Here is a 72,089-nt window from a genome sequence, read left to right as displayed (position 1 = left end):
TCAATTTATTTCAACAACTTTTCGTTGGAAATTAGTTCAAAGAAACTGGTTTAATTATGCGAAATAGACAATGTCTACATTTCTAATTGAAAGAGTCTTTATCTAGACCAAGGAAACATTTCTTTCTATTTGAAGGACTACTTATTTACTCTGATTGAAAGTAAAATGAAGTTCAACGAAGAATGTGACTGGAGATTCTAGATTAGGTGATTGACTGACCGTAAGTACTTATTAAATGACACTGATTAATACAAATTATTGAGCGTAAAATGAATGAATAAAATAAATTACGTATTGATAATATTAAATGATATTAAATCAGTGGAGAAGTGGTCAAACGATTTACGTCAATTCCATTCTAGCGCCAGTTCTCGATGAATATCTCTAATTCTAAAGGAGTTAGAAAAATTTTCCTAAAAATCTTTTTTGTAAAGAAACGTGAAGACTCGAAAAAGATCTTACAAAAATTTCGCTAGCTTTCTTAAATTCTAAGTTATTCAACAAAAAATCAACTGGGAGCTACGTCGACTTAAACCGATTGACCACTTCACTACTGAAATAGAATGAATCGAATAAAAATATGAGCAAACCAATAGAACAGTTGATCAAAAATCAACAGAATTTTAAAGACAAAATTTTTAGCAATACTGTATATAGTAAGAGTATTTGTCTATTATAAATTTCTGATTTCAGCAATCAGTGAACATAATGAATCCATCTATCTCACTATATAATAAGATGCATTGTATAAACCTATTTAAAATGAATAAAATCAAAATTAAATTTCAATTTTTCAGGATGAATGATTATAGAATTGATTTCACGTGCGAAAAAATTTGACAAAAAAACATCGCGAATTCTGTAGAGTATTCTATTGAACTTCTATTGAAAATTAAAAATATTAGTTTTTGACCAATTCGATTGAAGAATTCTTGTATAATTGAATGCACATTTTTTAATAAAAAATTTCCAATAGAAACTGTTACAGAAAAAATCTCTAAATTTTCATCTTTCTATACAACTTTTTCTATTGAGAAATTTTCTGCAGGAATTCTTCGACATGAATTCTCCAAGTTTTTTCCACACCATTTTTCTTCTCGCTTCATTAATACAAAAAACAAAAAACATGGAAAATGTGAGCAAAGGAATTTCTTCGGAAAATATCTCAATAAAATAAATTTTGTAGAAAAATCGAATTCTGTTGATTTTGTAATAATATATTTTCAATTAACAATTCCTATTGAGAACGAAAACACGCAGATAAGCTGCAAAAACTGATGAAAAAATCAACATAAATCCAAAAGAATTTTCTAGTAAATTCGTTAGACTATCCTACGAAATTTTTGCGTACATGTTTCTATGAAGTTATTCCACAAAAAAAAATCTCAGGAATTGTTCATCACAAATTTTTCTCATTCCGCGGATAATCTCACGATTAAAGCGAAGACTCCACTCTCACAATTGAAAAAAAAATCATTTTAAATTCAAACATCGCTCCAAATCACTGAAACGAGAACATAATTTGTGATTCGAGGCCACACCACACGCTTCCAATCAGTCCACTCCGCAGCTTTCCCACAAATATCATCACCCATGCAAGTGGAACCCCAGTAATTCCACATTGAGTCTACCCAAACCCAACGAGAACGCTGATTTCCAACTACTTGTTAATTATTACGTAGTCCGGAGTGCTGCCTGAATTACACCAAAGCTTGAGTGCGTCACCCTCGACTGCGTCTAATCTCCTGCCAATTGTGCCCGTGGCAAAGTAAATATGTAACAATGGTAAACAAGGATGATTGAGGCAAAAGTACTCAGTGAACTCAATTAGCCGATTTTTGTCACACTCTGTTTACCCTCGTGATTATCATTACCAATTTCTTTCTCTCGTGATGCAACCGAACAATGTCTTGTCACGTATGAGGTTCCGTGTGACTTTCCACTTTCATGATTATTTTAATTAACGTCTTAGGTCATTAAAACGAGGGGTATTGCGCAGATGCTGGGTTATGGATGGTTTTTCTTCGTTTCGAGACACTTTACGATTCACTTTCGACGAAGAGATTATGTCAGGAGTTTTTTTCATCTTGCGAATTTCAGTACCAAATTTTTCATTTGGGATTCTACGCAGAGAACGCATGAAAAAATAAAATTTTGGAAAGTAATTTTCGACGGCACAAATTACGTTTTTAAAATTACGAACCTTTCCTGTAAATAATTTACAAACAATGAATGCTTAAAAAACAATAATTTGGTAAATAATGTAATTTAAATGATGCTGAATATTCCTCATTTGTTTCAAATTTTTCTCACGTCATTGAATTAGCAGATTTTATAATTGAAAATTGTTGAATTATAGTGTTGTTTGTACCAAACTGTAAAAGACACTTGGATATCCGTAATATGGATACGTCATGTGCAGGTGCGTCAACATGTCCGTGTGTTGGAACTGAATGAATTTTTTTAGAAAATTTGCGAATGTTCTAGAAAATCCGAGAATTTTTATAAAACTGACGAATTTTCAGGTATTTTCTAACAAACCGGAAAATTCTCTCGAATTTTCTAGAAAACTGGAGAATTTTCTCAAATTTTCTAAAAAAAATCTACAAATTTCTAGAATTTCGACAGATGAAGCCCTTAGAGGTAACTCTGCAGAAGACCCCCAACAATAAAATTGAAGACGTATCCATGTAAAAAAAGAAATGCTGATTTTTTCCAAATTTCTGAGGAAATGAAAATCACTTTGTCAGAATTAAATGGAGAATAAGAAATTGTCCAAATTTTTGGAACAAACAAATTTTCATTCACAAATTTCCAGTGCCACATATTCATTAATTCCTTGATCCCATGAATAACTTTGAATAAAGAAATTTCCCGAATATCCTCCAAAATCGAAGTTTCTTTTATTTTTCCAATGTTCCCACAAGTGTTTTATTGAATTTATAATGAAAAATATTTTACATCAAATTGTCCTGAGTGATATTTAAGAAATTTCCTCTGACTCATCTTTTGAATAACGCAAGAAAACATAAATTCCCTTCGGATGTTCGGTAGTCAATTACTTTATTTTCACTAACATTTAATTTTTTTCCTTTCAGCAAGATGAAAGACGGAAAAAAGGGGCTGCGACAGATCTTTGTTCTTCTCCCTATAAAGTAGAACAAAAAATCGCAAAAGTGGCTGCAGTTTCTTTCCCTGTTATCTCGTTCTGAGACGCTTTGAGGATTATCAAAGACAAGAATCAAATGGAGAAGAAAAAAGGAAAAGTAGTAAACGAGAAGACGTACTAAAAGGAGAACGCTTTCTTCCTGCAACGAGGAGTCTATTTCACCTACTCATTCCCGCATTGCGAGCCTCGCGAGACAGTCTTTCTTCTCTATTGTCCACCTGGGTGGAATTGCCAAGGGGGACCGGTCTTTTCCTCGTAATTCGTACCACACCTCGACTGGAGACGCCCACACCGACATTCCGCTGTGGACAGTCCTCTATTTGAAAAATGAGAAAGAGGGAAACGCGTTTAGAGGGTAACTGATGTCTGTACCGGGTTATACTCAGGATTGGTTGAGAATATGTTTTTTATTATGCAAATATTTGATACCAACAAGTAATTTCAACAGAATTTCAACAGTAATTTCTCCCGTGGAAACATCGTTGAAAAAATCCTAATCATTTTCGACCGAATCCTAAAAATATTTCGACCCCAGAATTTGAGGTTTTTCAAATTTTCAGTTGGTCCATAATTGAATGGAGTGCGAAATATATATTCGTCATACATTTCCACATCCATTGCGACCTTTTCGATAGCAGAAAAATATCTTCATCAGTTATTATTGGCTATTTTATCAGCCTCCGCGTTTGTGGGTAATTCCGCCCAGAGTTCGTGGGTAATGTTCCCCAGGGTTTCTATAGGGCTGCTAGACTCTACAGCTAGAGGGCGGTCGAGTGACAGCTCGATTGTTTGGGGCAGTCGGTGGCCACTGGAACATCGGGTAAATTCAGGATAATTTATTATTATTCACGTGAAATCTTTCTCAAAATGGAGCCAAAGAATGGAAACGAAGGATGAAAATAGGAAAAATTATAACAGTGGGCGGTATTGGACGCATGTCGGGTGGTATTACCCTCAAAGTTCGATTCCATCGCTCACTGGCCGATGGCAATTGAATTACATAATTAAATATGTTTAACCCTAGACTGGTCACCATGCGAGAGAATTGCCGCAACACGTCGTTTTATTCACCTTGCCATCGACTGGTTGACCGGAAAAATTTGAGAAAAATTGAATTCATCAATTGAAGTATCTGGACAATTCTAGTATTTTTTTTTTCAATATTGTATTCTCAATTCTGGGAGAAAAAAAATTATTTCCAACAGGTGAACAATTTTTCCCGTGTTAAATGAAATTGCCTGTTAAGCGACGTTGCCGGAAACTCGCTAAACGCGCCTGGGAAGTGTAGAGTGGATTCGGCAACGCTGGAGCTTAAATAACACGGCGGCACTCTCCCGCGAAGGTGACTAAAGTCGCATTTTCCCGTCAGGTGACCAAACTAGGGTTAATGTAACCCTAGACTGGTCACCATGCGAGAGAATTGCCGCAACACGTCGTTTTATTCACCTTGCCATCGACTGGTTGACCGGAAAAATTTGAGAAAAATTGAATTCGTCAATTGAAGTATCTGGAAAATTCTAGTATTTTTTTTTTCAATATTCTATTCTCAATTCTGGGAGAAAAAAAGTTATTTCCAACAGGTGAACAATTTTTTCCCGTGTGAAATGAAATTGCCTGTTAAGCGACGTTGCTGGAAACTCGCTAAACGCGCCTGGGAAGTGTAGAGTGGATTCGGCAACACTGGAGCTTAAATAACACGGCGGCACTCTCCCGCGAAGGTGACTAAAGTCGCATTTTCCCGTCAGGTGACCAAACTAGGGTTAATGTTAATAAAAAATCTGTCCTCTTCACATCTTCGAGTAAACACATCGAAGAACCCATTGTAACCGTTTATGACTCCTTGTAGAGTGCGAGGCTGGAAAAAAAGAGTCATTTCCCTTAGGTGGGCGGTACATGCACCAGCTACCCTGAGCTTGGGTTGCGAATTAAGTTTGAAGTTGGAAAAAAATCGATAGTGGATTAATTATTCTCTTTCGGGTGAAGGAGTATGGATTTGTGTCTTCTCCTTGGAGGTGAAGGACGATGTATTATTTTATGGTAGAGAACATAGGCTGTATGTTGCGGGTGGAGAGAAATACAAAACGAAAATGATGATAATATGTATGAAATTAACTAGCGAATTGGTAAACATTAATTTAACTGACAAAATTGTGGAATTGCATTACGTAGTTTGCATTCAATGGGCATGGTTAAAGTGAATAAAAAATCTGTTATGGAACACAAACCCTCGTCACGTCTGAACACGCACGGTTATCGGAGTATTCTCTTTGTTTGCGTGCACGTTATTTTTATTTTTTCATTCGGGTTTGTTTCCAAGTGACCAATGACTCACACGCCATTAATTGAGTTTCAGGTAGCACGAGCGTATGATGTGGATACAGGGGAATATGACTCGTCAAGCAATTTGTGAACCGATAGTTTCCGGGAGTGATTTGATTGAAAATAGAATTGATTGATTGAATTTATTTCGGACGTATTCGACACAGTTGCTGATTCTAATTTAGAAACTGCATGTGGAGAAAATAGTTGGGCTGATTGGAAATTATATCACATATTAATTGATATCATTATTTATTTGAGTGACACATTTGTGATGGAGATTAAGAGGGAGCACCTCTCTTGTTTCAAGTATCAGAAGTATTTGATGGAAAATTCCGACAATTTTTGTGCAGTTTCTTCTTTATTAAAAGAAAGTATAGGCATGAAATATGATGAAATATTCATTTTTCAATAACATTATTTTGTTATTTAACAGAAGGAATCGAGTGATTGCAAATTCCATACGATTAATTTTGCGGAAGGTCATATGGAATACACAGAAAAAATTTCATTGAAAAATATTGAAAATTGTAGAACTTAGAATTTTTAGGAGTCAAAAAAAAATTACGATTCTCGTTTGGAAAAGCAAAAAATACACTTCGAATGCAACCGACCGTAATGGTTGGGTGGGTTAGGTGTTGCTCCGGCGGACATACGAGTGCGGCTGCGTTTAGCGCGGTTAGTACTTGGATGGGTGACCGCTTAGGAACACCCTCGCCCAAAAAATTTCGGAAGGTCGGCATGGTGCAATGGCCTAATGTGCCCCGTTAGTCAGTGTGGCACAATCGGCCGGCTGTACGACTGGGGTTTTCCATGGTTTCCCTTGCAGTCCTAGTCCGAATGAGGTACAGTTAAGAGTAAGACGGCCCATGGTATAATCCTCGCCACCAAAGAATGATGCTGGCTGGCTACCCCCACTCTTTCAAATTTAGCTTCGACTCAATTTCCCCCACCACTCAAGGCCATCATCATTCTTTCTTGGCGAGAACTATAACGCAAAAAAAATCAGAAGAGAGAAGTGGGATAGGCAAGGCGGACGAATGGGGAGCCTATAAAACCGTAATGGCAGTAGGAAAGAAATATGAATAAAAAAAAATACACTTCGAATGCACATTTTCATCACAAAAGTCAATTGTAGTTTTCAATAATCTTTGTTTTTACCGTAAGGGTAGAGCTACTTTAACTACCTAAGTTCCCCATAATTTAAAGTCACGAATATTTAGTTTCACCGTGTGTACAGGGTCAAGCTAAATGCGTGTGACTTATCAAATACTTGTGGTACTTGAATGAAGCAGTGTGACCCCTCCCCCTCCCCTCAGTGCAAGATAAACCAAGTAGTAAAATTTGTAATACGCACTTATTGGCAGTAAACACAGCCTCATTTTTATCACCGTGAGTTAAACACTTCCCCACAATGGACAATCTTACATCAATGGCATTGAAATGCTGCTTAAACACAAAGGGCACATAGTCGTGTGGGACAAATATTGAACTTGTCAATGGGATGCAGGACATCAAATATTTAACCTCCATCGATTACACCGCAGTTCAGCAAAGAAAATAAAGAAATCAATTCGGATATGAAACCCAAGCGATGGGATAAAAGTTTGTAATGATGGAAAATAAAGCGAAAAACTTGTTATAGAACGCAAATCTCCTTTTTCTGCAAACACGTATGGCCGAGGACTGATTTTTCTTGTTTGCGCTGCTGTTGATTCGAGGCTTTTCAGTCGAGTTTTTGTTTTCAACCACTGGCTCTCGCTCCATTTATTTCATTTGGGATGAGAGGCACGATGAGTGCCGGTCACACATACAAGCGAAGCTTAATTCTGAATAATTAGCGGACGGAGAGGCTCGTAGTGGAATTAATTTTGTGAAAAATGGAACAGGCATTCGCACGATTTATTTACACTGAGAGAAAAATATAATTCTTCTGACTACACTGAGAAAAAAATTTATTCCTCCCAAGAAAATGTTATTGGTGATATCTTTTTCATACTCTTTTTTTTTTTTTTTTTTTTAGAGTGCTGAAACCCATACATTAGGTTATTTACACTTTCATATATTAATTCAATTACGTCTTCTTATTACACATTACTTAGATTAAACCTGGATTTTACAGTCTTTTAGGTATTTGCATATTTCTTCTATGTATTTAAAATCTGTCGCATTTACAAAAATCGGCCAAAATTACACTGAGAAAAAAATTTATTCCTTCTAAGAAAATGTTATTAGTGATATCTTTTTCATACTCTTAGTAGAAGAAAATATCTCTTTTGGAATGCATTTCTCCAGGCCAGTCATTTCCAGGTGCTCCGAAATCAGTTCCAAGCGTGAGAATTATGGTGATCTATAAGAATATTCTTCTGCATATGACCTCGAAGAAACTCCAATAATAATTATTAACATTTGGAATTATTCCAATTTTCTTTACCTGAGAAAATCGCCAATTTGTAAAATCCGGAAGATATCGGAGAACATTTTATCAAGATCATATGTAGCATAATAATCAGATTGTTCAATATCACTGTAATTTTTGAGGATAGACTTGGACTCTCTGAAAATGACTGTCCTGGAAAAATTCGTTTTGAAAAAATATTATCTTCTGACGAGAATATCAATCCTTGGCAGGAATAATTTTTTCTCTCAGTGTATATTCCATCACCATCGAATTATAGTCAAAAAATCCTCAACAATTTTTCATGGGTTACGGTAACTATGGCCGGAGAAGTAATTCCTACAATGGAATGTAGGCATTGTAACTATTTTATAGTTCTCCTCAGGATAGATTCGTCGTGGTTACTTTTGAACTTTGGTTAGTTTAACTGCATTTTGATTTACGAAAATTACGCTTGTGAAGTTACTGTAATGTTATGTGCCGCATACAAAAAAAATCGTATCGTTCACCAAAATGCCTCAACTATTTTCTTATTGTAAATCGAACTTCAGATTTTTCTCTCATTGTATGAAATCACGTTTATTTGAAAATTAACAACCAAATGATAGTTGATGCAAATGAAATTCTCTTGATAAAATTAGTTTTTTCTGTCAGTGCTTGTTGCTCTCGGAATTTATGAAAAAATTCCTTCAATTCTACGAGAACGTAAATATTCTACTTACCTTATTGAACTCCCTAAAAAGCGGCCAGTGTGCACAATACCATCATCCTAGGAAATGGTGCAACGAAATTGGCATTAATTGCGCTGACGTGTCACCAGTCTACGAGCGACACGTAATAGCACGGGGTACACACAGTTCACTCGTACACGGGGTACATACATTTTACACATGATGCAAGATATTTTCTCACACACCTTGGGGACCTGGACCCGGCACCAGCCATCGATTGTGTTCTCGAACCACCGCGATTTAATCGAATATCGCAATTTTCAATGAATGGAGCTTGATAGATAATAATAAATAACATCTTGATCGATTATTACCACATCTGCAGGCAAAGGTCACTGTTTTGGCTGATCCGCAGAATGAGAGGGCATGCAACCATAGATGCATTATGGGTAAGAGCGTTGAGGTCTGAAACAAACTGTAAAAAAAAATCCGTATGCTAATTTTTATTACTCACACGTAAAAATTGAATTATTTAAATACCAAAAAATGAAATGAATGAAAATGAATTATTTTCAATAAAAAGAATTCTATGGAATGAAAATGAATTTTTTTAATTCATAATTTTTAGGTTTAATCAACTTTTTTTGTAAAAGTTGATTTCTTGTTTTTTAGATGCGATTGAAAATGGAAAAAAAAATTTTATGCTCTCTTTATCGTGCTCATTATATTATATATTATATATTATGCATAATTATCACTCGAGTTGGCATAATGATAACAAAAAAACTCATTAACAATTTATTTAAATTGAATAAAATTTAGCATTATGCAAAAAATATATATTTGGGAGTAAGAAAATGAATGAACGGTTATTTTCATTTAACAATTGATCGTTTCAAACATCTATATAGTTGTGGGAAGAAGTCGCATTGAAAATGCCTCGATTTATCGATGTATCGAGGAAGTTACAATTTTTTTCCGTTTAGAATTGAGAGAAATGTTTTGTTGTATGCAATAATCCTTTTTCTCCTGTCCCTTTCATTCTTCTTTTATGTACCAATCCATCACTCACCGCCTATCATTCTATACTCTGAGCCGTCTATGCCTCCGACGTGGCATCCATCGTTGTCCTCTCAATACCGAATTTCAACGCATTTGAATGAGTATTCGTAAATGTACATGTGTACCACCCAGTTCTGGCTCGACCAGTCGTTCTACTCTCCGGCCTCGGCACACGGTGTTACGTGACATATAACGTTTGACAGTGAAAGTTATCCGGTGATTCGTGCCCCGAGGCAACACAAAACCCGTACCACACTGGTCCCTCACTGATACGACAAAGAGGATTTTATCCGTTCGCGAGATGATGAGGGGCTATCGGATAATTCTCACCTTCAATTATCGTGTGGAGAGCTCATATTCCCTCGATTATTGCGGTGTTAGGAATTTATTGGCATTCCGTGAGCAGGAGTGCGAGGGATGCAATTAAATTTTTTCGCATTTGAGGCCCATATTGCCTATTTAAGGCCCATTTGACCCTAGGTTATCGAACATTTTGCAATGATTCTATTCCAGTGCTGAATATTAAATTGATTGAAGATGATAAAATTTGAATTTTTCAACAATGACTAGTGCATATGGACGTATGTTGTTATTGACAACCCGTATAAAAAACTCAATTTAAAAACTTAATACTTTGTTTCTTATCATTGACAAGACTTGAAAAATCGTCTCACTGAATAAGATTTCAGTTAAAATGACATCTAGATCTTATCAAATAACCACAGGAATTTTTGAATTAGCGAATGACTTACTGAAATACGAAAATTGAATAGGTGATAAATGGAGACACAAAAAATCCCTCTTAATGTGCTCGATCACTCAGGGGCAAGGTCGATCGAAGGGTTTCCGAAGGAATAAACCCGAGAATGAAGGAGAAACCAGGTGGAATTTTTTCGCATTTGAGGCCCATATTGCTTATTTAAGGCCGATTTGACCCTAGGTTATCGAACATTTTGCAATGATTCTATTCCAGTGCTGAATATTAAATTGATTGAAGATGATAAAATTTGAATTTTTCAACAATGACTAGTGCATATGGACGTATGTTGTTATTGACAACACTTATAAAAAACTCAATTTAAAAACTTAATACTTTGTTTCTTATCATTGACAAGACTTGAAAAATCGTCTCACTGAATAAGATTTCAGTTAAAATGACATCTAGATCTTATCAAATAACCACAGGAATTTTTGAATTAGCGAATGACTTACTGAAATACGAAAATTGAATAGGTGATAAATGGAGACACAAAAAATCCCTCTTAATGTGCTCGATCACTCAGGGGCAAGGTCGATCGAAGGGTTTCCGAAGGAATAAACCCGAGAATGAAGGAGAAACCAGGTGGAATTTTTTCGCATTTGAGGCCCATATTGCTTATTTAAGGCCCATTTGACCCTAGGTTATCGAACATTTTGCAATGATTCTATTCCAGTGCTGAATATTAAATTGATTGAAGATGAAAAAATTTGAATTTTTCAACAATGACTAGTGCATATGGACGTATGTTGTTATTGACAACACTTATAAAAAACTCAATTTAAAAACTTAATACTTTGTTTCTTATCATTGACAAGACTTGAAGAATCGTCTCACTGAATAAGATGTCAGTTAAAATGACATCTAGATCTTATCAAATAACCACAGGAATTTTCGAATTAGCGAATGACTTACTGAAATACGAAAATTGAATAGGTGATAAATGGAGACACAAAAAATCCCTCTTAATGTGCTCGATCACTCAGGGGCAAGGTCGATCGAAGGGTTTCTGAAGGAATAAACCCGAGAATGAAGGAGAAACCAGGTGGATTATGGCTGAAAGGATATATCGATCGTCTGGAGGGCGAGCCTCGGCCACGATATTGCGACCCTGCAGTGTCGGCCAACGGTGAAAGTGACAAGAGGCAAGGTCGCCGTGCCAGCAGACCACTGAGAGGATAAAAATCATCATTTTTAGCACCACAAAATCCGCAAGGAATGTATGCACTTTTTTCTTCCTTCGTTTAATATTTGTTATTCATTCATTTATTTCTTCTTTTATTTCAGTTCGTTATAGGGGATAAAATGCGGGGAGTTAACTCTTGACACGGTGACTCCTAGACGGAGGGAATAAATAATTCCTGTACCATTCAAGTGACACATGGAAAAGTCAAGCTTATAAATGATGAAGACAAGTTGTGGTAATCCCGAGGTTTTACTGGCGAAAGGCAAAGGTGCATTGGTACATTCTAGCTAATTCATTTGAAAATTTTCAAACACGTTTTGCGTTACGACATTATGATTTTTTGATTTTATAGGAATTTTGAGGTATTAATTTTTTCACGCATTAGAGGATCTACTCTAGGGTTCGGTTGGGTGAAAAATGCACCGCGGAATGTCCTGGGAAGTGCTAGTATCTTCTGGAATATTCGAAGGAGAATGCAACGATGTTAAAACGCTAGGAGAGTTTTAGGGGCGGATCGTAAATTTTCCAGAAGCTTCTGGAACAATCATTCAGATAAAGGATTAGCCGAATAATTGAGTGGAAATGGAGTTGAGATATTGCAGAAATTATTGGAAACAGATGCACCTATGATCTAAAACTTAATTGGGGATATTGTTCCTCTAGACATCGGGGGAAACTACTTTATTCTGCAAGATTTTTGCACCATTCGTTAACAGTTCAAAAGCCTCGATAACAGCAATTTAGTCGTCTATCAGTGTAAACTATAGAAAGAAAATTGAAATTTCCTCACATTGAATTCGATTTAGAGGAGAAAACTCATGAAATTTCAAGTGTTTGAATAACCAGGAGATGAAAATTCTCAAGCATACTTAAATTTTCAATTGAAAAATGAATATTCAGTACCAAATTGAAAAATTCAAGGATATATTTACCTGAATTTTCTTTATTTTTCTTTATTTTTATGGACTAATTAAACTAAAATTGACAGTTTTCATGGATTTTTTCATAAAATTGTGTATTTTTAATAAAGAGAAATCTTTGAAACTTCAGGGTCACTGTATTTTGATAAAAAATTGAATGATAATTTCCGTTTTCTTCTGAGTGGATTGAGTGATTTATTAAAGGACACTGAGAGTTCCAAAGAAAAACTTTTGAATTCTCATCAAATCCCGAGATATGTTTCAAAGAAAGACCAAAACGTTATTCTTTTGCACATAATGACACGTCAAAAAATGACTGCAAAATGTCCAGTAAGGGCTTAAATAAAAATTCCAACGTTCCAATACAAGTGTTAGAGGATTTCAAGAAAGAAAAGTGGCATATCCTAAAATGTTGTTGAACGATAAGTTCCGAAATAAAATTTCTTTGCGCAGAGCTTCAAATTCTAAGACAGCAGACATATGCAAATAATTTTAGGCGACATACTATGGACTGAGACAGTGGTAAAACACAAAACTTTCGAATGCAACGCGTGTATCGCTTCACGATGAAATTGGAAATCGACTCCACGATGCGACGATATGCCAAGTTTTCTGTGATACAGTGGTCGTCTCTTTGAGGCTAATTTAGAAAGGCAAAATTCGGGTCGCGCCACGAGGATAGAAATACTTTCATTTTAATATTTATCATTTCTTCTGGACTTTTGGAATGCGCTGAATGGTCAACATAAACTTCAGACAAACTTATCGATCATTTTGCGAATATCTTCGAAGGAAAAGTGTTTGGAGGCACGTCTCCGAGGCGAAGATTATTCAATAGAGTTATATATATATGCTTTCGAGCTGCATATATTCCTTCGAATAAAAGATTACAATCTTCAATCAATCTTTCTCCAAAAGTAAACTTTCTAATTTTTTTCAGATTTTTAAAATGTTTTCCAACTATTCAATATAGAGATTCAAATTCAGAGCCGTAAAGATCAAATAATAAAATCAGTGTAAAATGTTCAGAAACGTGAATAGAAAATGCATATACCCTCAACCCTGTGAGGGAAACGAGTCGCGCGTCGTTTTTCTTTAATTACAATTAACTGGCTAAGTAGAACAATTCAAACAAATTTGACTTTATCAATTGAAGTGTTTAAAAAATTATCGTAGTTTTTCGAACAACATATTTCCCAAAATTCCTAAAGAAAACAAATTATTTCGGACAGATGAATTATTTATTTCCATGTTAAATGAAATTGCCCATGACGCGACGTTGTCGGAAACTCGCTAAACGCGCCCGGGCAGTGTAGAGTGAATTCGGCAACGCTAAAGCCTAAATAACCCCGTTGGTCACCTGACGGGGAATCCCCGCGGAGGTGACCAACTCGCAGGGTTGCATTTGGTGACCAGACTACACTGAGAGAAAAAAACACGTTGTCAAACAAGTCTTGTTTGGGCCAACAAAATCACTAGTTGAAAATTGCGAAAAAAGAATTTGTTTGGTTCGAATTTGAAGGTCTCAAACATGAATAATTGTTCTTCTTTCAACGGCAACGAAATGTTTGGCTCAAGAGACGGATAATTCACACCAGACAACACGAAATATTTGGCTCAAGAGACGGATAATTCACACCAGACTGTGCCGTTTCAGGATGAAAATATGTCATATAAAGGAAAATTTATCAACAAATATTTTATCCGTAAGTTACAAGATTGCTATCATATTATTATTATTGTTTCATTTAAGGGTTCATTTCTTCTCTGTGATTATTAGACAGCCGAAACGAAAAACTACTATCCCCTGTTTCGCATAAAACACAGATTTTTGGGGAGTAAAATACGTCTGGGAGTATCGAATAACGAAGGAGTAGTGCTAGAAATGAAATTTCTTGCGTGTTGCAATTGCAAAATGCAATTTTTTTTAACTACTAAATCTATTCTTGCGACAAAAATTTTTCATTCCGGCGCACTCTCTGCATGTTTGGCACAAAAAATCCTTTTTTGATAATTTTCAAAAAACTATTTGCTTGGCACAAGTAAGATTTGTTTGAGAATTGTCGTTTTACTCTCAGTGTAGGGTTAAGATTTAAACCGCGTGTCCGCTTCGCTACTTCTATATATTCAACAAACTATTCATTTAACGTAAATGAAAACGCAAATGAAAATTCTGTTCAAAATGCATAAAAGTTTCATTACGAGCGGCTTGAAAAATCCATCTACTTGATTCAGATAAAGTTCATTTAATTCAAATGAGCCATTTGTCTGAGTGCAGATGATATTTCACTCCATCCCTTAATCATTACCTACCACTCTGTTGAATTACCTCGTCGTGGAAATTGTACTGCAGCAGACAAATGTCGAAAACCTTTTCTATAAGAATTCTTAAAACCCTATCCTCGCGACAACCGCGGAATGACATTTTCAAAAAAATGGCATGAACACCGTTCTGAAAGAGAATTGTCATAAGGAAGTGCAGAATCGATTGACTACCACACGGCAGATACGTAAATCATTGAATCATTCACGGAAATAAACGAAAGACAAAGAAATCTGTTGTTACCCCTGGTGCAGGTGAAATAACGGAAGGCCGTCCGTGGTGAGCACCGATTGCGTCGAAGGTGAACCACCGGCAGACATTCGTCCACTTCCTACCCCCCTCCCCCACCCCAACTATCCTCAAAGGCATTATACACTTATTTCCAACTCTCGCAACGCCTCCGTCACCACTGATATTTATCATTTCTTTTTTTGTTCAAGAATGAACAATTTTTGTTTTTTTTTCTCTTAGGTTCACCTCGACGTTGAGCTCCTTTCTTTTCCTCTTACACGCGACGCACATGCAGAATATTTTCCTTCGGTGGTACGGCACCATACGAAACGGAAATGAATGGAAAATTGGAAACGCGAAATTGATGTCTGAATTTTTTTCTGCGAATTTTAGGAAAAAATGAATAAATAGACAATTAATGAGTAATCAGACGGAGTGAGGAATGGAAATGATTTCTAGAAAACAAAACGATGCATACACTGATAGAATGATTCATTTATTCCAAACGAGATTCGTTAACTATTAACGAATGGTTGAGTTGAATATGACCAAATGAATATTCGTTAATAGTTAACGAATGGTTCACTTGAATGGCGTAAGTCGAGTCAAACAAGGTTTCTCAAATATACATTCGTTAACTATTAACGAATGAACATTTGGTGAGACCGAATAGACCCTAACCTCCAACCAAAATCCATTCGTTAACAATAACTAATCCGTTCTATCAGTGTATGATATCATATATACTACTGTATATATGTATTTTTTTTTACAAAATTAAATATATTTTTTTTATTACAGTAAAAAATGAATTTCTAAAATAAAACAAAATGGATTTCTCTTTTTTTACAATTACTGTAAACAAATGATTACAGTATGTAAAAAATAAACATAGACATCATATTACACTACTTGATAAGCGGAATAGAGGCTTCAAAAATCGTTACACTGGATTTTTTTTTAATGGAAAAAAAGCAATTAAATAGTGAAAAAAATGTAATTTATTGTAAAGATTTTAATTAAAGAATTGAACTTGTTGATAGTTTTAAAAAAAATTTAAATTGATAAATAACCTCCTAGAGGTAAAGCTACTTTAAATGTAGAAAGAATGAATCAGACGGGAATGAGACGCGGATGGTCAGGTGACGGGGGCGTCCGTTTCGAAAAATACGAGATGCGCATAATTATGCGCGCCTACTTGACTCCAACGACCAACGCAGTCAGACACGGGTGCATGTAAAATTTATTAGGCATCAGGAACTTTTGCCCTTTCTCGTCGTCCTCCTCCAAACAATTCATGCATGAGAACAATAAAAAAAATGATGAATCATTTTTCAATTTCTAAATCGATTCTTCTAAAAACATTATTCATTTTTTGTCAGCAGTTATTCATTGATGAATTATGATGACATTTACGTAGTCGACAAGGGGAGAAAACTACCTGCTAAATAATCAAAATAGCGGATGTAAATAAAAAACATGAATAAACATGATTGAAACTATATAAATATAACAACAATCATTTTTGTTAAACAAGTTAGAGTTGGAGATAGTAAAAAATGGAAATTGCGGAAATATTTATTTAATCAATAGAAAAGAAAAATTATTCATATTTTTTTTCAGTAAATAATATCACGATTACAAGAAATAAAATATAAATAAATACAACTAAAATTCAATAACCATCTTTTTCAAAAATAAAGTTGGTCAAAAATTAAAAATTGAATGGAAACAAATAATTGAACATACAATAAACATTATTATTGTCACGAACCGTGTTATACTCATTTATTTTTGTTGGGTCCCAAATTGTCTTGAGAAAATTAATTATTTTGCATTTTCAGAGACAATTTTTTATTTCAGAGTTGGGGAGAAAAATTATTTAGTCAACCAATAATATGATGAACATAAATACAAAATAATACTAAATATGAATAAAACTCAATACTAATTTTTTTAATAGCGAGAGTAAAAAAATTAAAATCAAATTTGACAAAATCATTAAATGTGAAATGATTTTTCTGTTAGGTCCATTTGAGCTTGTTTTTTGTTATTGTCTAGTCGGATTTGATTACAAAGAGGCCATTGACCCCTCTAACCAGGTCACATTAAACGAAAATCATCAAAGGAGAAAAAACAGGAATAAAATGCATTCGCGTCACGTCACGGGAAGAGGATACGCGGGGAGAAGTCATAATGCTTCCATTCTGTCTCCCATTGGCAACGTGTATATATTCCCAGGCACGTGCTCCTCACCTTGACCGTGTCCTCATCAAGTGGTAAAACTCCTACCGAGTGTGGCCCGATGGGTTCATCGTCCACTCCAAGTGTTCACTCGTAGACTTTCAAACGTATCCACTATCGGCTTGGTCCGCGTTCTGGGAGGATTAGGATAATGAGAGGGAAACCAGTCGACCCAAAAAAGTGCCGAGAAAATCGGCTTTGATATCCGATATCTCGTGATTTATCGCCGAGGATTTAAGTAATTTTTAATTTAGTTGAAGGGGATGGATTTTGAATGGATCCGCAGATCAGTGAGTCGATATGTCTAGGAGGAAGGGGTTTACAAGAATTTATTTGAAGATATTTTTTGTAGAAAATTTCGCGGACTTTACAAGGGGCGCTATGGATTTTTTCTTAATCCTATTAGTTTCAAAGATATTTGCGAAATAATCCCAACGGAATCCTTTGTTATTTCAAAAAATTCAAAATTAGTGAGCAGATTATTCTGTGAATTTCTTGCCTTTTTAGAATTTTAGACTTAAAATACACTTCTTGTTTTTTCAACAAACATTCATTTAAACGGAGTTTTTGGAGTTTTTACAGAAGTCGACTATAAATCTAGTCGACCCAAAAAAATGTCGAGGAAATCGGCTTTGATATCCGATATCTTGTGATTTACCGCCGAGGATTTAAGTAATTTTTAATTTAGTTGAACGGGGTGGATTTGGAATGGATCCGCAGATCACCTCGTCGATATCTCTAGGAGGAAGGAGTTTACACGAATTTATTAGAATATATTTTTTGTAGAAAATTTCGCGCACTGTACAAGAGGCACTATGGATTTTTTCTTAATCCTATTATTTTCAAAGATACTTGCGCACTGATCTCGAGGAAATTATTGGCATATTATTTTGTGTATATCTTTGAGAGGAATAGCTTTAGGAAAAAATTAGCACCGTTTGAAAACATTTGAAGAATCTGAAAAAATAGAAAGTTTACTTTTGGAAAAAGATTGATAAAATGATTAAAAAATTGCAATTTTTCAAAATTAGGAGCATTTTCTATAAATAATTTATGAACAATCAATTTCCCAGCATAAATAAGGTTTCCGAAAGTTTAAACAATTTCAATTACGTATTTATAAACACTGAATGCTTAGTTTCATGTTTCATGTTTTATGTTTCAGTCTCCACAGAATTTCTCGACGGATTCCTCTGTAACACAATTGAAAATCTATGAAAAATCATGAAGTTATCCTTGTACTTTATCGTAATGTTCATCATTCCATAAATTGTTCTCATATCGATCTTTCATCGCTGTTTTAACGAGTATGCTCACTACTTAGCTGCCAACTCCGTGTCATTAATTTTCCATGAAAAAAAAATCAAGTCCTTCAATTTCAGCATCCAAAAAGTGTTTCACACGCATCTGAAGACGATTTGTTCATCCATTCGTTGAAAATGCCGAACACAAAACTGAATTAGAAGAAAATAATAACAAAACGAGCTGTTTTGTGTTCTCAATAACATTTGTTGAGGATTAGGACCGGTTTAACCGATGATACGATTTCTCAGAAGTGAATTCCAGTCCGTAGTATCTCCAAATGCTATCGTCAATTTATGCTGCTCGTGGACACCGTTGTATGCTGCTCACTGTTGTCCAAAGCTCTCAGGAGTGAGCATTATTCCACCTCGAATTAAGGAGGTATTTTGGAGTGGCATAAAACGAGCACTGAGCTTCGAAGGTTGGATAAATGTCAGTTGCCAACCGGCTTTTAAAATGCTTCGACTACCCGGCGCCATCTCCAACCCATAGCACACTGACCTACACTCATCCAGCGAAATATTTATGTTTTACAGCCAGACTCCACTTTTATCACCTCGAATCACATATTTTTTATTCATTTCTGATTTTTGAATAAATTAGCAAAATTAAACTCGAGAAGAAGAATAGAAAATTTTATTGATATTTTTTTTACGAATAACTTTGAAATGAGTGAGTTTAACGGAGGAGAAAAAGACTCGTATTCTTCCTCGTTTTCGAAATACTTGAAATAGTATATTCCGTCATTAGGCCGAAAAAAACTTCTCTGGCGAATATGAGGTTTGCAGCACGAGCCGAAGACGAGGGCTGCAATCATTTTTGTCAGAAAAGTTTTTTTTGGCCGTATGACGATCAATATTTTTTGTCATGACGGCCGACGGCGGAGCGTCCGTGAAACGCAGCCTTACGGCCGGAATGACAAAAATAAAATATAAATGATGAGTTGACCCTTTTGCATTTTTATTCACTGTTTTGGAAATATCTCGAGCACTAATCCATCCGCAGAATAAAATTCTCAAAAAAACTCTTTCGACAAATCCTGCCAAATCACTTCCCCGCGAAGATATTCGCAAAATAATCAACATATTCGTCAACAACATTAGTTCACAGCATCAATGAAAGTTCTCCTCTTCACAATCAATAAAAAAATAATTACCCAATACCAATTATAGCCACTTAACACAGGAAAATGGAGTAAAATGCCTGACGAAACAAGGTATATCTCCTTTACGTAAGAAGAAAAGTAAGTTGGATGAGAATAACGATAAATATGTAAGAGATAAATGTAAAATAAAAATACTCGTCCGGAATTTCTTCTCATCATCACCACCTCCATTTTCACTTCACTTTCCACGCTTCACCACGTGTATAGGTCGTATCTTCAAGTGTACACGTGAATTACGAAAACAGGTTTTCACCTTCAGTGGATGTTGGTTACTGCGTTCACTGGGTGAAACAAGTAGTTGCTGAAGTAAGTGGTTTCGGCGTTGGAAGTATCGCGCCACTGGAATTTCCACCCTTTCGAGAACAAAGAACATTCTGGTGTTCTTCGTTATCTGGAGATAGCGAGTGGATTCAGCAATCTATCAAGTCTTTTAATTCAGTGGATATTCACGTTTCATCTTCTTGGAGGTGAAAAATCCTGCGATGAGATAATTCCTAAGTTGGAAGTTGAAATCGTGAGGGGTTTTGGTAAAAATAATGTCTGAAGTGCAAGGAATTGAATACTGCGAATGCTCGTATCGGTGATGCTGAGAAGAAAGATGATGTGAACATCAAACTGATGATGAGTTTTTTTTAAGGTTGTCCCTGGTAGATTCCATTATCTTCGAATAACGTTGAGATTATGAACAGAATTTTCAAATCCATTTCTATTTAGGCCCGGTTGCACCAAACCTTGTTATCCAAATAAACTTTAGGGTAAAATTTATCATCGGGGTCAATTATATCGTAGGGGTCATAATTTTTCACCTCCAGTGGATGTTGGTTACTGCGTTCACTGGGTGAAACAAGTAGTTGCTGAAGTAAGTGGTTTCGGCGTTGGAAGTATCGCGCCACTGGAATTTCCACCCTTTCGAGAACAAAGAACATTCTGGTGTTCTTCGTTATCTGGAGATAGCGAGTGGATTCAGCAATCTATCAAGTCTTTTAATTCAGTGGATATTCACGTTTCATCTTCTTGGAGGTGAAAAATCCTGCGATGAGATCATTCCTAAGTTGAAAGTTGAAATCGTGAGGGGTTTTGGTAAAAATAATGTCTGAAGTGCAAAGAATTGAATACTGCGAATGCTCGTATCGGTGATGCTGAGAAGAAAGATGATGTGAACATCAAACTGATGATGAGTTTTTTTTAAGGTTGTCCCTGGTAGATTCCATTATCTTCGAATAACGTTGAGATTATGAACAGAATTTTCAAATCCATTTCTATTTAGGCCCGGTTGCACCAAACCTTGTTATCCAAATAAACTTTAGGGTAAAATTTATCATCGGGGTCAATTATATCGTAGGGGTCATAATTTTTCACCTCCAGTGGATGTTGGTTACTGCGTTCACTGGGTGAAACAAGTAGTTGCTGAAGTAAGTGGTTTCGGCGTTGGAAGTATCGCGCCACTGGAATTTCCACCCTTTCGAGAACAAAGAACATTCTGGTGTTCTTCGTTATCTGGAGATAGCGAGTGGATTCAGCAATCTATCAAGTCTTTTAATTCAGTGGATATTCACGTTTCATCTTCTTGGAGGTGAAAAATCCTGCGATGAGATAATTCCTAAGTTGGAAGTTGAAATCGTGAGGGGTTTTGGTAAAAATAATGTCTGAAGTGCAAGGAATTGAATACTGCGAATGCTCGTATCGGTGATGCTGAGAAGAAAGATGATGTGAACATCAAACTGATGATGAGTTTTTTTTAAGGTTGTCCCTGGTAGATTCCATTATCTTCGAATAACGTTGAGATTATGAACAGAATTTTCAAATTCATTTCTATTTAGGCCCGGTTGCACCAAGCCCTGTTATTCAAATAAACCCCAGATACAATTAAAAATGTAAAATGTAAAATTAATCCTCGAGGTCAATTATATCGTAGAAGTCAGAATTTTTCATTATTTGACCCGAAGAATAATTTTTTATTTATCCTGTAGCCCCGTTTAAATTAACACTGATTTAACCTCGAGATTAAATTTTATTTTTTGTTCCTGGGATAAATTTGAGATACTCTCCCGGGTAATTCTATTTATCCATTTATTTATCCCCATTCTATTGGTCGGAAGGGTAATGGGGATAATCAGTATTATAATGCAGTTTATTTCGATATGAAAAACTTCTAATGGAGTTGATGCTGCTATTGACATCGCGGATGACGTGATAATTTCTATAAAGGTTCTCTCGATTTCATTAGTCCCTGCTGGCGATTGTGGCGAGACGAGTATGTCGATTACTGGCCGAGGATGATCGACGGGTTAATAATCGCTCGGTGACCTATTAAAAGAATGAATATTAACGTGATCTTTCATCGATGCAATGTGGAGGTAAAATTGCGAGGATTGATCCTTAATTGCGAGGATTGATTTCTCAATTCTGAAGAAAAATGAGTCATTAGAACCTGAACAGACCAATCTTTCTTTCTGTTTTCTTCCTATTCTTCCTATTCTGTCTTTTCCAAATCTAGAAAATTATGGAAGTTTCACACAATGATAGAACGATTTAGTTACTATTAACGATACTATTAACGAGACTTCTTAACAATTAACACAATTCGTTCACAGTTAACGAATGGCATTAATAGTTAAGCAGCCTCGTTAACAGCAACTAAAACGTTCCACCTTTTCTATCAGTGTAGAATCTCAATTTTACACGTTTGAAAAAATTTAATATTCAATTCAATATTTTTAGTAATATTAAATATGAATCAACAGCTGAACTGTCATATTATCTTGGTTCAAATATCTGATTCCCTTTTTGAGAAGTTTTTATAAAGTAACAGTTCCACTAAAATTTCAAGGGATTACGTCATTAAAAGTTCACAATTTGATGTGGAAATGAATGTAAACTAAATTTCAGTTCAATTACTCCACGAATACGAATACAAATCAGGGAATCAGGTAAATAAATATACTCATGAATTTTCAAGTAATTAGAAATTCAACGTGATTTGGTACTAAATATTCATGTCTTCGGACAAGTTGCGGAATTCTCGTCTTCCTTCTGCTTCGAAAATTTAGAATTTAGAATTTGAAATTTCATGATTGTTTCCCAACACTGCATTACGAATGACGATAACACGAACCTTAATATCAACATCGGTATGTTCCAACATCCGAAATACGATCGTGTGCTCATCTTATACTCCTCACTTTCTAAGCATTCTCTACCACGGAGAGAAAAAAGTTTTGATTTTCAGGGACATGTCACTGATTTTCAAGGCTTTTTAACTATTAACGCAAGTGGCATTAATAGTTGAGCGCCTCGTTGACAGCAACTAAATCGTTCCACCTTTTCCATTAGTGCATTCTTAATTTTTTCGAAATCTAATCCCGACTTTTGACGAGGATTGACGATTTTGAAATTCGCGAGTGCGACATTCTGAAATTGAGTGAATCTGTCACTAATTTTTAATGACATCGTCATTTATTTACGGAGTGAGGGCTGTTCTTCACCTTATGAAATCAGTGCCTTTTTGAAATCTTCAAATACAACGGATTTCTTACATATTGATTCCTTCTTGACTTCCTCTGGATTAAATATTTGAGTGTTCTGTGTAATTGTCACAATTAAGAACTTGAAGAAGAGCTGTGTAAACATGTTATTTGTACATATGTATATTTTTGTAATTTTGTAATTTTTTTTATCAGAATTAAACCAAATGGTTTGGGTGAATAACCTATCTCGAATTTCTAGGAATGTATCACTAAATACCAGTGATAAAAATCACTGATTATTAGGGTTACTCTGATTAGTGTCCAGTATCACCAAAAATTCGTGACGGATTTTTAAAAATCAGTCTTCACGCACGAAAAAATTTAATAGAAACACATAGCGAATTCACTAGACAATTCTATCGGATTTTCATTGAACTTTTTATTGGTTTTTGGCCGATTCGATTGAAATATTTCATAGAAAATATTCTGCAAAAGAGTCAATAGAATTCGATTTTTCAATACAACTTATTCTATTGAGATATTTTCTATAGAATTTCCTCGGCTCACATTTCCTAAGTCTTTTCATTCCATTTTTCTTTTCTTTTCTTTTCATCAAGAACATCAAACGAAAAAACGTCAAATATCAAACGAGAAAATTTGAGCCGAGCAAATTCTATAGAAAATAGTGCAATAGAATAAAAAGTATCGAAAAACCAAATTCGCGAGGTTTTTCGTTCTGAATCAGTGAAATATTCCTGAAAATCATAACTATTGTCTCTCCGAGTCAAAAAAGCGCCTTCGACAGATTCCCCCAAGTAGTTTCAGCTAGAATCACGTCAGACGAAAAAACCCGCAACGAAAATCGGCTAAAAAAAGTGAGAACTCCTTCAAGAACAATCTCTCTCCCCGCGACAAATCTAGAAAAATCTGGGCGTACCTCACGTTTTAAAAAACACAGTTACGAAATGAGAAAAATTATTTTCCAATTAGAATTCATTTTTTTTAGAACAAAATGATTGAAGACTGATACAAATCTCAAAAACGAATTATGATGTTTTTTGTGATGATGGTGGCAGCACCGTACGGAAGGTGAAAGTCCTGGACAAGAAGAAGGGAAGGAGTGGTGGTCCACATATAGAGGGGCGAGAGGGCGCGGCTTGTCCAGACGTTTTCAGTCCCGCTGACGACGATCATGTCGCCAAAGTTTATATTTCTACTAGGATGCCTTACTCTACTTGCCGGTGAGTACTCCATTCTCATTACTCGCTCTTGAATAGATTTCCCCTGATGTGAATCCATTTTAAATCCTTCAGCGTAATTGTTACCTTTTGTTGAATCAAACTTCGTTTTAAAAATTCGTACAATGAATTTGCCGCGAGAAATGTCGGACATGCGTGCTGGTGACGTTGACGTTAATTGTTTCCGTTTCAATGGGAAATGAGGATACAAATGGGGGAAAACCTCGGGATATTTCCATTAACTAAAGTGCGTGGTGAATACGTAAAAAGATATCAATTTATTTGAAAATATCTGGGGAATTGGTTTACAGAGAGAAAAATCTGTTGAAAGTTAAATTTAATTTTATTAATCGTGCAGTGCTTTGGGCTTTCAAGAATTTTTTTAGGAGAGAAACCACAAAAAAGGGTTTTTTCCAGGGAATTTATTATAAAAAAAGTCAGAAAAAATTACAGATGGTGGGAAACTGTAATCCTTTCAGGAATTTCGTCATTTTTCCTCGATTTTTGCATTTTCTACAGGCGTTTTATTGAAAATTTCATCAAAGCCAATGCGTCATACAATTACTAAAATTGAGGGATGATAAAGTTTTTTTATTTGCTTTTTTCAAGGACTTTAAAATACTTCTGGGTATTTTCTCTTGCATCCGTCAATTTCCAAGATAATCCGTCCGGACAAAAAACTGAAAAAATCTTCCTGGACACAAATTTTTTCTACATTTTCTAAAACATGAGCGAGATAATTAAACGATTAATGATGACCATTTTTTTAAGCCGAATATTCAGGTTAAATGTGTCGGAATTTGGTGGAATTTCCCAAAAAAGTGAACAAACTCCTTTCGCAGCCTACGAAATTCTTTACAAGGAGAATACCTCTGCCTTTTTAAGAACTTTAAAAAATCTCAGGACATTTCAGGAAGAATCATGTGCGCATAATACGAACAGCTGCAAAACTAGTGCCTTCTAGAATTTTCCCTGGCATATTCTTACAAAACCTCTCAGTTACATTTCATAAACTAAAAAAAGATCTTGTCCAAATATTTTCTTCTAAATTTCCTAAAACATGATCGAAATAATTGAGCAATAAACAACAGATTTTTTTAAAGTGAACATTCACGTGTACATATGTCGAAAGTTATTGGATTTCCCTAAAAAAGTGAGAAAACTTCTTTTCTAGCCCGTGAAATTCTCTACAAAAACTGTCTCCGACAGTTTTTCCAAGAGTTTTTTTGCTCTGCTTTTTTCATGGACTTCAAAAAATGTTTCCGGACGTTCCTTTAAATCCGTTAACTACCGCAACAATTAATATATCAACGAGAAACTACTGGAAAAATCACGTGAAACTAGTGCATTTTAGAAATGTTCCCTGACATACATTTACAAAACCCTTCTACATTTTCTAAAACACGATCGAGGTGCTTACGCTGATAGAAAGGATTAGTTATTGTTAACGAGTGGATTTGGTTAGAGATGAGGGTCTATTCGGTCTCACCAAATCTTCATTCGTTAATATTTAACAAATGTATATTTGAGGAGGCTTGTTTGACTCGATTTTCGCCTTTCAACTGAATCATTCGTTAACTATTAACGAATATTCATTTGATCATATTCAACTCCACCATTTCTTAATAGCTAACGAATCTCGTTTGGAATAAATGAATCAATCTATCAGTGTAAACAATCAACGAAAACAATTTTTAAAGTTAAATGTGACACGTATTTACGTGCAAATATGTTCAAAGTTAGTGATTTTCCCCAAAAAAGTGAATAAACTTCTGTTCTAGTCCTCGAAATTCTCATTTTCAAAATAATCTCACTCTACCTAATCCCCAACAGAAGTCAAATCGAAGACCACACCAGGTCACCAAGAATAATCGCCTAAAAATCGACATACTCATCGGAATAATCGTTTTAAAATCCGCCTCCGTATAGCCACCGTTGCTTTCCCCTACCGCAGTGTCGCCCTGACATTTCCAAGACTTTCTACTTCACCGGAGTTCTTTGACCCTTCTCCCCCCGTGCCACCACTTTTCTCAATGAAAAAAATTCAAACATTTGTCGTGATGTGAAATAACGAAAAAGTCAAACTGAATTGCTCAAACGTTTATCATTCCGGAATAAAAAAAATAGTAAAAGTAACAATGGTAATATTTCAAACTGATTGCTGATGTCGTAATAATTGGTATTTCGCAGTTACGGTGAGAGCGCAAGATGATGAGGGAGAGGACGGGCCTGGTCCTAATGCTGAGGAGCTGTGCCAGGACAGGCCTGGTGATGAATACTTCCGTCTCAGTGTCGATGGCGACTGCAGGGACGTCGTGAGGTGAGCTACATAACTCTTCTTATATAACTCGGCAATTTATTTAATTAATTTTTTCCCCTCGGTGAATTATTGGCAATCGATTCAGTGGGATTATTCATTAGTTGAGAACTCGTATTGATTATTGTGTCGATCGTGGCAACGGTAAGTCGAGGTCTCCACACCTTCTGGGTAACTGTAAAACCGGTGATTGACGGAGTCATGTGGACTTCCGAGGAATTGATTGATTTTTAATTAATGGGCGGTCGCTGCCGGGAATATTTATGAGTGAAAGAGGCTTTTTTATTCTGCAGTGAGAACTAAATATAATTCTACCCAACAAATTTGTTTCAGACAAATAAATGCCCGTACTTTCCATACAAAATTTCACTGTAACTTCTTGTCTGAAACAAATTTGATTGGCAGAATTCAATTCTTTTCTCATGGAGAGAAAAGCCGGATAAAAATTACCTAGAAAATTGTGGCGAATTTTACTGTACGGAAGGTAATCGTGGAGCGAAATGGAGTTCAATGAAAAATACCTGAAGATGTGGGATCATACCCCACCTGAGTTCGAATCCGTGTGCCTCCGAATTTTTTAATATGTGATGTGTTGTTAATTAATTAATTGCAAGATTTGATCGAGCAGATAGCCCGGAGATGATACAGAAAAAATACCCGTTTGTGGAGGATATTTTATGGTCCGTTCGGTAAAACAAGTTGAGAATAAGCCCCCAGAGGCGAAAATACTCGATTAAAAAAAAGGATGTGGGACTTTTTAGAAAAAACATCAAGTTCTAGGTAGAATTCGAGGAAATTCATGAGTTTTCAGTTCGAGTGAGATTGAAATTTCACAACTGGCTTGAATCTTCAGTGGAACATAAATACTCAGAAACAAAATGACATAAATGTTCAATTTTTCCTTCAATTTTCCTGATTTTTGTGAATTTTTACAGAATAATTGAACTAAAAAATCAAGTATTTTATCGAGTTTCAAATCATTTGAACAGGAAATGAATGGAATATTTGATTTTTCAATGACAAGATTTCCTGACATTTCAGTGGAACTTGGACACGATAAAAATTTCCAGAATTTGGCACGGAAAATTGAAACAAATTTTTTTAACAGTGTGGGGTTTCTTCTGTCAATAACAGATTATTCTGGAAACATCTCGCCGACTCGAAAGCTCCGCGAAAATATCGAACAATCTCTTTTCAAGAGAACAATCTGTTACTAATTTATTTAATGTTTTTCGCTTCCTCACAGACATAATTTACGCTAATTTCTGCCTGAAATAATAATCATTGCTTATTATTGAAAGGGCATATGGGTATGACGATTGATTTTTCTCAGGCCCTAGGGACTACAAAAAATGCCATCAATAACCAATAAGTATTTTTCTGTAATCAAATGAAAAATCGACTTCAATAGAGATCTCCGTGTGACTATTCTCGATAGTTATCAATTAGCTAAATTGTTTAATCATCAATGATCCCGTTATTGGCAAAAAATACTTCAGTGAACAATTCTGATATTTTGCCTTATCCAGAAAACCAATAATTGAGAATTCCGTTACTAGTGAGTTGATTCAGAAGAAATTTTAAAAAAGAGATTTCTCACGAGGAATTTTCTCAACTTCAAAAAAGATCTTTTGATATTCCCCTGTAAATAACAGAACCCACTGTACATATCTCTTAGACTCGCAGCTTCACAACCAAACATAAAAAAATCTCTTTTGTAGATCGAAAAGTTCCTCAAAGAAAACATCTTTCTTATTCATTACTTTCATCAAGATTTCTTTCTTATTCCCAAACACAATTTCGGCAAATCTCTGTCTGAAATCATCACTCAAAGGTGTAACAATCATTTTATATTTCAAGAACCCTAGCCATGCAAAAAATGTCATCAATAGCTAATCTCTTTATATTATAAAAATTCAAATCGACTTTTGCCATAATAAATCACGAGGGTCAGAATAAGCTCAACAAGGAATAGATTAAGGATCACCAGAGTTATAATGAGAGTCAGATCAAGGATCCTAATAAGGGTCACATGGGTTGGATTAAACGTTACAAAGGTCAGCTTAAGGGTCATGGAGGTCAGAAACTAACAGTCACGAGGGTCAAAATAAGGGTCTCTATATATCTCCGTATTATAAAAATCCAAATCGACTTCGGGTGATGCAAATTTGGTACTCGAAAATAAGACTCCAAAATTAAGGGTCAGAAATGGTGGGGCAAAATAAGGGTGACGAGGCGTATAATGCGGGTCACGAGAGTCAGTATCATTTTGTCCACTTAAACTTCACTCCACGAATTAAAATGTGAACTGAAACAATAATAATCCACTTTCACAATGTTCAAGGACACCAAGTCCCCGAAAGTAAATAAATTAAGTATTCCCCCAAGATGATACTTTCTGTCAGACACTAACATTCCAACAAGTCCGTGACTTGTTGATTCAACGATCATTCGAGCCAGTGCTAGAATTGCCCACTCCACCCCATAATTGCCCCGTCGAAGGATCGAGAAACAACGTAAACAACATCACCATTCTTTCTCTTTTCTCGAATATAATCAGATGCGACAAAGCTACTGAGATTGGCGTAACCCGATTGGCCTCTGTCAAGTGTCCAACTGGTTTGGCATTTGACATCGAGCGACAAACCTGCGATTGGAAGACTAACGTCAAGAATTGCGAACAACTTGAGAGTAAGATACGTTTGTTAATAAAATTAAGTTGAACTCAAAGTCCCCTCCGTTCTGACCCCTCAGGTGTACAAGATCTGGACTGAAGCAAATCACGTGTCCCCATGGATTGGCCTTTGATTTGGACAAACAGACCTGCGACTGGAAGGGCAAGGTCCATAACTGTGACAAGCTCGAGAGTAAGTGACGTTTAAACGGGGAAATCAATATAATGCGCCGGATTATCGTTAATTTTGCACTTTAAAAAATGTTTTTTAAATATTATATCAGGCATGAAAAAATTTGATAGAAGAACCTAGCGCTTTCTCGGAGAAATTATATTGAATTTGTATTAAAATTCTGTTCAATAATTCTAGTTGTCTTTCCCGGACATTTCAGTATCGAAGCGGTAAAACGATTCAAGTCAAATACGCTTTTAGTTGAGTTTTTACGGAATATCTTCGAATCTAAGGGTGATAGCGAAATTTTTGTAATTGCCTTTTTTGTAATTTCCAATTCACTCTACAACAAAGATTTTAACGAAAATTTTGCTATTCGCCTTAGATTCCGAGTTATTCCTGAAAACGGATTAATGGCCAAAATCGACTTGAATTGTTTTACCGCGTAACAAGTAATTTTATTGCAAAATATTTGATAGAAGAAAGGATTTGATTTTTCATAATGAAATCCAGACAACAAATTAGAAAATTCATCCCCCCGAATTCTTACAAAAAAAATCTCAACAGAATAAATTATATTGAAAAATCAATATCGATCAACTTTTTTCTATGAACAAATATACATTTAAAATACAGAGGAAGTTTCGGAATTTTTAATCGAATTAACGCAAAAAACGAATAGAATTTTTCTAAAATAGAATTTGAATAAAATTCCTTTGAGAAAGCGCTAGATTGTTCCATGAAATTTTTCCATACGTGATGCATTAAACACAAATTATTTGATTTGCTCTGTGAGACAAAAAAATTTATCATTAATTTTTTCATCTTTTTTACACGATTTGCACATTCTGGAGTATATTATCTCAGAAATTGATAATAAATTCATGGAAAAAACGTCAAGAGACCTATTCTGATGTACATAAAAACCCCACAAAGAATGTCTCATGAATTTTTTTCTAAATCCATATCCACAGAGTTACTTTTTATATCTTCATTTAATCCATTTGTGCAATTAAAAAAACATTTTTTAATGTAAAAATTCCTCCGAGAAAATTGTAAAATATTATCATCCACTCGAAGGAATTTAACGAATCCCCGGTAATGCTCGTAGACTCGCGCCGTAGCACGCAAAAAAATCGACGCACTTTGAAGAAACTCTTCAAATCATTAACTTGTATTTTTATTCACTTTCATTGGTCTCTCTCTACTGAAAACAATCGGGATCAATCGAGCGGCCACGGTCATCCACTTTGTAGCTCGTAATTATGGTTATTATTACACCGTGATATAAAATAAAGGAGAGGCACTGGGAAATCGATATTAAAGGATCGATTCACCAATAGTTTATATTCAATTTAATTAATCGACAAGCAAGGCCGCTCGACTTTTCCCTCGTTTTGTACAGATATCGCCAACTGCTTACGCCTGCCTCTCTTGAGCTCTTTCGCTTTCTAGATACTAAATTCTCACTCCGTGACCCCAAACGCTTTCACGATGTCCTCATTTCACTCGTGATGAGCTTTCAATTTCCATAGTTTTTCCCCTTCGTTTTATATTTTCGGGTATGAATTTATTAATTCTGGTGAATACAAGGTATACCCCAAGTATACCCCAAGTCAATGCGCTCGAAAAAATTTAATATACGGACTAGGGAATTCACTAGACAATTCGATTGAATTTCTATTGAACTTTCTATTAGAAAAAGTTAATAGGGGAGGGTGCGGCAAAACGGCCCCCCTTCAATTGTCAATAATTTGTGAATGACATTGTGAAAATTCCCTGTTTCAACTTCATTTTGAAGATAATTTTTCATTCTTCAAAACGAGCTCTAACTCATCCCAATCGGATTATTGAATCGGAAAATATTGACGATTGAAGGGGGACCGTTTTGCCCCATCCTCCCCTAGAATTCGATTTTTTTATACAACTTATTCTATTAAGATTTTTTTATACAATTTCCTCAGCTCAAGTTTTCGAAGTTTTTTTCGTTCTATTTTTCTTCTCTTTTCATCAAGAAGATCAAACAAAAAAACCTGGAAAATTTGAGCCGAAGAAATTTGAAAAATTGAAAAATTGAATTCTATTGACTATTATTTTTTTTATAGAATATTTCTCATTGAACATTTCAATAGAATCGGCCGAAAACTAATGGAAAGTATAATAGAAATTCAACAGGACTGTCTAGCGAATTAGCTAGGTTTTTCTATGAAATAATTTCATACGTGAGTAGAATTCCGAAAAAAATTCTGAATGACTTAATTTATCGCATTCTCATAAGTTATTGACTTTTTCTATCCTCATATGTTGTTTATAAAGTCGATTATAACGGTTTTAATCAAATAAGAAATTATTTGTTAATTAATTGTTAATTAATTGTTTGAACGTATGTCCTATAAAATTTTACAAAGAATTCGCCATACTTGGAATTGATCAATCAAATCTCAGTCCGCATTTCGTTATTTATTATCTCCTAAACTGTGTAGTTTAGCTAGTTTGAATTTTTTGCAACAGCTGGGAAATATTACAAACTTTATCTATGAAAAACATCAGGACAATCTCAAGAAAAACCTGTTTTCTAGGGATATACCTTGAGAAACTTGTTAGCCATTTCGTTCACTATAGAATTACTTGTTTCATACTTTCAATGCCTTTTATCCTTTATTTTCACTTTAGTTCGATTAATTTTGAAGGAAAGTATAAAACATTTTCAGTAATTATACATTATCTCATCAAATGAGAATCTTTTTTATAGATAATTACATGGACAAAAAAATTTTGTGGAGAAACCTATTGTATTCGCTAGAAAATTCTATTGAATTTGTATTCATTGATTCTATCCATTTTTCACCAATTCATTTTAATAAATCCGCATTTTTTTCGCGTTTTTCTATCGAATATTTTATGGAACAAATCGATACATTGTCATTGATCGACCTAAATACTTCAACTTCTTTTGCTTGAATTCTTCAACGAGAAGAAAAATGCAGTAGAAAAAAACTAAAGTTTTAAAAATTCATGTTGACACAGACACAAAAATCTCAATAGAATAAATTGCACAGGAAAATGAAAGTCAATTCAATTCCCAAGAATGTCTCTCGATATTTTTTACATTCATAAAAAAATCAATTGATTTTCAAGTTTTCTATAAAAAAAGGAGAGAAAACATGTTCTATAAATTCTAAAACAAAGTTATCAAACAAATTACTTTTTAAACGAGTAAAAACGGTTACTCTTGTTCCATTTCATTTCACCCCTGAATATTGTATAAAATTTCTTTACGAATTTAATTTACTTACCTTCTGAAGAGTAATTTTTCACTTCTCCCTCAAGCTACTCAGACACCTCAATTTTCCCTTCATTTTCGCTCTAGAAAAGCAAAGAGACTCTCAAAGCAATCCTTCAGCTTCTCTCTTCACTTCAAACGCTTCTTTATTTTGAATAATTGAAGTAATCTCTCACAATCTCTCAACTAACACACACCACACTGATATAAATGATTTACATTGATTTTAATAAATTATTCGACTTCTCTTTAATGAACAATAAATCGAATGATCTCAAAAAAATGTGAATACATCTGCATATCTCTCTACTCTCTTATTATTTACCTAATAATTAAAACAAAAAATAAACACTCGTAAAGACTCGAGTCGTTGCCAAGACTATTTTTGCCAGCTGCTATTATTTTTTTTAATGCTCTCTGTTTATCTTCACTTTGTGTTACGAAAGATGATTAATTAATAATCATGAAACAGCAAATAATCATTGAAATTGAGTAAAAATGTTGTAACGGTGAGTGGGAGTGAAACGCAATTAAAAAGAGCTCCTTAAATTGCGTCTTTCTTTGATAAATAATTGAATAATGAAGATAATATTCTATAATTATTTAGACGCGTGCGTCGTCGTGAGCCGAATAATTGTAGTACCCGAATGCGTCACAACTCGTCGGATTAATCATATCTCCATTCAACAGGAGCATTGTTACTGATATAAAAATTAGCTGATTAATTTGTTGATGAATTAAATTCAAACCGACATTTTGACGATTGACAAAACAGTTCACTAAAAAAATACACATTTTGACGTAGATTGTATCACACAAGGGGCAAGAGGCGTATGGAGTTGGGCCTTGAATTCAACTTTGGTCGTAGTTAATTGTTGATTGATATTTTTAATCGTGTAAACAACTTTCTTGGGGAATTACAGAGCCACGTAAGGTACTTCCAATTCTCAAGACAGATGAGCCCATTTGTCCTGAGGGCAAATTGTCCTGTGGTAATGGAGACTGTATTGAGAAGGAACTCTTCTGTAATGGAAAACCAGACTGTAAGGATGAGTCTGATGAGAACGCTTGCAGTAAGTATTTTATTTTTTGAAGAAGGAGCGATTTTTCTGCTTCCTAATGGAAGCTTTGCAATAGTTCGAATTTAAAATTTGGACTTTTTGTTATATCGACCCGTTGTGATCCGAAAAGTTTGACAATGCAATTTTTAGATGTTCGTATGTGTGCGTGTGGGGTAACTGGTGCCTGCACCGCCCACTCGTATTTCTCAGAATTTGCAGGATTGCAAATATTTGATAACAACAACTAATTTCAATGGAAATTTTGAATTTTCTTCCGTGGAAACATCGTTAAAAGCTCCAAATCATTTCCTACCGAATTCGTAAAATATTGCGACCCCAGAATTTAAGATTTTTCAAATTTTCAGTTGGTCTATAATTGAATGGAGTGGGAAATATATGTTCGTTATACATTTCCACATCCATTGCAACCTTTTCGATAGCAGAAAAATATCTTCATCAGTTACTATTGGCTATTTTATCAGGCTCCGCGTTTGAGGGTAATTCCGCCCAGGGTTTCTATATGTAGGTCTGTTAGAGTCTAACAGTTAGACTCTGCAGCTAGAGGTCGGTCGAGTAACAGCTCGATTATTTGGGGTAGTCGGTGGCCACGGAACATCGGGTAAATTCAGGATAATTTATTATTATTCACGTGAAATCTTTCTCAAAATGGAGCCAAAGAATGGAAACGAAGGATGAAAATAGGAAAAATTATAACAGTGGGCGGTATTGGACGCAAGTCGGGCGGTATTACCCTCAAAGTTCGATTCCATCGCTCACTGGCCGATGGCAATTGAATAATTAAATATGTTATATTAAGTCTTTTACGCTTTCTGAAGCGTATTTTACGGTTGAAATTGGAGCAAAAATTATGTTTAAGATCGCCGTAAATTGCAGTATCGTATTTGCAAATTACGATGATTTTTCCGTATTTTACGTTTTCTTATCCGTAATTAATGACGAAGAAAAAAATAGAATATTTCAGGGCGAATGCCGTGCGGTTTTTTACTTGCGTAGAAATGGCGTCCAAGCCGAAGGTGAGGACTGACCAACCTCGCGAGTAAAAAAAACCCCATGGCACTAGTCGTGAACGATAATTTTCCGTAGTGATTTTCACTTTTACGAGTTTGGAGACGGGCCAATGCCAATCCCCAGACGAGTAAAAGTGAAGGTCAATACGGAAGCAGTGATTTTACACGGAAATACGTTATTTTTTTTATAAATCGCGCAGAAGTAAGTCGTAAAATACGTTTCTATTAAGATCGTAATTTACGATTTCTTAAGCGTGAAATCCGCCTAAAGGATTAAAGCGTGAAAGACGCTTCGTTTAGGCGTAATTTACGTTTTTATTTTAGCCGTAAAATACGTCTTTTTGAAGCCCCAGTTCCGATTTTCATGACGAAAAAAAAATCATCAGACATCATACTAGCGTTAAGCGTAACACGCACGAAAAAATTTAATTGGTAAACCTAGCGAATTCGTTAGAAATTTCTATTGAATTTCTATTAAATATTCTATTAGTTTTTTGCCGATTCTACTGAAATTCTAATAGAAAATATTCAATAGACAAAGTCAATCAAATTCGAAATTTCTATGTTACTTATTCTCTTCATATATTTCCTCGGCTATAGAATTTCCTCGGCACAAATTTTCCAAGTTTTTTTCATTCCATTTCTTTGTTCTTCCCATCAAGAAAATCCATCAAAAAACCGATGGATTTTCTTGATGGGAAAAAGTGAAAATTTGAGCCGAGGAAATTCTACAGAAAATATCTCAATAGAACAAGTTGCATAGAAAAATCGAATTCTTTTGACTTTTTCTACAAAATATTTTCCATTGAACATTTCAACAGAATCGGCCAAAAACTGACAGAAACTTCAATAGAAAGCCACTAAAATTATCTAGCGAATTCGCTATGTTTTTCTATTAAATTTTTTCATCCCTCAAATTCCGCAGATATTCATTTTCTAAAAAAATTTCACGATATTGTCCCCTTCTTGAGAAAACTGTCGAGTATTTTCCCATAATTTCCGACGAAATAAAACCTAAACGACCAGAATTCCACGGGCACCGCCGGCGGCAACAACCAAAAAAACTCCACCCGAGCCGAACTCCTCCGCATTCGCATCATCCATCAATGGAGCCATTAATTATTCCCCTCCATTAATCTTCCAGCCGTGGAGACCGACCCGAACCGCGCCCCCGACTGCGACCCAACCCAGTGCGTCCTCCCCGACTGCTACTGCTCCGCCGACGGCACCAGAATTCCCGGTGGCATCGAGCCGTCGCAGGTCCCCCAGATGATCACGATCACGTTCAACGGTGCCGTGAACGTCGACAACATCGACCTCTACGAGGACATCTTCAACGGCCAGCGGATAAACCCCAACGGCTGCCAGATCCGCGGTACCTTCTTCGTCTCCCACAAGTACACAAACTACTCAGCCGTGCAGGATCTCCACCGGAAGGGTCACGAGGTGGGCGTCTTCTCCCTGACCCACAAGGACGATCCGCAGTACTGGACCCAGGGGACCTACGACGACTGGCTAGCGGAGATGGCAGGTGCCAGACTGATAATCGAGAGATTCGCCAACATCACTGACGGCTCGATCATCGGCATGCGAGCGCCGTACCTCAGGGTCGGTGGAAACAAGCAATTCGAGATGATGTCCGACCAATTCTTCGTGTACGACGCCTCAATCACCGCCTCCCTGGGTCGCGTCCCCATCTGGCCGTACACTCTCTACTTCAGGATGCCCCACAAGTGCAACGGAAACGGCGGCAACTGTCCCTCAAGGTCACACCCCGTCTGGGAAATGGTGATGAATGAGCTCGATCGTCGTGACGATCCGACGTTCGACGAGTCCCTGCCCGGTTGTCACATGGTGGACTCGTGCTCCAACGTTCAGACTGGCGAGCAGTTCGGGAGACTCTTGAGGCACAACTTCAACAGACACTACAACAGCAACAAAGCTCCTCTCGGCCTCCACTTCCACGCGTCGTGGCTCAAGAGCAAGAAGGAGTACAGGGACGAACTCATCAAGTTCATTGACGAGATGCTGACTAAAGGGGATGTCTACTTTGTCACGATGGTACAGGTCATCAAGTGGATGCAGACACCTACGGAGCTGTCAGGGTTGAGGGACTTCCAGGACTGGAAGGAGACTTGCGATGAGAAGGGACAGCCGTACTGCTCGCTCCCTAATGCCTGTCCTCTTACTACTAGGGAACTTCCTGGGGAGACTCTGCGACTCTTCACCTGCATGGAGTGCCCCAACAACTATCCCTGGCTTCTTGATCCCACTGGGGATGGGTTCACTGTTAAGAAGTGAGGGGGCGAAGTGTTGCGAAGTGGTAGGTTGGGAGGGGGAAGAAGTACCAGGAGATGAGGCGATTTTCACTTTTAGGGACTGGAGAGGGTCTCGGGGACCACGGGTTTGGAGGAAACGCACGAAAAATTTAATTCATAAGTCTGTTGGATTTCTATTGAATTTTCTATTTGCTTTTGGCTAATTCTACTGAATTGTTCAGTTGAACATATTCTATAGAAGCCTATGAAATTAGATTCTTCTGTACAACCTAGTCTGTTGAGATATTTTCTATAGAATTTCCTCGGCTCGATTTTTTTTCATTCTATTGTTCTTTTCTATTTTTATAATATTCTATTCTTCATTCTATCTCATGATATCTAATATTTTATTTTTCTTTTCTTTTCGTCAAGAAAGTCAAACAAGAAAACTTGGAATATTTCAGCCAACGGAATTCTGTAGAAAATATCTTAATAGAATAAGTTGTATAAAAAAATTGAATTCTATCAACTTTTTCTATACAGAATTTTCTATGGAATATTCCAAAAGAATTTGCCAAAAACTAATAGAAGGTTAATAGAAAGTTTTTCTATTAAACTTTTTCGTACGCGAAATCTCTTTAGAAGTTTCCAAAAAAATGTAGATCTATTTGGATGTAATCAACAGTCACCCAGATAACTCGAGAATTAGAAACGTGCTAACGGATTCGAGGCAAAGGTTTAATCGTGAATCCTTCATTTCGAAGATCTCGAAGATTTACCACTTCAACACTGAAATCATTTTCGTGCCTTTCGGTAATGAGTCTCATCAGTGGTCGACTCACTACGAAAGTCCCGAATTATTTTCACTTGTAAATATCCACCGAAATGATAATGAAAAAAGAAATTATTGAATTTGTACGTTACTGAGGCGCGTGACAGGGGATCTCGACAACAACTCGACTTTCTCTGGTTTTGAGGAATTGCAAATGAATGGTTCGCTGAGAAAGTCCGTGAGGTCAGAAGTGATACCTCCCCAGCGTGTGGATCGAATGCGAAATTAGTTGTAGAGTAGAATTGATGATTGTTTTTGGGGGATTTCAATTTATGAGATTGATCGATTCAACGAGGGGGATTTTAATATGATTAACGAAATTCGAGGGAAATTTCGTACGTGCTGGATGCCTTGTTTAGGAGATAAGCAGTTGTGTATTAATTTTAATGATGAGCTTAAACTATTTCTCAATAAACAAAGAATTTAAAAATTAGTTGATTTCTTCCTCATTTATGCAAAATTTCATGATTCCCAACAGCTGAAAAGATGAATTGCTTTACCTTTTCGTTTCTGATTGCATTTCAAGATCAGTTTTTCGAGGATATCTCTGAGCCTATGGGAGATATCGAAATTGTTGTCTTGATCTTTTTTTTAGGTGAGAAAATTCTCTACAAAAAATGTTTATTTACATTTTCCCTTAGAACTGTTTATTACCGAGATAATTCGACATTAGACAATTAATATTAATTGCAACTTCACAATTAATAGAAGAATCAACAGTTCATGCCCAAATTATTTCGTGAATATCCTTGGCATTAATGAGTTTATGAAAAAAATATCTTAATGTCTCATTTTGTTTTTTTCCGCTGAATTTTTTTCCCTTCGTCCTCTCCTTCAGAAAAATATTTTCATCCGCTGTTGAATACCTGTCGATTTTTTCACTTTCATCCTTTCTCCACGAAGCCTTGAAACTTATCTCTGGAAATGCGAGAGACATCGAGAGAAGAAGCCATCGGTGAAAATGTCAGTTGTAACCCGAGGGGTCCCTTTCGATTTCGGACGACATTCCTTCTCTCACCCGTCTCCATATACAAACTATATACATTTGTACGAATCGCCTCATTTCCGAAGACCCCAGCGGCAATTCATTCGTGATTTATCGATCGACTGGATACATTGGAATGAGATGAGAAGAACAGATCACTACTTTCCTCGATTTGTTTGAGAGGCTTGTCTGAATGGCCGCTCATTCAAATTCCGATTTTATTGGATAGGAAAGGGGCAGAATGAAAGGCCCAGTGCACTGGGTCTTTCATCTCTGCGGATTCGTTAAGGATACTCGAGTACCTCTTACAGGTTGGTGTAGACCACACGATGGATTGAGGGAATTCCAATCACCAAATTTGTGAATTAAATTGAAAGTGAGGAAAGTATGAAAAAAAATCATTTATCGATTTTAACGTTATTTAACTAACATTTTGCAAACAATTTTTTTTAACATTCTCTTCGCATAAATAGATCATTGAAATTGTTTAAACTTTCGAAAACTTCATTTTTTACAGAATGGAATCGATTTCTGGTAAAATTCTGAACATGAATAAATTTGTTACGATTCTGCAAAAATGACTTTAATAGTGGAAAATTCAATGTTTACAAATTGTTTATAACAAAAGGACTTAATTTTCCAAAATTGCAATTTGTGAATCATTTGATCAATTCTAAATATGTTAAAGATTGATAAAATTTAAAAATGTGTTTTAAAAATTTTTCCTAACGGTTCAATATCGAAATTCCAATTCAGACCCGCACTGTTTAAATAATAAAATCGTTGTCAAATGTCCGGAAACTTGGGTTTTTATGGGGCTTAAATGAAAACTCTGATGTTTGGCGACAAAAGTATAAAAACATTTCACCGAAGAAAAAATAGCCAAAGTACTTAGATGTCCGTAAATTGTGTGAGGAAAATTAGAAAAAAAAATTCATGGATGTTAGCGTTATTTAAATAACATTTTGCGAATAATCATTATTTTCTTAACATTTCCTCCACAAATAGATAATTAAAATTGTTTAAATTAAATAAATAAATAACAATTCTTAAAATAAAAATTCGTAATATGAACAATTTTGAAAATTTATTATTTAACGATAATTGAGAAAAAAAAGTCGTCCTTTTAAAAGAATTGCCTTTTTTAAATTACTGCATAAATTTTCAAAATCTTGTGAAAAGGTTTAAGATTGAAAATTAAATTTAGACCCCAAAAGTTTACATAACAAAATGATTACAAATTCTCCTGAATACTAGGGTGAACTGAGGCTTAAATGGAAGCTTCGATATTCAGCAATAAATGTAGAAAAAAAATTCATATAAAAAACGTTCCAAGTACTACTTACGATTTTCAGGCATCCCTAAAGCGAAAAAAAACATCCGAATGTCAATCCTTTCGCCGATAATTTCTTTTTATTTTCACACTCTTTTTCTTATTACATAATTCATAGTTTTTTTTTTATTGGTTAACAAAGGCAGATTTTACACTCGCACGCAACTTTCTACATAGGTTTTATTGACGTCAATTTTTTCCCCTTGATGAAGAATTTTTTAGTGAGTAGGGAAATGAAGTTTGATTATTCACTGAATATTCATCTCGAAACGAATAATTTGAGAGAAAAATGTCTCTCGAAATCACTCAATTTTGAGACAATCGCGGTCGCACGAATTCGTGGGTTTTCTGTGCTAAACTTGAATTCTTTATTCCTCACAGTTCAATTATATCGGAAACGGGTGCTCTCAGGAGAAAATATCTTCCAACATTTTCTCCTGAAACCACTCATTAACGAGATAATTTCCTAATGAACAATTAAAGATTTTATGTTTCACTCGAATCATTTTACCACTCACTAATGGTTCAATTACCTCAGAACCTAGTGTTCACAAGAAAAAAATGTCAAAAGTCCGTTTTTGTAGACGAAGAAATTTCCAGTAAGAAATCATTTGCTATTTTCTCTTAAAACCAGTCGTTAACGTGATGATTACCTAATTAACAATTAAACATTTTCCATTACCACTCATTAATCGCTGAATTATCTCGAGATCTCGCTTTTAAACAGTGTCAAGATTTTCTGCAGACAAAAAAATGCTCGAGAAAATGTCTCGACATTTTATGGTGGAACATTCTGTTATCGAAATAATTTCGAGAGAAAGGTCCTCGACGAAACAAACCTGCATATTGATCCTGAGAGGATAATTAATCCGAATTACAACGGTGTTTCCGTGTTCATAAGAGAAAATGCCAAGAGACGAAGGAACTTGTTGTAGACGAAGGAACTTCCTGCAAGAAATCTGTGGCTTCTTCTTTTAAAATTCTTTTAAAGATTTAAGTACCTAATTAACGCATGTAGATTTCCCATTACCACGCATTAATTGTTGAATTATCCTGGGAATCAATGCCTTTAAACAATGTCAAGATTTTTTTTACATTTCCTGATAATGTCTGACATTCGTCCTGATAATTCCATAATTAACAAGAATATACTGAATAATCCTGCAAAGCAATCCTGAGGGAATAATAAATAATTCATCAATTAACAATCGTACTATTTTCTGACGATATTTCACTATTTATGCAAGATTTTATATCCCGGACTTTTACGTCTCTCAGGTTTTTGTGCCGATATTTTTATGCAAAGAATGTTTTTCCAGCATTAGGTGACGTGTAATTATTCACAAGGTATGAAAAATCCTGTTGGATTTCATTATTCCAAGGACACACAAAATAACCTTGCCCAACAATCCTCAGGGAATAATTAATTAATCAATTAATTGTTGTGCTAATTTCTGGAAATATTTCCCTATTTATGCAAGATTTTATATTCTGGAATTTTACTTTTCTCAGGTTTTTCCATCATCATTTATGTGTTAAGAATGTTTTTTTCCAGAATTAGATTTCATTACTACCCTGAGAATTTCCTCTCCAACGTTGGAAGTTTTCAATTCAGCTAAGGTATATCCCTAGAAAACAGATTTTTTTTACGAATGTCCCGATGTTTTTTATAGATAATGTTTAGGGGATAATAAACAATGAAATGTGGGCTTCTAGTACGCTAGGCATAGGCCAAACGGAGGTTAAGGCGATGGTATTGTCTCGGGATATACCTTAACATAAAAAAATCCAGTATAATTATAGGAGCCATTTTGTCAGGTTTGTATACCGATTTAATCCTCGCCATGATGGACAGAATCATCGGAAAAATTTATTGACGTCATCAAGCCCAGAATTTCGCAAGGGAATCAATGTGTTCAACTGGACAACTCGTGGGCAACAATCACAATACAATGAACGAGAGAACGAGCACCGATAGAAGAGAAAAATATTTTTATATCGACAGCGATGCAACTAGATTTCATCCTAATATCTTTATTTTACTATCAACAGAGGCTTCTGACATTTCACATAGATCTCCTTCCATTCACATAGTTCGTGTGGAATAAATAAGGCTCGAACATATGACAACAGCAAATTTGTTCAATTAAATGTAATAAAGAGGTGAAAAGATCACATCAAAGTGACAAAGAACAAGAGATGAATGAAAAAAATAGTAGGTTATTACTGGAGAGAAATGTCAAGAGATTACTCTGCAGTAAATTTAATGGACTGCAAATAAAATCTTTCGACATTTTCCCCTGAATAACTAAATTCCTAAATAATTGGTTAATGAACTAAGATTTTATGTCTGACTCGAATAATTTTACCACTTATTGCAAATTAAATTATCTTCATAGAGAGTGATGTCAGGGAAAAATGGCACAAGACCTTTTGTTTGTTCGCAAAATTCCCCCAGAAATTATCTAACAAATTCCCCTTAACAATCCTCATTTCACGACCAAAATATTTCCATAATTCATTTTCAATGCAAGATCGGTTCTTTGGAACATTAATAAATGAGTGAATTAAAAGCATCAATTTCCCATGTAGCCATTCTCTAAAATATCCTCCTTAGCCCTTAACTATTCAATTATTACGTTAATTGTTGGCAATATCATTGTCCCACTCATTCCATTCAATTAAAGACACAATAAATTTTAAACAAAATAATTTTGAGCAAAAAATAAGACAAAATAATTTATTTAAAAAACTCCCCTAAAATTGAAACGACACTAACCCTAACAAGGAACTGCAGCAGTTACATGATAAAATAATACATGAGAAAAAAATAGACGAAGAAAAAACAAAATCAATCAACAAGGAAATTACGTACAGCGAGCGAGAATTAATTTTATACAATTACCTACGAAAGTATTGCTGGCAAGGTGCATGTACCCCCTCCTACCCTGCAGGAGACTGTTCTCACGTCCACGAGCCCCACCATTCAACAAAAAACCCATTCAGAGTCATTTACACCGCATTTCCATCGTGCACACTCATACAAGAATTTCATATCCACAGTAGAGATCACTTGTTCTTGCAATCTACGTTCGTACGCGTGAAGTAGATTTCTCAAGGATTTTTTTTCCTTCTTTAGTCAATAAAATATAATTTAGACTCGGTAAAACGAACATTAACTAATTCAGTATTAAATAACCCGGGTCATATACCCATGTAGCTGCAGAGAGTAAATGCACCGCAGATGCTCAGGATGATGAATATTATTACCAGCCAGAAGGGGAGTGTATCTGGAAAAAAAATACGAATTATTATGAGAATTTAATGTAAGAAGTGTTTTACATTAATTGAATTATAAAATGGTAGAATGGCGGAGGCCAAATGTGATGATTTTGTTTTTTTTTTTAATTAAAAAAAAATAAGTTGCGATAGGAAAAATCGTCAAATTTTTTAAATTAATTAAATTCCCTCTTAAAATATTATCTGAACGATTTTCATTTACCTCGATAGATTCTGAGATATTTAAAATACAAAATATCAATAAGCAAAAACAATAATTTTTTTCATTAAAATAGAAGAACAATTCTGTACTTGGAAGGTGAATATGTTCTGATAACTGAATAATTAGAGAATCATCAACTTTTAATAATCAAATGTATCATCGAATGAATAAATAAAACTACATGGAACTATAGATTTATCTAAATTAATTCTTCAATCGACTCTAAGATAGAAAAGATTGATAGAAGATAGATTAAATATCATTTCCGTATCATTTTGTAAATAGAAAAATGCAAATAAGTAGATAAATAAAAATGGATCAAGTCAGCCTAAATACATTCTCTCGTTCATCATGATTTTCAAGTAATTGTATCCCCATCAAATTTGTGAAATAAATTAAAGCATCAAATTACTTCATTTATTTAAATTAATTGCATTTTGAAATGGCTATAAAATTCCCTCCAAAAAACAGAAATATTCTCTGACAATTCTGAGCCAATCTCACGATCATCAAATTTCGATAATAACATAAATAATAAACTAAAAATATGTAAACACATGTGAATTTATCTCCATCGATTCTCAAATTAAGGATATCCATTCAAATTACATTTTGCACTGAATTATGATTTTTTTTAAACATTCATTGTTGAGAAAAAAAGGGAGCAATTAATCTAAATGCATGAGAACCAATGCGTTCATGTTGACAACAATCTTTCAACGAATAAAAAACTACTCACGTCTGTATGGAATGCTATGAATACAAATTCTGTTATCCACGGATATACTGACAACAGCAGCCTCTGCATTACTCGTGATGGGTGGGCCCTCCATCTTCGAGGGAATGAACTCCAGACCCGTGACGAACATGCTGTGTGCCCCAGGTACATGCAGAACCCTTTGTAAACTAAATGCAACGAATATATCAACACTCCCCGAGAACATAGTCCCGACAGCGACGAATTTCCCATCATCAGACACTGCGATAGCTGACAATGCTTCCCTAAAGGACGTGGACCTAACGATGCAGCCCTGCTCGAGGTCCCAGAGTTGAAGATAACTAGGATTCTTCGCCACAATTGAGTTCGACAGAATGAATAACTGGGCCTTGGACTTCTTGTCAATGGGAATCCTGAACCGAAGACGTTTGTACATGTATTTGCCACCTGCAGGGGGTGTCCAGGAGAGCTCCTGACTCTTGGTGCCTTTGGCGACGTCCCAGATGATGGCTCGAGAGTCTTTCGCTATCGAGGCTACTAGGGTTCCATCGTGATTGAAGTCAATGTCGTCAATTTCTTTTGTGTGGGCTGCTAGGTCATGGATTTTTGTCAGGTGAGGAAATTTCCAGAGTCGAATGACACCATCGAGACCACCAGTCGCCATTACTTTACCATTTGGGCTTATTCGGACTATCCTTTGAATTGGCTCTGAGTCACTGCAATTTGAACAATTCGTTGGATGTTTAATTCATTGGAAATTCATTGTAGGTGGGTGAAGAAATAAATTGAGTGCATTGAAAAGTTAATATTAATGAATATCTACAGGAAATGGTGAATCTTTATTTCGATTTTCAATTCTTTCTAAAAAAATCACTTTAATAAAATCGTTTTATTCCCCTTAGATTCGAAAATATCCACCAAAGACTGTGAAAATACCCTAACAATTCGAGGAAACTTGTCAAAACGATAGCTTAATTAATCAATATCTGTTTATCACTATAAAAATGTAATAAAACTCTAAAAGCCAAAATGGTGTTGCGAATAATTTGTCCCTTCATTCTCTCCCCTCTATAAAACTCAAGTCATAAGAGTATTAGATAAAATTTCTGTTTTTAGCTTTGAAGAGGTTCATCATTATTTGAAGAAGAGAACTATTATTACTTTCTGAGATTAAAATGATGTGAATAAACTCCAGTTGAGACCTTGAATGTAACGGAGAAAAATACACTGAAGAAGCCAAAAAAATTATTCATCATTGATAATTTTTCCCATGAATTCTAGCTTTGGTGAGTGTAAGAAATTGATCCATCTAATTTTTTCTCCATTAATTTTTTTAAACATTAGTCGCTCGTTTCCCTCCATAAATTATTTATTACAAAAGTTTAACACTGACGATAATTTTCACATTGGGCGTACAATTGTTATTCATCTTTTCTTATTTTTTGACATTTTTTTACATTTTAATCTTCATTTTCTCAAAAATTCATTTTCTCATAACTCTTCGATATTTTAGAATTCCAAGATTAATTATTGTCAATAATACTAGACCACCGATTGTGCGCAAACTCAACCAGAGTATTTCTACTTATGTTAACTTTCATTCGACTTTATGTCAAATTTTAATCTTCAAAACTTGAGTGATGTTTATACTACTTTTGGTATATCCCAAGACAATATCATCCAAACGTTAGTCCCTATGGATTTCCATAAAAAATAAAAATTACTTAATTTATTGCATTCTCACAAGTCATTGAATTTTTCTATCCTCATATATTCTTAATGAAGACAACAATAACTACTTAAATCAAATAAGACATTAATTCATTAATTTTATTAACTAATTATTTGAATGAAATAAGAAAAGACTTCACGAAATTTCTATTTTTTAGGATTAAAATCTCCTAATCCTTGGCGTTGACGAATACTATAAACATTACGTATGCAAAACATGGGGACAATCGTAAAAAAACCCTTTTCTAGGGATATACCTTAAAAAATTCGTGTGCAATCTTCAAAACTCGAATTCACAATGTCCCATAAAATAAATAAATCCAACAAAATCCAGAATCATGCATTACTAACGAATGATTCAAGACAACCTTTCTATTTCAACCATTCGTATTCGTCACGATTTTCTAATGAATCACAACTCACCTGAAATCCGTCTGAATACTAGTGGAAGGTTTGAGAACAAGCTGCAGCTTCTTATGTGTAACATTAGCATTGCTATCCTTGATCTCCTCCACCCTCTCCCCATTGATCTCGTCGCTCCTCTCGCTCTTCCTCCTCTGCCTAAGGTTCTCCCTGTTGATGGTGCTGGCACTGGTGCCCTTGAGTATCTCCCCGTTCTCCAGAGTCACCACCCTCGAGGTGACATCGTACAGTTGACAGTGGCTCTCCTGTCCAGCCACCAAGTACGTCTTCTTCTCGCCACTGCTGCAGGCACAGTTCATCACGACACTGGGCCCTGTCTCATGTCTCGTCACCTCCTCAGCTGTGAACCCCCAGCCATCGTGTGACAGCTCGAAGATTTCCTGAGGAGAAACCCAAAACATAACCTCATGACGTCACAAAAAAAATGAAAAGTGGTGAAGTGGTTCCCCAGGGCTTTCTTTTTTGAAGGGAAAATTATTTGGGACTTACAAATCCATTTGCTACACCAGTTTTGGAGGATCCTCCACCACCACCCACCAGTATGTGTCTGCTGGTGAGCATTTGAATGCTGTAAAGGGGGAAATTAACTTTGGCAATGAGGCCCCCTTTGCTCCTCCTCGATGGCATTTTAGTATTTTATTATTCACTTCAACATTTAACACGACACAACACGAAAACACGACTCTCGAGGGATTATCTGCGAATGTTTATTGTCAATTCACGATGAAACACTAGTGCACTAGAGACAAGTTCCACGTTTCACGTTGGCGCCCCATCTCTCTCGCTCGGTCGGATATGAAGGCTGCGCGGGGTATGCTGTGATACGTCATTCGTCGTTGTTTGGATTTTCAAACGCAGTTTTGATGATTTGTTTTATTGGTTGGGGCTGCCGAAGGAAATTGATTTTTTGATTGAATAGGGGTAGACGGTCTCTTTATATAGGAACATAAATGAGCAGATGATCTGTAGTAAACGCAGATGCACAAAATAAGGAAAACGCAAAGTACATGAATAAACAATCGTGAACTGAGAAAACTTTGTTCTCGGCCTTCTATGAAAATTTAACAAAAACAAAGACTTCGTTCAATCAATACCCCAATAGTTCAATGAAGAATTACTTGGACAAAATTCCCAGATAATTACGGGATTCCCAAAGTTTCATATTCCCTTAGAATACCACCACTCGCTCTAATCATCAAATTATCTCCGTAATGACTGATTTTACAAGTAAATGTTATAAAACCTTTTATACAGCCCATTTAATTTTCCATAAAAAATGTTTTGTGACAATTTTGTCTAAACCTCTTACTGTCAACGATATTTCCAAAATGATGCTCGGAAATTGTCAACCGAACCAAAATAAACGTTTCGTATCATGAGACGGTAATTCGCGCTGACCACTGATGCCAGTAGATGGCGGCAGTTTGACAGGGGCTTACGCTAGTTTCCACCGGAATCAGCTGATTTTCGGAGTGAAGGTTCTGCTTGATAAAACGGGAGTTCCGAGAATTCGGTGAAACATAAAAAACGTCAGTGGGGCAAGATGGCGGGTGTCATAACTCGCTGTGTCTCGGTATCCGGACGGCAATTGAGTAAGTTCAGGTGTTCCATTAGTTTAATTATTGAGGATAATGATCGAGGAGTAGACCTCGGATGTTGAAGAGTCGATTGAGTGTATTTTCGAGGAAATTCATTAGATATTTACGCAGATGGAGGCTTATATAATTTGATTGTTGGTGTTATAGAGTGCCTGGTACCAGTGTTGACGACCCAACAGGCCAGGAAGTTTGCTGATGCTGCACCAGAAGGAAAGGTACAGCAATCTTAAAATATAAATAGATATTTTGCACTAAACGAGTGCTTCAGGAAGAATATAGGAACGCAAATAAAGAATTGCACCATGTGCAGCAATTCCGTGCACCTCGTTAAATCAATATTATGCATGCGAATGAAACTGTACACTGAGAGCAAAACGAACAAGTTCTCAAACAAGTCTTGTTTGGACCAACAAAATCGTTAGTTAAAAATTACCAAAAAAATAATTGTTTGGTTCGAATTTGAAAACAACGAAGTATTTTCCTCAAGAGGCGGATGATTCATCCAAGACGGCGCTTTTTCAGAAAAAAAAATTCTTTAGGCCCGGTTGCACCAGCTCCGGGTAACGAAAACGTCAGATAAGAAAAAAAGTAAATTTGGATGTTCGATGGGTTATTTTACTCGGGAGAGTATCTTAAATTTATCCCAGGAACAAAAAATAAAATTTAATCCCAAGGTTAAATTGATTCAACTGAGGCTACAGGATAAATAAAAAATTATTCTTCTGGTCAAATATTGAAAAATGTTGACGCCGAGGATAAGTTTAACCCTGGGGTTTATTTGGATAACAGGGCTTGGTGCAATCGGGCCTTAACAGAGAGAAGTGTATCGAGAAATATTTTGTCCCTAAGTTACAAAACATTTAGTTAAATTAGTTTCAAATTAGTTTCAAAATTATTGATATCACACCATGGCTCAACTATTAACAAAAGGCTCATAATGCCGAAAAACCCACCAGAATTTATTTTTGGCAGTGGCTATTCGCACTCCTGCGTGAATCCCTCCGGTACCTCCGTACCTTCATACACTCCATGGGATTTTCTGAGTGATTCACGCAGGCACGCAGTAGTTCATTGGGCATGTAGATAATGCAGTGAGTGAGACCCGCAGGGAACCAGGGGGGGGAGGGCGATGAAATAACGTTAGTCACACAGATGATCCTAGTGATTCACGTAAGGGTGACTGAAGGGGTGAGTGAAGGTTTCAGAATGAAAACCAGAGTTAATAACAGAAATGTCAGACAAGATATGAATGTTTTTTGAGGCCTGAGTGCCAGAGCAGGTCGAGAAATGGCGTGCAAATGCTTCTAAGGATGATTTTGGTTTCCAAATCTGAAACCAGAGTTGTGACAAGATTGTCCAGTGGGTCCAGGAGTCTCCCTTGGTTCAAAAATCATCCTTAGAGGCATTTGCACGCTATTTCTCGACCCGCTCTTGCACTCGGGCCTCAAAAAACTTGATAATAAGGATCATGAGGATCATACATAGATCATATGGGGGTTGGCGAGCGGAGCGAGCTGGGAACTAGCCCCCTAGTACCCGATATTAATTAACTAGTTCCTCTCTGCCTCAAATAGAAATGTGGAAGTCCATTGAACGATCAAGACCGTATATTCACGAATCTCTATGGCCGACATGACTGGAGGCTGAAGGGTGCCCTGAAACGAGGCGACTGGTACAAAACCAAGGCAATTATCGATAAAGGGTCAGACTGGATAATAAATGAGATCAAAGTATCGGGCCTTCGTGGCCGTGGTGGTGCTGGATTTCCATCTGGAATGAAATGGTCATTTATGCAAAAGCCATCGGACGGCCGACCCAAGTATCTCGTCGTCAATGCTGACGAGGGTGAGCCAGGCACGTGCAAGGATCGTGAAATTATGCGCCACGATCCACATAAACTTGTCGAGGGTTGTTTAATCGCTGGTCGTGCCATGGGGGCTTGTGCAGCCTACATTTACATTCGTGGAGAGTTCTATAACGAGGCGTCGAACATGCAGGTTGCCATTGCTGAGGCTTATCAGGCTGGCTTAATTGGCAAAAATGCGTGTGGTACGGGATATGATTTTGATATTTTCGTTCAACGGGGGGCTGGTGCTTATATCTGTGGTGAAGAGACGGCGTTGATTGAGAGTATCGAGGGGAAACAGGGAAAACCGAGGCTCAAGCCACCTTTCCCTGCTGATGTGGGTGTCTTTGGATGCCCCACTACTGTTACTAATGTGGAAACTGTGGCTGTTGCACCGGTAAGTTAATTTTTAGCAATTGGTTATTATTTATTCTTCATTTGTTTATACTGTCAACAATTTTCTGGATGAAATTTCGGGGAATTTCGTATTTCAAAGTTCAAATTGTGGGCAAATTAATTTAACTTATAAATTTAAGTTGAAATATTTAATGAAAATTGAGTTAAAATTCATGTAAGTTGGGGAATTTTCGTCTTTCCGGTGCTCAACGAATTGGAATTTCATTGAATTTTTAGTGACATTTGAAACTTCAGGTTTTTTTCCTCTAGATCGAATTTAATGTCACTCTTCTGAAAATTAGTAATGAATCAGCCATGAGACTGTAATTTTTTTAAAAGCGTAGTTGCGAAATGATAAAAATAGACATTTGGAATGCGTTTGAAAAATTACTCTGCTGATAACTTTGGAAGGAAGAGAGTTTACAGAATCATTTTAAGAGACATTTTCTATAGAGAATTTTGTAAGTTGCAAAAGAGGTTTTATGAAGTTTCTCAATAAAGCCAATAGTTTTAGAGATTTGTGAAGAATAATAAGTACAAAATTGTAGGCAAATTCAAGAGAGATATGTAGATTATTTTGTGAATATCTAGAAGAATAAAAGGTGAATTTAGAGAAAAATATCTTCATACGATTTTTCACTACTTCCAGAGATATACAGGAAATGATTTGCAACAAATTCTTGAATTCGTCAAGCGCAATGATTTTTTAATTGAATAAAAGATTCTTCAATATGTAAATATTGCAAATATTTAAATATTCAATTCGTTAATATTTTCGAATATCTCCAAATCTAGTAGGTTTGTAGAAAAATATCGAAAAATCTTTTCTATAGCCCATAAAATTTACAACAAAAATAATCTCTTAAAATTCTGCTCTAAATTCACCAATTCCCAAGATATTCTCAAAACTATCTGGATTAAAATTTATTAAATCTATCTGACATCAGAATTTAATGGTCTTGTCGCAAATATTTTTAGTAATTAATGCTTCAAACCATTTCATTGGTGACGAGGCCACGATTTTATGGCCTTTTTCCCCGGCTCTTGGATGAAGGAATTGGAGTTAATAATTTAATAGTGATTCTATCTCATTACAGACAATTTGTCGTCGTGGAGGTACCTGGTTTGCTAGTTTCGGTCGAACTCGTAATCACGGTACCAAACTATTCAACATCTCAGGTCACGTAAACAATCCGTGCACTGTGGAGGAGGAGATGTCGATACCACTGAAGGAACTCATTGAGAGACACGCCGGTGGTGTAATTGGGGGCTGGGACAATCTTCTCGGTGTTATTCCCGGTGGATCCTCCACTCCCATCATTCCAAAAAGGTTGTTAATTATTAGGGGATACTTTAAGGAGACTGGGAAGTAATTACCAGTTGGTGGAATTGACAGGTTAATTTTTAATGGTGGTGATAATCTGAGGCGGGGGCTGACTTTGGATTTTCTTGGGTGTTTCGACATTCTGGGGAAATTGCAGTTGCAATATTAAGGGGTGCGAAGACAGTTTGCTGCTAGGAGGTCATAGTTAATGAAAACAAAATCTTAATTGGTAAATTGTGTCGCGAATTTGGGGGAACAGCCCAAGGGATGCATCACAGTTTTAGAAGAATTTCATTTTGAAAATTTCGTCGAATCTCGTAGATTGTAATCAATGTCAATCGATGTTTTTTATGGAGATTAATAGGTTTCAAGAAGACTTCAGACATTCAATTTCATGGATATTTGCAAAGAGACTGAGGTATTCTGAATTGAGAAAGCGTTGTGGATGATAAATTCAAGAATTCTCTCTACATTTTTTGCAGAATATTTCTGGAATTACTAGATTTAAAGAATAATCCAAAGAGACATTTTGTGTCCGGGGGAATTGCGGTTGCAATATTAAGGGGTGCGAAGACAGTTTGTTGCTAGGAGGCCATAGTGCATGAAAAAAAATCTTCATTGGTAAATTGGGTCGCGAATTTGGAGGAACAGCCCAGGAGATGCATCACAATTTTAGAAGAATTTCATTTTGAAAATTTCGTTGAATGTCCTAGATTGTAATGAATGCTGATAGATGTTTTCTTATGGAGATTAATAGGTTTCTGACAGACTTTAGGCATTCAATTTCATGGATATTTATACAAAGATTGACGTTAGGCCATTGAAATGCTATTTGCTGAAGAGGGAACCTACTCTGAAGTGTTTGAAAGGGATTGCTTCTAAATGACTGATTATTTATCAAATTTTGTTGTGTTGTGTATTTGAATAGTTGTGTTGTTTATTTCCTCATGCTTATGAATTTGTGTCAGATCACTTGTTATTGAGACTCTATGTTGTTCACTCTGGATACGATGTTTGCAAATTTAAAATTGTGTTTCGTTTTTTTTTTCATTTTGTTAATTTCGTCAGCAGATATTCACTGAAGCGGAATTAATGCTCGTCTTTTTTGCATTATTGTCCTGAAGTTTTCAAAAGTTTTTTTCACGTTTTTCGAAGTTTAAGTTGTTCAAGTCTTTTTTCTTCAATTTTTTTTAGTTACCAAGTTGTTTTGACGAAGTTTTTTTAACGGAAGTTTTTTAAATATGGACCCGCTGAATATCTCTAATTGTCGCGATTGATAAAGTCAAGCATTTTTTAAAATATTTTTCCCTGAATATATCTGAAGCTGCTGGGTTGAAAGACTTCTGTCAAAAAACATTTTTCGTATTACATGTAATTCACACTCATTGGAGAAACAATTCAACACTTAACAACTGTCTTCTTTAAAGAGTCAAAAATCAACGTCATCGTTATTGTGAATATCTTCAAATCTATCAGTTTTATGAGAAAATGTTGGAGGACATTTTTTGTAGCCCATGAAATTCTCTACAAAAAAGCCTTGTGGGATTTCCCCCTAAACCTCCTCCCTCCAGAAATAATTTGCAAATTCGTCCGTCTTACGAAACAATGACTTGACAAACTTATTGAACATCTCGTCTCATTGATCTATTCATCTTCTATTCCTCTAGTACTTGTGACACAGTGCTCATGGACTTCGATGACCTCGTCAGGGTGCAGAGCTCGTTCGGAACGGCTGCTGTTATCGTGATGAACAAACAGACGGACGTAATCAAGGCGATCGCTCGCCTCATCAGCTTCTACAAACACGAGTCGTGTGGTCAATGCACTCCTTGCCGCGAGGGTATAAGTTGGATGTACAAAATAATGAGCCGGTAAGTTAATTTGTCGGAGATAAGCGTGTTCGGGTCTGGCACGCGACTCTTCCATTCACTTTGTTTCATTAATGTAATACCTCTGTTGAATTGTTATTTTTGAAAATTTCGAATGTCGTGTCGACTAATTAAATTATTCAAGAATCGAGGGACGACAATTAGGTAATTGGAGGAAATTATATGGTTTGAGTTTGCAGAGGGACCTTTTCATGCCAGTTTGATCGTTCTATAAATTAGAACGTTGTAGTTTGTTCAGAACATTCATTTTTCACTAATTATTTGTCAGGGAGGTAATTGTGAATACAAATTAACATTCTAGTTTTACATTTCTCAATAAATTTTCATCTTCTTGTGCATATCTTGGAAATGAAGAAATTTGGTAGGGAATGCCAAGAGACATATGTTGTAAATACAAAATAATTTGAGGGATAATCAGGGAGAAATTATTATAATTTTTAAATACATTCGACGAGTTAGCGGAGAGAGGAATTCATACAAATCTTGTCGATGCTGTAATTAAAGAAAAACTCAATCTACAATTTAGAACGTTTTAGTTCATTATGGAAAGAAAATTCTGGGTAATTACTCGTGAGGGGAATAACTGCTGAAAATTTTAAAGATTTTGTAGAGTTCAGAAAGGAACTGGGATGTTATTCTGGGGTTGAAGATCAAGTATTCAGAGTTCAGAACAATAGAAATCGACTTTTAAAATGGGGAAAGAGTTTTCATAATTTTCAGTAATTGTATTCGACTTTGACGATGCTGAGATTTCATTATCTATAATAACTAATTTTGTTGAGAGAATGCTGTGTCTGTATTAACGTATGCCATCCTCCGAAAACTGTCTTGACGAAAATTCCCCCCTTAATTCTCAAAGTAATCTGCATGCACGTAAAAATAGAATTATCTCCTCTCATCACGGCCCCCCAGATTTATGATAACCATAATTTTTTTTTCTTCAAGATTTGTCGAGGGTAACGCGGAGGAGCACGAGATAGATATGCTGTGGGAGCTGACGAAGCAGATTGAACTTCACACAATCTGCGCCCTAGCGGACGGTGCAGCCTGGCCCGTCCAAGGTCTGATCCGTCACTTCAGGCCCGTCATTGAAGAGAGAATCCAAAACTTCAAGCAACGCGCCTGCAACTAAACCCCCGTAGAGCTTTTTATAAACTCTCAACCATGAAAAAGTTCAATCAATTTCTTCTTTGCAAAAACATTAAATTATTCCCCCGCAGTCGAGGTGAGATTTACCTCACGTGTACATAGATAAATCGACGCGATAGAATCAGAATTTTCAAGTCGTGTAAATCCCGATAAGGAAGTTGTTAATAAAAATAAATGAATAAATCATATCGTCAATTTATTCCCTCCAAATCTATTGATTTTTAGTGGCAATTCTTTCTGCATTATTCATTAGACTCTGTCAGTTATTTAGAGGTTTTTTCTTTTGCAATGCGAGTGGGGAAAGTGGAGACAGAACGGAAGTGGTAGGACTCGCTCTCTTGGAACGTCGATCGACATAATTACCATTATTTATTTGAGACTGTGGCATACAGTTTTGCCTTGTGTTTTCTTGACATCAGAGTCTAGTAGGTTTAGAGGAGAGTCAAAAAAACTTATGGAGAAAATTTTTCGAATGAAAAGGAAAATATTTTTTAAATAAGCTTCTAGTGTTAAAGGTATTCATGAAATAATTTGCACAGTTTATTGTGCTGTTTTTGATTGGCGAATTACATGGGTAATTATTATTATTATTATTATTTAATTGATTAATTGATTGATTTATTATCTACTATTGACAAATTATTATTCTTTTGAGATCAAAAAATAGGAATAGGTAATAAATCTCTGATGTCTTGACAAGGAATGGCGAAAGGATTTTCTTTAAAGAATTTTATGAAGTTTAAAAACACCTGATATTTTTTAATGAATCCACTACTGTCAAGGACCTAGTTGCTGGGGGGAGCAGTAACCCGACATTTCTGGAATTTCAGTGGCCTCATTAAATCGTCCTATTGATTATTCGATAAAGAATTGTTGGAATCATTGAGAGAGCACACAAAACTTTCAAAATAATTTTGTTTTTTTTTAGAAATGAAGTTATGCGGCATTATATGTGTCCAAAAACTAGGTCTTTGATGGTAGCGTCACACACTGTTAAAAAAATTTGGCTGAATTTTCTGGAAAAGGCTCGGAATTCGATTTAAGGGGGAAAAGTCAATCGAATTTCAAGTTTTTAGCGGCAGGAAGACGGGAATTCCACAGCTTCCGTGAATTTTCAAGTGAAAATGAATGCTCACTGTCAAATACCTTTGAATTTTCAGGCAGTTCTTTTCTAATCCTGGAATTTTAGGAATTTTTGGAGGAATTCCCTGACATTCAGAGGAATCTGGAATTTAAGAAGAGATTTCTCAGAATTTTCCTGATTTTTAGGAAAATTCCTTGAACTGAAATTTATAGCTCCCACGAATTTTTTCATGAAATTATCAATTTTCAATGATAAAATTCCTTGCAATTTCAGATGAAAATTTTTAATAGTACAACTATTTGAAAAATAATCTGCATGTGAGTTTTTGCACTGGAATGCAAAAAGTATTCCCAAAAAATTATAATTATCTCTAGGCTAATGTCCTCGTCCATTTCCACTCGACAATGACTCAAAATCGTTCAGTTTTCATTAATATCATTGATAGTTTCGGTCGTGAGCAATATTACAAATGAAAAATGCAAAACGAAATAAAATGAACAAAATGAAGACAGGAGTAACAAAATAAAATTTTCCTCGAAAAACCTCTCCCCATTTCAGAACACAAGTAGAAGCAGAACAGAAGGAGTAAGACCCTTTCTCCCGGAACGTCGATTGGGCTATTATTTTTTTCATTCATATTTCCTCCCTACTACCGTTACGGTTTTAAAGGCTCCCCATTACGTCTGTCTTTTATGCCGTTCTCCCACTCTTCTCGTCATATTTATCTGCGTCGATCGGACTAATTACCATCATTTATAAAAGATGAACCGCTGTCCTTTCCTAACGGTAGAATCATTACCCACTGCCTCATTCTCCTTCCCCACAATACTAGCGCGCTCCTCCCGCCCCTTTCTTCTGGCGAAAATTATAACTCCTGCAGAAAGTGATGTTTTAAAATCAAAATATAATCATCAAGGAATAAACAAGGTATAATTAATATTTTTCAATTCTATCAGCTGACTTCAATGGAAGGGAATGAGAAAAATACGGAAATTCAGAAGGATATTAATATTTTCCATCTTTATCATGTCACTTTAATTAGAGATGATCAGCAAAAAACCAAAAAAAAAACATGATTTCTCAATGTCTTTGGAAAACGTTAAAATTTCCTTTTCTTATGCTGCAAAACACTTACAGATTTGATTTCTATTACAGCATTTTGGTAAGATAGATTGGAAAAATTTGAAAGAATGGAAATCGAAGATAAAAATATTTTATCGGAGAATTGTATAGAATGAATGAATGATGATTGATGAAAATGAATGAATAAGGTGAATGAAAATGAATGTAATAATAACTGTCTTGCCACGACAGAAAATCATTATCCTCTAACTCGGTCGCCTCCCCCACGAATACCGCAAAATACCAGTGCGCTCCTCACCCGCCCCTTCTTTCTGCGAAAAATTCTGACTACTAAGACTGTTTTTTTTAAATCGAGGTAGTATACCAATATTCTTCAATTTTATGAGATGATTTCAATGGGAATGAGATAAATGCAGAAATTCAATATTGATTTTTCTCTAAATAACGATGTATATTAAATTTTCCTCCTTTATCATGTCATGTTAAAGTAGTATAAACATAACTAGAATATTAAAGAACAATTAATTCAGAAGTGGCAAAATAACAGTCTTAGAGAAAAGATTAAAATAAAGAAAAAAATCTGAAAAAATTAGAAAAAAATTAATAAAAATTTTACGCCTAATACAAAAATTCTTATCAGTGTCAAACTATTGTGATAAATAATTTCTGTTTCTGGGTACCTCGAATGGTATCGAAGTATTTGTCAAGAAAATAATTGTAAAGAGAATTTAATGAATCAACTTTTATTTTCGTCAAAGTTAGAATTCATGTAAGAAATTATTAATGAATAATTTTCTTTCGGGCATTTTAAATTTATTTTTTCTCGCTACACTGAACGACTTAGGTGGAGTTGGGATTTACAATTTTAATTAGAGATGATCAGCAAAAAAATGTAAAAAAAATCGATTGTCCGATGTCTTCGAAAAACGTTGAAATTGCTTTTTTTACACTGCGAAATGCCCCCCGATTTGATTTCTATTGTTGCATTTTGATAAGATAAATTGAAAAAATTTGAAAGAATGCAAATTGCAGCTAAAAACATTCTATTGAATTATTCTATTAAATGAATAACTGACAATTGATGATTGATCAAAAATTAATAAATGACCTACTCTCCTTCCACAACATAAAATCGGCAAAAAATAAAAAAACCCTTGTTCGATGTCTTTAGAAAACGTTGAAATTGCCTTTTTTTATACTGAAAAATATCCACAGATTTGATTTCTATTATTGCATTTTGATAAGATAGATTGAAAAAATTTGAAAGAATGCAAACCGAAGAGAAAAAAAATTCCATTGAATTATTACATTAAATAAATGAATGATGAATGATGATTGATGAAAATTTATGAATGACCCACTGTCCTTCCACAGCAGAAAATCATTACCCACTGACTCGGTCCCTTCCCCGCAAACCGCACAGAATACCAATGCTCTCGTCCCTCGCCGCTCCTTACCTGCTAAAAATTATGACTCCTGAAGAATTCATACACCAATAGCTCCTCCTATTTTTCTGGGTTAACGGGCCTCTTACGCTCGATTTATCGCCAAGGATCTTCCCACCGCAACCACCACTTTTCCCTCCATATTTCCATACATCCATTGATTAATTCAAAAAAAAAACAGGGGGGGTAGGTGAAAATATGTACATAGAGAATGCGACAAAGTGGCAATTTACCGAACGATAATTAGCATTTATTCGTTCATTATACAAGAATTTTTATTCACTTCTCCATCTCCATAAAATGGTTTTTTTACTCACGAACGCTAACGATCCGTTTACGATATACGATAATACGTCATTACAATGTGCGTATACAATATATATATAATATATACAAAAGCGTTCGCTTGATTCACAGACAAGATTCTTCATTTTGTCATCATTAAGATTTTTACTCACGATTATTTTCCTCTCTCGAGCCACTAAATCTCACACTCGCGAACTTTTTTTGTCTTTTTGCTGTAGTTTTTCTCTCATCATAATTTTTTTGTATCTTTCCTTCATTTAATGTACTTTATTATCATCAATAAACGTTAGTTTTTATTTACTTATCTTATCTTTACATACATTAACGTAGCGGTTACATGATACGATAAATTCAGGGGGAATTTATCAGTTTTTTAAAATTAAATTCAGTAGTGAAGTGGTGGAACAGGGTGAGTGAACTTCACTTCCTGTTGAAAATATCTGAGAATCGAAGTGCAATTTTTGCGATAAAAAGTCCTCTAGCTCCTTTCGATCTGAAGATACTTCTCACCAATTGATTGTTCTTTTTCGGTTTTTAACACAAAATCTTCCGTTCGGTTTTTCTTTTTTGCAGAGGCAAAAACAACTCTGAAAGTTTCGCTATTTTCTATCAATTCTAAGATATTTTACAAAAATTAACTGTTTCCCTATCTAAACTTTCTTTTTTCAGATATTAGGATTCTTTTCTTAAAGAATTTCCTCGATTTATGGAAGATGATCAAATGTTTATGAGAACTTTCTAAAAGAAAATCTCTCATCGCTGATAGATTTGCAGATATTTCCTAAAAACTGATGGTTTCAACACTGAATTCGTTACGATGAGTAACTTTTGCCTAAATTCAACGTATTCCATTGATTTTTTTCATAATTTGATTAGAAAATCGAGGAAACCTCTGAATCAATGAAATTTCAGTTCAATTGTTCATGTTCAATTGAAAACTCAACTAAGTTGTGAAATTCCCGTTTTATTTCTACTGGAATCCCACCTAAAACTTGAAATTTCATAACCGTTTTCCCCTCAAATAGAATTTAATACGTTCTCATGGACATTCCTGCCCTGAAATTCCATTTTCTTTCGATTCCTTTTTCTTGTGTCATTTCCGGAGAATATCTTCAAATCTACGAAAGATACCAAAATCGTTATAAGGCCGTCCCTGTAGAGTAGATTGAGATCTACCCGAAAACTCTGGATAAAGAATTCGACATCTCCATTAGATTCCGAGTCCTCGATATCCCCCGGAACTCACTTCACTACTGAATCGGTATTTTCTCTTGTTAGTAAGCGCACAAACTGTCTTTTATGGTAGGTCCGTTGGTTTTGCCATTTAATATCTTAATTTTCTTACTATAAAGGTAATTTTTTCTAGTATGTTTTCGTCTTGCGCTGAGCCACGCTCTCGATATACAACACTAAGGCCAATTCGGAGACATGCGTGATCGAGTAATAAAATAATATTCTCCAATCCGGCGTATTTTTTTTTATTTTCTCTTTTGATACAGGAAGTATTAGACTTTGTCACGCATCGCAGACTCGTACAATTGAGTTGTCGATGGAGATGCGTGACATGCAACCTGTGGATCCTCGATGAAAACAATATGTTCGGTTATTTGTGATTTTTTTCTCCTCATTTTGTTTATGACTGACGATACCGGATATTTTTATCACTTTTTGACGATATGATTTAAAGCTCACGGATGCTCCCCAAGTTGGCACGGTCGTGCTACATTGGTTGGATTGTTTGTTCATTATTCTTCTTTATTTTTGGTGACTGATTCGGTACTGAAGTGGTAAAGTAAATGAGTCCGAAATGGGTACAGACTGAGTCGTAAATATCTCGGGAATTAGTGGGTGCAGAGGGAAATGCCAGACATTTTTTCATGGAAAATTCAACAGGCTGCCGAAATGTTTCTTTACATTTTTCATAAACCGAATGGATTCTGAACTATTTGCGGAATATTCTCCACAAGTATTTGTGAATTGTGTTCTGTCAATTTTTTTTAATTGTTCGATTATTCTGTAATGACCGAGACCAAAAATATTTATCGTAGAGGATTTTATGATCTGCAAAAAAAGTTCTTCAATATTTTTCGATGAATCCGATAGTTTTTGAATTAGTTGCGAAGTTGTTCGATTATTCTGTAGTGATCCATTCTAGAAGAAAAAAGTAGAAAAATATTTTTTGTAGGGGATTTCATGATCTACTAAAAAGGTTTCTGAATATTTTTCGATGCATCCAATAGTTTTTGAACTATTCGCAAAATATTCTGTACAAGAATTTCTGATTTGTCTTTTGTTAATTTTTGAAATTGTTCTATTATTCTGTAGTGATGCATTCCAAAATAAAAAAGTCAAAAACATATTTTTTGTAGAGGATTTCATGATCTACAAAAAAGGTTCTTTCACATTTTTCGATAAATCCAAAAGTTTTGAGCTATTCGCAAAAGCCTCTGCATAAGAATTTCTGATTTGTCTGTTGTCAATTTTTTTTAACAGTTCGATTATCCTGTAGTGATCCATTCCAGGATAAAAAAGTCAAAAAATATTTTTTGTAGAGGATTTCATGACGTACAAAAAAAATTCTTGTATATTTTTCGATGAATCCAATAGTTTTCGAACTATTCGCAGAATATTCTGTATAAGAATTTCCGATTTATCTTTTGTTAATTTTTTCAATTGTTCGATTATTCTGTAGTGATCAATTCCAGGAGAAAAAAGTCAAAAACTATTTTTTGTAGGGGATATCATGGTCTACAAAAAAGTTGTTTTGATATTTTTCGAGGAATCCAATAGTTTTCGATCTATTTGCACAATATTCTGCACAAGAATGTCTGCTATCAATATTTTTGATATCCAAGAAGTTGAAAAAAATGTTTTCGTATCTCAGGATCTCCAGGAAAGTGTCTTTAATATTTCGATTTTTCAAAGTATTGAAATATTCTGCACATAAATTGTTTATCCAACTGAGGAAATTAATTGTTCTTGAAAGCTTAATCATCTTGCTGATGGATCATCTCAAGAAAGAGATAGGAATTTTTTTTTTTAGTAGAGAATTTCTCTTCTGAACCCACTCGTTTCAGAGATATTTCCAATATATTACCACTCCACCACGGAATTTAATGATTTGTGGGCACGCACCGTGTCTCTTGATTCCTCATTCCTCCTGTATAATCGGCCTATAAAAATAGACGTCTCTCTATTTTGCAATTCGAGCTAACAGATCCTTGCTACCTGAAAAAATTCGACGATAACTCGAACGAGCATTTGATTTGAGAGCAAAACCCAATGAGATTATATCGTGCAACGGCTTTGAAATGATAAAATAACGAGAGCATCAACGTTCGACAGTAATTAAATCCAATATATTTCACGGATAACACCGAATGATATTGAGTATTAATATCACAGGCGACGAAAGAAACTACATCCTGTAAAATTTTGAATAATAGAAGATTTTTTGTGGGCAACTTGAGGGATAATTACTGCTCGTTACGAGTTAATGCCATCGATTTGTCATTTACGGAAGAGAAGCAACGCTACGACGCGCGGGTGATTGGTCCCACCATTCCGGGGACCGGAAGCTACTATAATAAATGTCGTCATTGAAGCCTCCGTTCTTGGTTGACCATTCCCAAATAATAAATGAAAGGATCAAATTCATCAATTCTGTAGTGAAGTGGCAGAAGGGAATTCTTCTTGCTGAATATTCCAGAAGGGAAAGCTGATAGCATCATCTTTATAAATACAAAGAGTAAAAAGTTGGAGAAAAATTAGCGAACGAGTCAAATAATCGTGGAGCGAACTCGATTTTCTGTACTTTTTCACTCTATATCGGGGAAAAAATGCGATACGAATAGTGAACTATTCTCCGTTGACCTGGAAAAATTTATTGAACGTGAGGATAATTTGTGCCGAAAATTTATGTCAGTGAGACTGGGACAAAATGAAATAGTTGTGAATTACTCCACGACCTCATCGAACCTTTCCATGTATTTCCTTTTCCAAAAAACAATAACATTTTCAACTCATTTCGTTTATTGTTTTTTTTCATTTTATTGGACATTTCGTTTATTGTTTATGAAACAGAAAATATTATGAGGAAATTAAGGCATGAATCAATTAACAAATGTAAACTGTAACACTTTTGCGCTAGCACACAGGCGCTGGGCTCATGTAAATATCCGCTGTATGTTATATTCTGGATAACAGTAGAACACATGCTAGCGAGATTTTTTGCGTAAAAAATATATGAAGGGGACATATTCAGTATCGAAAGAATGATCGTCATCAGTACTTGATCCGCAGATAAAAAACGTAGGGAAAAAATTCGATTCGAATGAAAATAAAAAACCGCGTAATCTAATCTGAATCGGTCATTTTTGAAGTGAAATGGAGCAAAAAAACTCGTCCAAATCGTGTGAGTGATGCCTTTTCCATATTATTTCATATTGCCTCGCGATTTCACTTTGCCCCGGTATCTCCTATAATTTTTCTGTAACGGAGAATGATTTTTTACCGAAAGCAATCGATAAAATTTTACTTTCATTCGTACCCATGACCTTCAGATGGGTGCAGAAGGATAATTTTTGTAATTTTAGTTGCGGTTTTTTACCGAACGAATCACAAAATCCTGCACAATCAGGGATTTATCCATTGAATAACATTTCGCTCCACGATTACCTTTCGTACAGTAAAAATTGCCACGATTTTCAAGGTAATTTTCATCCAACTTTTCTCTCCGTGTACCATTTTGTAGCTTCAATCCTGCGCTATGAAAAAAAGTATCACGAAAATCCAGCTATGACATTTAGATTCGGAGATATTAAACGAATAGCTTGTTTCACCACTTCACTAGTGAATTTCTCTCCACATTTTTTATAATTGTCTTGAAAACACTGGAATTGGGGGTTAAAAAAATTGTGTGGAATAAAGAGATGATTTCACGAGTGACGTTGTACGATTTTCCAGCTGTTTTATTGTCCTTCCTTTATTTTTATACTGTTCTTCGAATGCAAAATTCAGGAAGTGCTTTCGTGAACTGCTCTGTACTGAATTGAGTTGATAATAAAATTATCTTGGGAATAAAGGGTTTATTAATTTTTATCAGTTGCAAAAGAGGCCTCTTGACATTTTCATCTGAGATCAATGGTTTTTTGAGATAATTGCATAATTAACAGACATTTCACTTCAAACTCATGTTCTAAAAACGAATATATGAAGACTATTTTAGTTCTAAAAAACGGGAACAAAAGATTCCTCTATTTTTTCCGGAATTTCTACCAATCGAATACAGTAGAGTCTTCCTATGATTTGAGCGTCGGGGCTAAAAATTCTGCGTACTGAAGTGTTCTGGGACTCCCCACTCCTCCTTGGAGGGCGTGGCGTGAGAAGGGAGAAGCGGAGAAAGAGCAGAGTTACGGGTTACTCGAGATGATGACTGGGCTATTCAAATTCCTTGGCCATAGCCTAAAGCCCAAATGGAATATTCCAAATTTCGAGTCGGTTATTTTGGGCCAGTAGTTTAGTTGAAGAATGAGAATCATAGGGAGACTCTACTGTATATTTAATCTATACAATTCGCTGAATTATATTTCTCCTAAATTACGAGCCCTCAAAAACACTCGAGACGATACTCTCCAAATCTCTTTATTCCACGCAAAAAACCATGAATTCGTAGTAAAGTGGTAAAATTCGAATGTACGAGAAAATAGCCGATGTGTAGTAACACGCGTCGTGTGTGGTAAACGTCAAAATGACCGTTCATTTTCGGTCATTTTTTCCGCCTACCCCGAAAATCACCGATCATTTTGTCGCCTACTACGCACAACACGTGTTACACCCATCGGCTGTTTTTTTCTTCCGCTATTTTTGCCGCCTACCGTAACATTCGGAGAATCTAAAATCTCTCCAAAACTACACGTACAGAAATTCCTGATAAAACTCACCCTTCGATTCTAGTAATCGTATAGCGTATCGGCTTTGCAGGAATTTTCACCAAAACTCCAGTGAAAAATGCAATTCTAGTGAAAAATTACATTATTTCAGGTAAAAATTCCACAAAAACATTGCAGTTTTTGTTAAATTTCTGTTTAAAATTCTCCACAAAAAGCTCTGTAAGATTCTTCCCCTTCAAGATATTCACAAAATAATCTAGTGGAGTTGTAAAACGAGACTTCTTACCTTGCTGAGTAGAAAAGAGATCCGAAGGAAAAATCAAGCCCTCCTCAGCGCATTAAAAAAACCCTGAGCAAGAGTTGATTTCTCGCCATCATTTTTTTTCTTATGCAAAAAAAATGTTTCCATCTCTTTTAAGGATGTTTCTCCGAAGTAGCGAGCACTCAAAAAAATTTTGATTTTTTTGCGACTGATACAGAGGGTTATCCTTTTTATAAAAAATAAGAAAAAATTAGGGTTTAATTCTTTTTCTGATTAGAAAGACATTTTGGGGGAACGAAATCTACCAAAGTGTTCGAAAGACGCAATTCTCAGTCGATTAACTCATTTTTTGTTCACGCATACATAATATGTACACAAAAATAACTCAATGGGTTTTTTTTGGAAATGTCCGTCTTTTGAGTTTTGCTATTTTTTTTCTTAAAATTGTAAGAGGTGAAAAACTTGAAAACAGAAATGTTTAACCGCATCATAAATCATTGAAGTAGGTTTTTTCCGACTTTTCGCGTCATTGATTCGGAATATAATAAGAAAAATGATGGAAAAAATCTGAAAAAATTCCTTCTCCAATGATTTACTATGTTCTTTAATTTGAACAATTCAGATGTTTTACCTATAGAAATTTCGGGGAAGAAAATGAAAAAACTAAAAATTTTAGATTTCCAAAAAGCCTCATCTCTATATTATAAAAATCCAAATCCACTTCTGGTGATGAAAAATTGGTACTCGAAAATAAGACTCCACAATTAAGGGTCAAAAACCAAGGGTCAGAAACTAAGGCTCACCAGGGTTCAAAAAGGGTCACGATGGTTATAACGAGAGTCAGAATAAGGGTCATGAAGGTCAGATTAAAGGTCATAATAAGGGTCCAAATAAGGATCATGGGATTCATATGATTACCATACGGGGGTGGCAAGCAGAGCCAGCAGGAGGCGTAGCCCCCTACTTTTGTTATATTCATGCATATACTCTGCATGCGTAAACCAAAATTCAAGTCAACCGATTGAGGACTGGGTCATGAGGACCCCTTCAAAGATTCCATCACCAAAAAAACTCAAAAATTTTTATAGCTTCTTCATTTTAATTCATTTTTTTGCTGTCTTTGCCTAATTTTTCCTCATCTTTTTACATTAGCACTGAAGTACCAAACTCATCAACACAATAACCAAAAACCCCTGCACCGATAAACTGATTCATTCATTTCAACCAAGATTCGTTAACTATTAACGAATGGTAGAGTTGAATATGACCAAATAAATATTCGTTAATAGTTACCGAATGGTTCACTTGAAAGGTGAAAGTCGAGTCCAACAAGCCTCCTCAAATATCCATTTGTTAACTATTAACGAATGAACATTTGGTGAGCCCGAGTAGACCCTCGACTTCAACCAAATCCATTTGTTAAGAATGACTAATCCTTTCTATCTTTGTGCGTCTTCGAAATGTCCTGTAAGAAATATTGGTTTTATGTTCTCCAATCAGTCTAAAAAATAATTTCGGAAAAGGATAAACACCCTTAAACAGCCAGACCCTTCCCAACGAAGTAAACTCAACTCGTTTTACCCCCCCCCCCCCCCACTCGACCACTTCCCTACACCCCAAACCCCAAAGAGAAAAACCGGTCACCCAAGTCTCGAAGTACCGCTCGCAAACGGATGGAAGGCACGGGGTAGGATATCAAAAAAAGGGTCTGCGTCTTCTCGTAGATATGGCTCCTCGTAAAACACGTAAAAATGAACAATGACTGATAAACAATAGAATCCCCTGACTATCGATCATCCCCACCACTCCAGTCACTGGCAGCCCACGCTGGCAGAGGTGTTTCGTACTCCCATCCAGGGCCACAATAACGCCACGCATGCAGATACATAACGAGGTCCGATGGTTTTGGATCACGATATTTAACTTTGCACTCGTAGCAGTGAGGATCGACCGTGACTTTTTCGTTAGTGAAACTCGAGTCTGGCGGTTCACTCCCGGTTTGTGTGCCAACGGTGACCTTGAGGGCTGGTGGAAGTGGCTGTTGGGACTGTTCGTCGTCGGGTGAACACCCTGGGGTGGATGATGGAGAGCCATTGCTGTCCTTGTCACCGCTGGAATTCGAGACGCGATCCTCCATGTCCAGTTTCGGCTTGAAGAGGCTCATCTCGGAGTCGCCGTCCATCCCCAGCCAGTTCTCGGCGTTGTGGATGCCGATGAGGTCCTTGACGAGCTCCTCGTCGGTCTTGCCGATGTTGCCGCCTTTGCCCTTCTCCGGGCCGAAGACTGTGTGGTTGTACAGGGGATCGTTCACCACGGGGTAGCCCAGGTACTGCAGGTGCACACGGATCTGGTGCATCCTGCCGGTCTGCGGCTTGCAGAGGACCACGGAGGACTTGCCGCTGTAGGATAAACGCTTGAAACGAGTGATGCAGTCCTTCCCTTTGTCCGAGACCTTGCAGACGCCGATCTTGTAGGAGACCACTTCTATCGCTTCGGAACAGACCACCTCTTCCTCTGGGAAGGCCCCTTCCACGCGGCAGACGTACTGCTTGTGCACCTGCGGGAGACCATTGGGGTTAGAGCGGTGTGAGCGAGATTACTCGTGAAATTTCGAGGGGGAATTTCGAAGTTTTTACACGGAGAGAAATTCGGGGATTTGATGACACAAGAGGTTTGAAATTATCAGGTATTTGCCGATAGGTTCCTTACAAACGAATGGAGGAGCCAGGTTTTGCCAGGTGAACTCGTCAAGTTTTTGAGGAAAAACGTGACAAGTTCGTTTCTATGCAGGGAAGCTCAAGGGAAATACCTGATTAATTTTGAAGCTCGAATGGTATTCGGAAGAGAATTTTCTGGGACTGGATTTTAGCCAATCACAGCGCAGTATTCGAGGTCCACGATACTCGTTTCTTATCAAATTTTTTCGGGATTTTTTTCCATCCAAATTTCAGCCAATAGGATTGCACTATCGACTGTTATTTTATATAGTCAACACGGTATTCAACTGATAATTTTGATAATTCAACTGGTAATTTTTCACGTTGACTTCACACCTATGAAAATATTGATAATTCAACTGGTAATTTTTCACGTTGCCTTCATGTCTATGAAAAACAAAAGATTTACGGGACGATTGAACCCTTCGTTGGAACTGACAGATGGGATTTGTCTCATTGTGCAATCCTCTTGGCCGAAACTTGGATGGGAAAATTCCCTAGCGAATACTAATCGAGCTTCAAAATTAATCGAGTAATTCCCTCAAGGTTCCCTGCACACAAACGAATTCGTCAAGATTTTCAGGAAAAATCAATTTACGAATACGAAATCGTAAAGTACGTTTATGTAATGGTAGTTTACGGAAATTTTGAGCGTAATTTACGCTTCGACTGCAAGCATAAAATACGCTTCAGAAAGCGTAACAGATGACTTCTTAAACATAATTTACGTTTAGGTTTGTCTGTGTGTAATTGTTGGCGAGTGTGAAGGTTAATGTAATCATACTCGTCATATGATGTATCATACAATATTTTATGATACTGGTGATAAAAAGGCGGTTCTTTTTTTACTTTTATCATAAAATGTCACTGTGATAACCACCCATTTGAAAATAACATTTATTCGCATATTATCCTATAAATTTTCTCCGCTTGACAGCGAAAAGGAAATTAAACTACGAATTTGCCTCCAAAATGCAATAAATTCCTGGTTTTTACTTGATATTCAAGGCGAAATGCTTCGACAGAACAAAAAAGTAGAGATTGATAGTTTGTAACTCGTTAAATGTTGCAAAAAGTCTTCAATGTCGCATGATAATGAAAGACAATGTCTCATGCTAATGCAACGTCGAGTCGATGAATTCAATTATTTAAAAGTCGTAACGTTTGTCAACGAGTTTGACCCTTGTTTATACATATTACGAAACTGCCAGTCGAATCATTGTGAGGCGTGAAGTTGAACTTTATGAATATGCAATTAATTAAATTTCGGTAAACGTCACGTGCACTTTCAGTGGTGGATGGTAAATAACACGAGTGGATAGATGAAATTGTAGCTTATTAGTTTTAAGTGCATGCGGCTCCTCATTTTGGTATTTGCTCAGATTTTAGGGCTCACATGTGTGAGATACTCAGATTTCATGCGGAAACTCTTGTATAATCAGAGGAAAAACAATTTTTCTATTTGTCCAAAAAACGAGGATTTAAAATATCCAACTAATTATCATTGCTGATTGATAAAATAGAGGCCTGTTAAAATAGAGTTATTACTCAAGAGTTTCAACAATTCTTTTTGAGCGAAATAGAAAAAATCTGTCAAGAAAAATTGAAATTTTAATTATTAAAATTTATATTGAAAAATTAATTGTCATAAAAATTCTCTTTTCTTTCTTATAAGTTCGGGGAAGAAATAATCACTGCGGTATATGCAAGCGTTTAATAATCCATAATTTTTTATTTTAATTGAATTTTCGTCTGAACTAATATTGTTCCAGTTTCTGTGACTTCGTCGATAATCAATAATTAGTGAAGTATTAATTATTATCGTTGATTATTAAGTTAGTTCAGGGGTTCAATGGCTTATTTTTTAAAGAAATAAAAAAAATCTTTCAAAAAGGGGGGATATTTTGATTATTAAAATTTATGTTGAAAAATTCTATGTCATAAAAATTCTCTTTTCTTTGTTATGAGTTCAGAGACCAATAATGACGAGTGCGAGATATGCAAGCATTTAATAATCCATAATTTTCGATTTTAATTAAACTTCTGTCGGAACCAATATCACTCAATTTTCTGTGACTTAGTCGATAATCAATAATTAGTGAAGTATTAATTATCATTGATGATGATTAAATTAGTCCAAGGGTTCAAAAATAATTATTTTTAAAAAGAAATGAAAAAAATCGTTCAAGAAGAATTAAAATTGCAAATATTAAAATTAATGTTGAGGATTTTTCGTCATAGAAATTTTGTTTTCATTGCTATAGGTTTAGCAAAAAATAATTAGAAATGCAATATACGCAGGCAATTAATAAGGAATAATATTAAATTTTAATAAAATTGCAGTCTGAATTAATGAGCTTATAAAAAAAAATATTCTATTTTCTGTAACAAGTCAATAATCAATAATTAGTGAGGTACCTGTCTATTTCTGATTTGATGCTCCATCTGTCTAGCCTTCTTCGGTGTCCTACCGAACAATAAAATACCACTGGTCAACCTGTCCAGCCTGTGGATTGTCCTCAGATTCTTCAGATTGTACTCTTTAGCCAGAATAAAAACGACAGTATTGTGCCGATAACGACCGCACGGATGGACCTGTAATCAATCAAAAACACACTTCAATTCATCAATAAATCCATTGACCGGAATGGGGATATAAAGGTTGGGGGCTGGGGAAAAATCTGTCTTCAACACAACAATCAGTCATTCAGAACGAGTCGGGGATGAATGGGGGCTAATGAATAAAGCCGACAATTAGTCACGAGATTGGGATTTCATGGAGTTGTATGGTGAATAAGCAAGGATACAGGGTCAATGTTGGGTAGGGTTCGTTTGGAAAAACGAACAGCGCATTCAATTCAATCAAGTAGACTATTTAATTGGGGAAATTCGTTCATTATCTTTCTTTGAGAGAAAATAGAGCAGAATTTGTGTGAGTTGATAGGGAAATAATTTTGGAGGAAACGGTGTAAAGAAATTCAGCAAGTTTCGTTGGCGGAAATTTCAAGATTTTTCGACATTTTTAAAAATATAAATATGTTGTGTTATCTAGCGCTACGAAAGTAATGATTAAGGACTGATTGGCCTTGCGCTCATTAAATATTCATCGATTCATTGACAGAAGTATTTTAAATTTGATTGTTTGAAATTTTTATAGTGTAGAGAAATAAAGACAATGGGTTTTTGTCCTGGTGACGACCTCTGAGTCTGGGGTCGAAGCGTCAAGAAAATTGCACATCATCTGTCAATAATTTGATGGCTTTTAATTTAACGACCGCGAGGCGAACCAATCCTTAATCATTTTTTTTCAAATCTACTAATTCTGGAGATATTTGGAATAATCTGGACGTGTTTTTCCGAACATCTTATGGAACAAAATCTTTGACATTTTTTGATAGCTGGAGTCATTAAAAACCCCTCACTTCCCAGCCATTAACGGTCATTATTGCAAATTTACAGCCGAAAAATACAAAAAAAAAGGAAAAATGAGGAAGTTCAATTTCTCTTTAGTTGTAACTCTTTAACAACAGTTATGGAAGGAACTGACAGTTGTCTGTTTACTGTCACACGTATGAAAAAATCGTATATAAATTTTCTGTATGGATTGCGTATAGAAATTCTACAGGATTTTCGTATATGATATTCGGATATTTCTATACGGATATTTTTTATATAAATTATTTCTATACGATTTCTATGGGTTTGATCCTATACGACCCACTGACACATGTATAGACACATTTCGTACGGAGTTGCGACATTTCTCTGTGGTTTTCTCTTGCGCGTTTAGACATCTTTCGTATGAAAACAAAAATTTATGTAAAAATTTATGCATAGAAATAATTCGTATAGAAATATCCGAATATCATATACGGAAATCCTATAGAATTTCTATACGCAATCCGTATAGAAAATTTCTATACGATTTTTTCATACGTGCAAATTCCCTACTTTTAGTTTTTCTTTGGTATGCACTGAGAGAAAAATCTGAAGTTCGATTTACAATAAGAAAATAGTTGAGGCATTTTGGTGAAGGATACGATTTTTTTTTGTATACGGCACATAACATTATAGTAACTTCACAAGCGTAATTTTTGCAAATCAAAATGCAGTTAAACTAACCAAAGTTCAAAAGTAACCACGACAAATCTATCGTGAGCAGAACTATAAAATAGTTTCAATGACTACATTCCATTGTAGGAATTACTTCTCCGGCCATAGTTACCGTGACCCATGAAAAATTGTTGAGGACTTTTTGACTATAATTCGATGGTGATGGAATATAGTCAGAAGAATTATATTTTTCTCTCAGTGTGATCTGAACAAAATC

General features: G+C 35.6%; 4 protein-coding genes across 4 annotated transcripts in view; 2 read left to right on the top strand and 2 right to left on the bottom strand.

The window, feature by feature from the left end:
• Positions 1-24,374: 24,374 nt before the first annotated feature.
• On the top strand, positions 24,375-37,613 carry LOC107048570. Its single transcript, XM_015271796.2, has 5 exons — positions 24,375-24,455; positions 26,643-26,772; positions 29,330-29,460; positions 33,822-33,971; positions 36,132-37,613. Exons 1-5 carry the CDS (start codon positions 24,407-24,409, stop codon positions 37,286-37,288), a joined length of 1,617 nt encoding a protein of 538 aa, XP_015127282.1. The 5' UTR covers positions 24,375-24,406; the 3' UTR covers positions 37,289-37,613.
• Positions 37,614-43,121: 5,508 nt separating this feature from the next.
• On the bottom strand, positions 43,122-47,524 carry LOC107048572 (prolactin regulatory element-binding protein). Its single transcript, XM_015271798.1, has 4 exons — positions 47,259-47,524; positions 46,770-47,149; positions 44,637-45,331; positions 43,122-43,685 (listed from the first exon to the last, which is right to left on the bottom strand). The coding sequence occupies exons 1-4, from the start codon at positions 47,394-47,396 to the stop codon at positions 43,600-43,602; spliced, it is 1,299 nt and encodes a 432-aa protein (XP_015127284.1). The 5' UTR covers positions 47,397-47,524; the 3' UTR covers positions 43,122-43,599.
• A 728-nt stretch (positions 47,525-48,252) lies between these two features.
• On the top strand, positions 48,253-55,157 carry LOC107048680 (NADH dehydrogenase [ubiquinone] flavoprotein 1, mitochondrial). Its single transcript, XM_015271993.1, has 6 exons — positions 48,253-48,361; positions 48,515-48,582; positions 49,942-50,610; positions 51,707-51,939; positions 53,601-53,804; positions 54,768-55,157. The coding sequence occupies exons 1-6, from the start codon at positions 48,313-48,315 to the stop codon at positions 54,952-54,954; spliced, it is 1,410 nt and encodes a 469-aa protein (XP_015127479.1). The 5' UTR covers positions 48,253-48,312; the 3' UTR covers positions 54,955-55,157.
• An 11,527-nt stretch (positions 55,158-66,684) lies between these two features.
• LOC107048591 (RNA pseudouridylate synthase domain-containing protein 2) overlaps positions 66,685-72,089 on the bottom strand; it is a 222,949-nt gene continuing 217,544 nt past the window's right edge. The window contains exons 7-8 of the mRNA XM_015271822.1: positions 70,178-70,354; positions 66,685-67,599 (exon numbers count right to left, since the gene is read on the bottom strand). Coding sequence (XP_015127308.1) covers positions 66,829-67,599; positions 70,178-70,354 — 948 coding nt within the window. The 3' untranslated portion in view covers positions 66,685-66,828. The remainder of the gene's footprint in view (positions 67,600-70,177; positions 70,355-72,089) is intronic.

This window comes from Diachasma alloeum, unplaced genomic scaffold (genome assembly GCF_001412515.2).
Source record: "Diachasma alloeum isolate Michigan unplaced genomic scaffold, Dall2.0 Dall_scaffold_00195, whole genome shotgun sequence".
Classification (NCBI taxonomy): Eukaryota; Metazoa; Arthropoda; class Insecta; order Hymenoptera; family Braconidae; genus Diachasma; species Diachasma alloeum.
This window is presented reverse-complemented; position numbering and strand designations above follow the sequence as displayed.

Coding starts and splice junctions, on each gene's coding strand:
- LOC107048570 (XM_015271796.2), top strand. CDS start 24,407: ATGTCGCCAAAGTTTATATTTCTACTAGGATGCCTTACTCTACTTGCC. Junction 24,456..26,642: donor ATGCCTTACTCTACTTGCCG/GTGAGTACTCCA, acceptor GGTATTTCGCAG/TTACGGTGAGAGCGCAAGAT. Junction 33,972..36,131: donor GTCTGATGAGAACGCTTGCA/GTAAGTATTTTA, acceptor TTAATCTTCCAG/CCGTGGAGACCGACCCGAAC.
- LOC107048572 (XM_015271798.1), bottom strand. CDS start 47,396: ATGCCATCGAGGAGGAGCAAAGGGGGCCTCATTGCCAAAGTTAATTTC. Junction 45,332..46,769: donor AGTATTCAGACGGATTTCAG/GTGAGTTGTGAT, acceptor TTCAAATTGCAG/TGACTCAGAGCCAATTCAAA. Junction 43,686..44,636: donor TCATAGCATTCCATACAGAC/GTGAGTAGTTTT, acceptor TTTTTTTTCCAG/ATACACTCCCCTTCTGGCTG.
- LOC107048680 (XM_015271993.1), top strand. CDS start 48,313: ATGGCGGGTGTCATAACTCGCTGTGTCTCGGTATCCGGACGGCAATTG. Junction 48,362..48,514: donor GGTATCCGGACGGCAATTGA/GTAAGTTCAGGT, acceptor TTGGTGTTATAG/AGTGCCTGGTACCAGTGTTG. Junction 48,583..49,941: donor ATGCTGCACCAGAAGGAAAG/GTACAGCAATCT, acceptor TGCCTCAAATAG/AAATGTGGAAGTCCATTGAA.